Here is a 68,857-nt window from a genome sequence, read left to right as displayed (position 1 = left end):
TTGGGGGGGCATGCATTCATAGCTTAGAATTCCCTTCGTGCCAACACGAGGGAGGGGGTTGCTAGCTACTTCGCACTTTGCTAGGTGAACCTCGGTTGGGGGGCATGCATTCATAGCTTAGGATTCCCTTCGTGCCGCCATGAGGGAGGGGGCTGCTATCTACTTCGCACTTTGCTAGGTGAACCTCTGTTGGGAGGAGGGGCATGCATTCATAGCTTAGGATTCCCTTCATGCTGACATGAGGGGGTGGGGGCAAGCAATACCGTGCACTTTGCAAGATAAGTGCCACATCGAAGTTGCATTTGGTATTTGAAAATCAAACCACCCTTTTCATACATAAATTTAGTCCACGTGCAAGTGTGTTCATGTTCTGACCCTCTCCCGCATAATTTCTCGCCAAATTTATGAACATTAGACAAGTCGGTTGACGCAACAGGCACGGTTCACTCAAACTAACCATGTGCATTGGGCTCCACAAGGCTTCCCCTCTCAAAAATATCTACCCGCCTGTAGCTTTTTCTGTTTGATAACACATGGTTATTGTGTTTCGACCATGTGTGATGTTTCTTGTTCCCAATCCCGCCTGCATCCCTCGAAAATATCTGCCTACCTTGAGGGTTTTTTCGTTTCATAACACACGGTTGTTATCTCCGGACCGTGTGCGATGCACCATCATCAAAATTTTCAGTACCCGCGTCATTTCCTCAAATTTTTAGAGTGTAGATTCACTCATTTTGCTCCGTAGGTAGTCACTTGTTGAAATCTCTAGAAGACACATATTTAGGAATGGAGGGAGTATTATAAAAGAGTGTTTTACATCATTCTTCAATTGTTGTTTAGCTTCTAATATTAACTTGGTGCTTTTAGGTACATATGTCATTGGTAAAGATCAGCGCTTCGACCCTTTTTGCGTATGGGCAATGAGATATCGATGAACCGGCATCAAGTGAGGAAGCTGATAAAGATTGTTAGTAAAATGGGTCCAAAGATGGCAATTAAACTATTTGTTTACACTTTATCCAAAACAACAACGAACTGCAGGATGGTAATAAGAACTCTGCAGCCTTCTTTTTACTGCCCATAATGAGTTGTGTTAGATGACAATGTCTGAATCTTTTTCCTTTGCAGTGGTTGCCAAAGCAGTTTACTCAAGATTACCTCTCAAACTACATGATTGGTGGGCATGCAAAGGTTAAAGTATTTCTACCAGAACACGATGATTATCTAGATGTTTTCATGAAGACCGTGAAGGATGGGCGGTCGGCCATCACAAGGGGTTGGACTAGAGTCGTGCGTGCCTTCTGCATGGAGGAGGGCACAATATGGGCATTCCGCTTCACCTTGTTTAGCAACCAGAATGTATTTCGCCTCTTTCTTTACCGGCATTAATAATAGTACAAGTATACAATTGTGGTTCATCATTTTTTATTTGGTTCTTATGTAATTCTTGAACATATGTACCTATGAATCGAATAATGCTTTGGTTGTTTGAACCTGATGGATATGAATAAAGCCGTAGCATACATTCAAATTCAAATCCAGTATAATTTGAAATAGCAGCAATTAAATTATAGTGAAATTACACTCTCTAGGTCGTTACGACACACACGGTTGGTAAAATACAAACATTTGCGATATACACCATAATTCGAGACGGTTCACAGAGAGGAAACATGTGCAAGCATGCACACAATTGCCATTTGCAAAGCGTGTGCGATGTCAGACAATATCACAAACGGTGCGGGCAAACTAAATGTTTGTGTTAGTTGCCTTATCACACACGATTTGCAACCATGAACTGTTTCTGATGAAGTATGCATTGTAAATGTTGCACCACAGAATAGCGTGTGTGATAGTTGTCGTGTACGACGATGTTACGACGGTCCAACGTTTCGTAATCCTGTCCGACACTCATACGACGGTTAGCTAATCTTCTTAATTAGTTATCGCATACAGTTTGGGAAAAGCGAATGTGTGATTGTATGCTTATCATACACGTTCTATAATAGTGAACCGTTTGTGATGGGCCGCGCATCGTAAACGTAGCACCACAGAATACCGACTGCGATGGCAATGCGAGGAAAAATGAGTAGGAGTACTGTAGGGTCCCTATCCCCAATTGTTTCTGGGTCGTGTGGGAAGGACCCCCCTATCGCCGTCACTCACTAGGTGACAGTTACAAATGCCGTTGCGAAAAAGGGTTAAAAACCATTTGTATAGCACGGACGCGCACCAGTGATCCAAGATAGCAGAGCTGCTTTAGCTTCAAACAGGCACTCTTCTGATGGACGGCGCGACTCTGGCAACAACTCTTGCAGCTAACAGCCCGGATCATACTCCAGGCCATAGGACCATTAGGCCTCATCTTGCTTACATTACAACCTCCCCGGCTTTTGATGCTACCAGGATTTACCATGTCAATAGGAGCTATAATTTTCGGGCACATCATCAAGCTAAACTAGCACGCAAAATTCAAAATTCTCTTTATGTGCAGGCAACAGATCTTGCCTTAATGCATATGTAGCGTCACTCACGGAAGTGCTCAAGTGCATAGTTGTATATGTACGGTATATGTACGTTGTTGTTGATCAATAGTATTTCCCATGTTAATAAATAAATAAATAAATTCTAATGGAATCTTCTATATCTAAATAGCTACCCCCACTACCTGATTTTCCTGCCTTCTTGTGAGGCCATGTCATCGCTAATCCCCCGCTGTTGATCGCATGGCGACATCATCGCTAATCCTCACACGTCCCGCTCATTGGCTCCCAGTTTATTAGACAAAACCGCACTATAGGCTAGCGAGTCAGGGCACATTCATTAGTGATAGCCCATGGTGGCGGCCCATATAACTTAACGCAAGCCATGACCAATGAGATCTGCCGCCCAAAAGTGCGGCCACCAATGCAATGAAACGGCAACATTAATTATGTACTCACGTTACCTTGCTCTATTACCTCCTACGAGTTATCGATGTCCCTCTCTCTTCTGCCCGCCATCACTATAAGGAGGAGATAACCCAGCCACAAACGCAGCCACCAATGTAATGAAACGACACCATCTATCACTTCCCATTATCTCGCCCTACAATAAGTCACGAGAAGAAGCTCCACCCATGATCCCTCGCCACTGAGCTCGGACATGAGGAGCTCATGCGCTGTACGCGGGGAGACTGACCATGAAGCCCTGTGTTGGCTATGGCTATCCCATCCCCAACAAAAAGGTACCATCATTGGATTCCTTTAGATCAACTCATAGATTCTTTCTGCCTACCAGTTCCATTGTTTTATGTACCAGATTCAATTGTTTGCATCGACGGTATTTTTGTGTACTAGGAGGAAGTGGTCAGATTTTTTCGTCCATACCTAATTGACTATGATACCATAGATCACACAAGATTGATTTTTATTTTTGCAACAATTTGAAGATTGATGTTCATCTTCCTTCAGACAGCATGGTGAATGATAGAGATTTTGGAATGATATTTGGAATTATCCACGAGCCAGCCCTCTCTATTCATCTTGATCTGTAGTTTAGGTAACTAGACTTGCATGGAATTGTATGCTCTTCGGGTGTGCTTTGCAGGGAAGCAACTGTTACAGATCGAGCCAAACTAAATCACCATGTTTGTTCCACATATTTTTTCATCGTAATTGTTTATGGTTGTAGTGGCTTGGGCATGATACTGATATCCCAATTGTTTGATCATATGAATGTTTATGGCACATGTAGATGTTTGTACATAGGCGATAGTTCTAGATAAAGTTGATGAAAGTATGAGGTATGTTCACTACATTTTTAAAGAGCATATTATTTTCTATGGGACTAGATGGAGCAAGCTAATGGCTGCACAATTCAATTTCTTTTTATCTACAATAGTTATACCGCTATATCATGATTTCGTACTGTATGGCCAGCGAATATTTGATGCATTTACTTGCAATTAGTAACGATGTTGAGTCTTCCTAATAGTAATATCATGTATTCCTTTGCAGATTAGACAAGAATTGATATTTTCTGGTCGGTGAAATATCTTTGTCAGTTTGTGAAATATATTACCGGAGTTACGTTCGCAACCAATCCCTCATCTAGAGGTTTCCATTCTAGTAACTACTGCACCTTCCCCTGGAAAAAAGAAGAACCATTGTACTTGACGGAAAACAATGCATGTAGGCCGGCACCCAATAGATGTAATTTCCTTTTCTCTTTTGTCTAATGTCTTTAGAAAATTATGTCACTCACCCTATTAAAATTTTGATTTCCATAAAGGTTATGTGTGTGAGCATGTTTAATTCAAGACTGCTATTTTAGTCGTCATTTGTTACTACATATTTCATTCATCAATTCAGATAAAGTTCATTTGTGCTTGAATCTGTATTGTGAAAGGATATGATACCAGACAGGTGGTTCTTCTTAATCAACGTGAATTGAAAGTCTACTCTCATCATTCAAAGAGACAAAAACTCGAACAAGTATTTTCTTAGTATCGAGGCACCATGCCATGCTTTGAGGTTATGATACACTCTTTTAGTGCAATTAACATAAATCATATTGACACTCTTAGATAATCGATGCAATCTCTTGGTAAGCAAGCATCGGTAGCCATTACTTTGTTTATTTTGGATTTTTAGCACATATAGGGTTTATTCAAATCATTACATTACTTTAATACCAGCGAAGAGATCCCGCAGCAACGCGCGGGGTATCACCTAGTATATAAAAGTGATTAGAGCAACTCCAACGCGTCGACCCAAACGAACGACGCATTTGTTCATTTTTTGTACATTTGGGTCAGCCACCCGCTCGGTGTCCGCCCTCTTTTTGATCTGGGTTGGCAGTGCATCCAAGGCGTTGACCCATATTTGCCGGCGTAGCTGGCTGGCCTCCATTTTCAATGAACACTTTGCATATTTCACAAGGAAGCATAGTTTCACAACCAAATATAAAGCATAGTTTAACAAGCCCGAATATAAATTAAATTGTTCTCACATAGTTTTACAAGCTAAATAAAAATGATACATCTATTGATTGCCAACATGAGCCCACATATGCTCGACTAAATCATTTTGCAGCTGCATGTGAGTTTCCCAATCACGCATTTCATGATGAAATTGGATGTACTGTTCAAACGTTGTCGCTTCTCCATGCTCGGGCACAACATTCTCACCTTGAAGCTGAAACCCTTGATCGTAGATACGTTTCGGATGCTCATATTCCACAATCATATTGTGCATGATCACACAAGCAATCATCACCTCCCACAGCTTCTTTGTGCTCCAAGTCCTAGCAAGATATCGAACGATGCCCCATCGAGATTGCTAAATATCAAAGGCACGCTCGACGTCCTTTCCAGCACTCTCTTGCTCTTGGGAAAATCTTTTCCTATTCTCTCCGATAGGGTTGGGGACTGTCTTCACAATAATGATCCACTGAGGATAGATACCGTCACCTAGGTTGTATCCTTTGTCGTAGTTGTGGTCGTTGATGGTAACATTCACCGGCGGGTTGTTGCCTTCGGCAAGCCTTGCAAACACCAGCGAGCCCTGAACCACACTGATATCATTGTGTGATCCGGCCATGCCGAAGAAAGAGTGCCAGATCCAGAGATCTTGTGATGCCACGTCCTCAAGTATGATAGGGCAAGCCCTGACATGGCCCTATATTGCCCTTGAAAAGTAGAAGTGATGTAGGGTAGAACCCTAGTGGCCCCATATTTCACGAAAGGAGTGGATCCCGCGAAGAACACGAGGAACACGAGGAGGGAAACGAGGGAAAACACAAGGGGAAACACAAAAGGAACACTCAAACTAACAAGAACAAGTCACACATGTGCTAGATCCTCAGATACATAAGAGTTCACACGGTACACAATCAACTAGGGACGATTCAAGGGTAGCCGGTCTTCTCCGTGAGGAGGTCTTGAGTTCTTCCCTAAAAGGGGTCTTGAATCTGCTTGGGGGATCTTCTCTGGTGGAGGCTCGAATCTCCGAGGAGAAGGTGTCCAAGTGGATGAGCAAAGCTCTCACACAAAATATGAGCTAATCCTTTGCTGACCCTAGAAAGTTGGACGAGGTGGAGTATATATAGTCTAGGGGGGAGAAGGGGTACACGGGCCTCGGCCCTTCACTGTGCACAGACAGGGGAGGCCGGACGTTCGGGCGTCGGGCCGGATGTCCGGGCTTTCACGTGAGGCCGGATGTCCGGGCTGGGGAGGCCGGATGTCCGGGCTGGAGCGGCTGGTTTGTTGCTCTCGGGTTCGGATGGGTCCGGATTTCCCGGCTGGGGGCCGGATATCCAGGCGCTCGGGAAGGGCCGGACGTCCGGGCTGGCGGGGCCGGATGTTCGCGGCCTGAAGGGGCTCGGCGGCTAGAATGCTGCTGTAGTTGGAGTCTTCATCGGCCGGACGTCCGGGCTCGGGGCCGGATGTCCGGGCCCTGGAGACGCCTTCTTCTCCTTCCGGCGTTCCTCTTCATCCGTGGACTTGGCGGCTTGTCCGTCTTCACGTGCATCTTCGGGAGGGTCCTCTTGGTACCTAATCATGCACAACATCTCGAACTTAGGTAGTAGCCATGTCTTGAGAGGATCATATGTAATATGACTAAGGAGAGAAGTCACCTCGTTCTCGAGAGCTCTAGCTCTATCTCGTGTCATGGGTCCTCTTGGCTCTTGTTGATGCATAGGTGCATCCATGGGGATGATCGTGGGATGCTCCGCATCATCTCCCCTCCCTTGGGGAAGATCTGTCCTTGGATCAAATTCTTCATCACCATGGAAGGGCGAGAGGTCCTTGAGATTGAAGATATCGCTCACTTGTACTTGTCGCGGGGGAGGTCGATCTTATAAGCATTGTCGTTGTAGCGTGCAAGCACCTTGAAGGGTCCGTCCACTCGTGGTCGAAGTTTGGACTTGAATTCTTGGGGGAAGCGGTCCTTGCGAAGGTGTAGCCACACGAGATCACCAATGTTGAAGACCATGGGGTGCTTGTTGATGTTGAGCTTGGTCGCAAGTCATTTTACTTGGCGCTCGATAGTATGTCTTGTATCTTCATGCACCTTCTTGAGATGAGTCACATGTGCACTTGCGTCCAACTTGATGCTCTCTTGGAGTGGTAGAGGGAGAATGTCAAATGGGGACAACGGGTTGAACCCGTAGACGACCTCGAAGGGGGACTTGCCGGTTGTTGAGTGTCTTACGCGGTTGTAGGCGAACTCGGTGATAGGTAGACACTCCACCCACTCCTTGATGTTCTTCTTGATGAGTACTCGAAGTAGAGCGGAGAGTGTGCAGTTGGTAACTTCCGTTTGGCTGTCGGTTTGTGGATGATACGCCATGGAGAAGAGTAGCTTGATTCCGAGCTTGGCGCATAGGGTCTTCCAAAAGTAGCTAAGGAACTTGACGTCGCTGTCCGAGATGATAGTCTTTGGCACTCCATGTAGACGCAATATTTCCCTACAAAAGAGATTAGCAACATGTGAAGCATCGTCTATCTTGTGGAAAGGAATGAAATGTGCCATTTTTGAGAAACGGTCCACAATGACAAATACGGAATCCTTCCCATTTCGAGTCCTAGGCAAACCAAGTACAAAGTCCATGCTAATGTCTTCCCATGGTTGATATGGAATTGGTAGAGGCATATAAAGGCCATGTGATTGAGCTTTGGACTTAGCTTTGCGACATGTAGAGCATCGGTTGGTGAAGCGATTGACGTCATGAAACATCTTGGGCCAAAAGTAGTTCTTCGAGAGCATGGCGAATGTCTTGTCTCGTCCAAAGTGTCCCATTAAGCCTCCTCCATGAGATTCCTGCAAAAGCAACAAACGAAGAGAAGACTCGGGGATGCAAAGCTTGTTAGATCTCATAAGATATCCATCTTTGATGTAATAGCATTCCCAAGATGTATGCGTCAAACATTTGGCATAAGTAGTAGCAAAAGTGGGATCATGCTCATACAAGTCTTTTATGTGCTCAAAGCCAATGACATTCAACTAAAGTTGAGTAACAAGCATGCATATGCGGGAAAGGGCATCCGCCACAATATTTTCTTTACCTTTATTGTACTTGATGACATAAGGAAAAGACTCAATAAATTCACTCCATTTAACATGACGCTTGTTCAAATTGGTTTGGCCCTTGAGGTACTTGAGCGTTTCATGATTGGTATGCATGATAAACTCGTGAGGGCGAAGATAGTGTTCCCATTCATGCAAAACACGGACTAAAGCATATAGCTCTTTGTCATAGATGGGGTAATTGAGTTGCGCGCCGGAGAGTTTCTCACTAAAGTAAGCTATGGGGCGCTTCTCTTGCGTTAACACACCCCCTATGCCATTACCACTAGCATCACGATGAATCTCAAAAGGTTTGTCAAAGTTGGGTAAATCAAGCACGGGAGCATGAGTAAGAAAATTCTTAATCTCATTGAAAGAGGTATCTTGGGATGGTCCCCAAACAAAAGACACATTCTTCTTGCTCAAAGCATGCAAAGGCAAAGCAATGGTGCTAAAATCTTTCACAAAGCGACGATAGAAACCCGCAAGGCCAAGAAAGCTATGCACTTGTTGCAAAAATTGGTTGGTTGTGGACAAGTCTTAATAGCATTGATCTTGGACTCATCAACATGAACACCCTTAGAAGAAACAACAAAACCTAAGAAAATGAGCTTGTCAATGCCAAAAAGGCATTTCTCCATATTAGCATAGAGATGCTCTTTTCGAAGAGTTTACAAAATGGTTTGGACATGGGTGACATGCTCTTTGAGAGACTTGCTAAAAACAAGGATATCGTCGAAGTAGACGACAACAAACACACCAATGTAAGGGTGAAAAACATGATTCATAAGACGCATAAAAGTGCCCGGTGCTTCCGAGAGACCCATAGGCATGACTAACCACTCATACAAGCCAAACTTGGTTTTGAAAGCGGTTTTCCATTCATCACCCTCTTGTATGCGGATTTGATAGTGACCACTCTTAAGATCGACTTTGGAAAAGATAGTGGCACCACTAAGTTCATCAAGCATATCATCAAGGCGTGGAATGGGATACCTATAATGAACGGTGATAGCATTGATAGGTCTATAATCGGAGCACATGCGAAAGCTACCGTCTGGTTTTGGCACAAGAATGATCGGGACGGCACAAGGGCTCAAACTTTCACGCACATGTCCATGGTCTATGAGATGCTTTACTTGCCTTTGTATTTCTTTGGTTTCTTCGGGGTTTACGTGGTAAGGAGCTTTGTTCGGAAGCGGTACTCCGGGGATGAGGTCGATGCGGTGCTTAATGCCTCATAGTCGAGGTAGTCCCGGAGGTAGCTCGTCGGGGAAAACATCGTGAATTCTTGCAAAAGAGAAGACAAGACTAGAGGAAGAGTGTGAGAAGTATTAGTTTGTGGTGCATTGTCCTTGCACACAAGGACGTAGTGTAGGACACTAGATGGGTTCTCACTCACTCCTCTTATCTCACTTTTGGTGGCAAATAGGACTAAGTTCTTCTTTTCGCTCATCGTGGAGGTGTTCGATTTGGGCTTGTGGCGCTCACTCTCTTTTTGGTGGCTCACTCTCTCACTATGATCTCCATGATGGGTGGCTTGCTTGTCGGCGGTCACTTGGCTTGGCGACATTGGACATAGGACGTACTCCTTGCCCTTCATCTTGAAGATGTAGTGGTTTGATCAGCCGTTGTGGATGACTCCTCTATCAAATTGCCATGGGCGTCCAAGGAGAAGGTGGCAAACGGTCATTGGAACGACGTCGCACTCCAAGGTGTCTTCCTAGGCGCCAATTTTGAAGGAGACTTGTACTCGATGCTCGACTTGGATAGTGCCGGAGTCGCTAAGCCATTGCACTTTGTATGGATGTGGGTGCTTTGTCTTGGGCAATTGGAGCTTGGAGCAAAGTTCTTCACTTGCGAGGTTATGACAACTCCCTCCATCGATGATGACCTTGATGGATCATCCATTGATGCCGGCCTTGGTGTGGAAAATGTGGCATCTTTTGTCTTCTTCTTGGTGATGTTGGAGAGTCAAGACCTTGGAGACAACAAGAGCGGGACTTGAATCTTCATCGCAAAAGACTTGTTCCTCTTCATCGTTCACTTGCCGGTGCATGGCGACTTGCTCAAGAGCCTCCATTTATCCTTCACTCATGGAGTCGTATGTGCCGTCGTCATTGAGGATCATGGTCCGCTTGTTGGTGCACTCATAGGACTTGTGGCCTCGGCCTCCGCATGTGAAGCATTTCAAGGAACTTGTCTTGACGGTCTCATCGGTTGGAGTGGATGATGATGAAGCTCTCGGCTTGAAGTTGCTTGTAGTAGGAGGATGACTTGGAGTTGACGAAGCTTTCTTGGAACTCGACTTGGTCGACGTTGCTTGTAGAAAGTTTGGTAGACGGCGTTCGAGTCGTTGAAGCTTGGGTGTTGGAGAAGCCGTATGACTTGGATGAGAACTTGGCATACTTGAAATCATCTTGCACTTGGCGTTCCGCTTTGGTAGCTTGATGCACTAGCTCGATGAGGTTCGAGTATGGTTGGAAGTTGGTGATCTTCTTGATAGGATGGTTGAGTCCATTCAAGAAAAGTGCCATAGTTTTCTCATCGTCTTCCGTGACATTGGCTCGTATCATGGCAATCTCCATCTCCTTGTAGTACTCTTCAACGCTCTTGGTTCCTTGCTTGAGTAGTTGGAGTTTCTTGAAGAGGTCGCGGTTGTAGTAGGTAGGCACAAAGCATGCTCTCATGACATCCTTCATTTGCGCCCAAGTAGTGATGGGTGGTTCACCTCTTGCCTCTCGGCGCTCGATAACTTGTTCCCACCAAATGAGGACATAGTCTTGGGACTCAAGTGATGCCATCGCGATCTTCTTCTCTTCGTCATAGTTGTGCAAATGGAAGATCTTGTCAACTTTCAATGCCCATGAAAGGTACTCTTCGGGATCGTTGCTTCCGTTGAACTTGGGCATGGTGAACTTGAGCTTGCCATAGCGTTGCTCTTCATTGTGTTAGGGTCGGGGATGATGACGTCCATGCTGTTGATGATTGTCAAGCTCATGTCGCTCTTGGTGAGGAGGGTTTTCACCCTCATGTTGCTCTTGTCGTGGAGGATTTCTATTGTTGTCATGCTCTTGATGAACTTTATGTTCTTGGCGAGCTTGTGGAGGAGCTTGTCGAGCTCGAGGAGGAACTTGAGGAACTTGACGATGCACGCGAGCTTGAAATCTTCGTTCTTGAATTTCTTCGCGAAGTGCTTCTTGATGTTCACGAGCTTGTCGGCCTCGGTCGGCTGTGGCTCAATTTGAATCTTGGAGGGCTTGTTGCGCCGCAAGCGCTTGAGCTTCACAGAGTTGTTGTTCTTGGCGTTGTGCCTCGGCATCTGGTGCAACTTCATGTAGACGCGCGCGCTCTTCCTCTTCATGTTGGCATTGTCGTTGTCGTTCTCGTGCTAGTGCAAAAGCTTCTTGAGTTTGAAGTTGTCGGCGCTCTTGAGAGTCGGTGTCGCGTAGGGGGTTTAGGCTTGCTTGACGATCATTGCGCGCGGAACAGCGTAGAGTGTTCGATGTCGGAGAGGGTGAAGTCAGAGTGTTGACTTGAGCGGGTCCTTCATGATGAAGACGAAGTGGAAGAAGAGCGGTTGAGCAAGAAAGCGTGAATCTCGTCCATCCTTGCGTCATTATCTTGCTTGTGATCGTCGAGCTTGTTGTCGAAGTAGTCCCTTGTACATTGCTCAGAGAGTCGCAAGTCGGCGGTGAGGTTGTCGATGCGTTCACTCATTGCTTGCTGCTCTTGATGCAAAGCACGTTGTGCACCAAAGAGGTGGCTCTTGGTGACGTAGGAGTTCATGTCATCGTCGTGCTCAATGAAGAGTGGGTTGGTAGAAGTAATTGGCCTATCCATCATTCCAAGAAAAATGTGAGTGGTAGAAAGAGAAGAACGAATACCAAATGTACCTTGACCGAAGTTGAAAGTGGATCGATGATCACTCCAATGTAGGACGAGGAAATAGCACAATTGGTACTAGCTCTTGTCGGTTTCTCACACCTACACAAGTAAAATTTTATGGTGGAGCTTGGTTAGGATGGTGGCACAAAATTTGATGCAATTGTAAGTGAGCTTCAATAATGTTTGAAAAGATTCGCAAGATGCAATGTAACAAGTAGACCAAGCATATAAGGTACACGGAAACACACACGCAAAAAGATAGGTGGGGTCGTGCAACCAAGGGTGAGCCAAAATGTGGAATCCACAAAAATGCTCTTGTTGCACAAACTAGAGAGACACTGGCATGATTGCACAATAGGCGGATACAAGAACTTGTGCACAACCTACTTAGCAAAAATGCAATGACTTCTATCCCAAGTATGTTCTATGCAAGTTGTTTCTATGATATGATCCAAGATGACCGAGTATGACAATCTTAATGTTGTATGATGTGATGGTTCTTGCTTAAAAGCTCTTTTCTTATCTTTCCCTCTTTGCTTAAAAGCTTGTTTGGCTCTTTGATGTTTGAGCTCTTTTCTCATGCAATGCTTGACGAACCAAGATAGCAATTGTGTATGCGAAGACAACTTTGTGACATAAGAGATGATACCAAGATATGCAACAATGATGTATGTATGTTATTGGAAGTATGATCACTAAAGTGCACAAGTCTCGTTGCCGGCAATACTCGATGGCTAGTCCCGATGGATAAGCAACGCAAAGGAGTAAGGCTATGATGGCTATCAATGTAATGGCAATAATGTTGTATCATGATACCAAGACGAGGTTACCGTTTCTTACGGACGGTATGGTGTCAAAATGGTGGACCGAATACCAAGATGTAGTCGAGGTGGTCGTTGTTGATGACGCGTCTGTGGCGAAGATGAGCGGCGGTGATGTTGATGTCGAACCGTACCTAAATAGCCAAAACACAAGTAGGACACGGTACCGCAACTCAAATTCTCAAAGCAAAATTTGAAAAAAAAATGTCAGATCAGAAATGGTAAGTGAAGGTGTGCGGAAATATATTGATAGCGGCAAAGGTGTCCCGTATTTCGATGAGATGGTGGCTATCGTTTTGGAGGAAGTCGACTTTGACGATCCGACTACAAACGTGCGAAGATGTCGCGCCTTAGCAATCACTAAACCAACTCCGAGAGGTTATTGACCACGCCGGAGCACGATCAACCTGACCACGAAAGTCTATTTCCTGCAGGCAAACGAAGAACAAGCAAGAAACTAAGATTGCAATCTAGATATTGCGAATATAAGAGGAAAGCTTTATTGATCAAAGGTGGGGTTCTGTGACGCCTTTGTCTGGTCGTTGAACACAAACGAAGTACGTGAAGTTGCAGCTATGGCGAACTTTAATCTAAAAAAACCCAAAGTCTAAACGACGCCCTAAGGGTTGTATATATGGAGGAAGAGGGGGGAATTTCGTGGACCTTGGAGGAGGGGTCCGAAACCAACCCCAACTCTTATTTCCCCACACATACGGACTCTAAAAACAGCCTATACTTAAGTATTTCCAAAATACATGGGCCTGGCCCAATAATAAGGTGACGCAGCACCTAGAATAGCCTCTGGACGAAATTTATGAAGTGGCATCTTGTATATTTCGTCCAAGGCTTCATGCACTCCTTATGGTGGCTTCAAAGTCCTGAAATCATCACTTGTAACTCCATTCTTGATCCTCTTGTGCATGCCATCATCTCCATGCTTGAACTTGCTCCAAGGTTCATCTTTCTTGTCCAAGCTAGGCCCTTCATTAGTAAGCAAAACAAATGTATCCTATTTATGCAGCATCATAATATCATGAACATTAGAATCATTACCAAGAAAATTCAATTGGCGTGCACAAGCTCTAGTAATTGGTCCAGTATGTATAGCAGCAGGGGCTGTGGGTGTAATAATGGTATTGATGTCCTCATCATCCTCCCCTTCTTGAATGAAGTCGTCCTCGACGGAAGCTCATCTTCCTCACCCAAATAAGGCTTCAATTCTGCAATGTTAAAAGTGGGACTAACCCCAAAATCTGCAGGCAGCTCAAGTTTATACACATTATCATTTATTTTTTCTAACACCTTAAAAGGACCAGCAGCACGTGGCATTAGCTTTGATTTGCGCAAATTAGGAAATCTATCCTTACGCAAATGTAACCAAACAAGATCTCCAGGTGCAAACACAACATGTTTTCTACCCTTATCTCCAACAAGTTTATATTTAGCATTCATACGCTCAATGTTTTCCTTAGTTAACTCATGCATTTTTAAAATCAATTCAGCAAGTTCTTTAGCATCAAAATTAACCTTCTCCGAAGATGGAAGAGGCAACAAATCAATAGGTGCACGAGGTAGGAAACCATACACAATTTCAAAAGGGCACATCTTAGTAGTAGAATGCAATGAACGTATAAGCAAATTCAATGTGAGGCAAGCATTCTTCCCATATTTTCTTATTATTCTTCAAAACAGCCCTAAGCATAGTAGACAATGTTGTATTGACTACTTCAGTTTGTCCATCAGTTTGGGGGTGACAAGTAGTACTAAAAAGCAGTTTAGTCCCCAACTTAGCCCATAAACATCTCCAAAAGTGGCTAAGAAATTTAGTGTCACGATCTGAAACAATACTATTTGGCACACCATGCAAGCGAATAATTTCATGAAAGAACAAATCAGCAACATTAACAGCATCATCGCTTTTATGACATGGTATAAAGTGTGCCATTTTCGAGAACCTATCCACGACAACAAATACGCTATCCCTCCCCTTCTTTGTTCGAGGTAAACCTAAAACAAAGTCCATAGATATATCCTCCCAAGGAACACTAGGTACAGGCAAAGGCATATATAAACCATGAGGATTGTGTTGTGACTTAGCTTTTTGACATGTAGTGCAGCGAGCAACAAAACGCTCAACATCCTGTCTCATCTTTGGCCAAAAGAAATGTGTAGCAAGTATATCCTCCGTCTTCTTGACGCCAAAGTGTCCCATTAATCCTCCTCCATGCGCCTCCTGCAACAACAAAAGACGAACGGAGCTAGCTGGAATGCATAGCTTGTTAGCACGAAACATAACTCCATCGTTAAGAACGAACTTGTTCCAAGTTCTCCCTTCCTTACAATTCTGCAATACATCTTTAAATTCAGCATCATGCACATATTGATCTTTGATGGTCTCCAAACCAAATATTTTAAAGTCAAGTTGTGAAAGCATAGTATAACGACGAGACAATGCATCAGCAATAACATTTTCTTTACCCTTCTTGTGTTTAATGACATAAGGGAAAGTCTCAATGAATTCAACCCATTTAGCATGTCTGCGGTTCAGTTTTGCTTGACTTTTAATGTGTTTCAAAGATTCATGATCAGAATGTATAACAAATTCCTTGGGCCATAAATAATGTTCCCATGTTTCTAAGGTCTGAACAAGAGCATATAATTCTTTATCATAAGTAGAATAGTTCAGACTAGGCCCACTCAATTTTTCAGAAAAGTATGCAACATGTTTGCCATCTTGTAATAACACACCTCCTAATCCAATTCCACTAGCATCACATTCAAGCTCAAAAGTCTTATTAAAATCAGGAAGTTGGAGTAAAGGAGCATGTGTCAACTTATCTTTCAATACCATGAAGGCTTCTTCCTGTGCGGTACCCCAAACAAAAGGCACATCCTTCTTTGTAAGCTCATTGAGAGGTGCAGCAATGGTGCTGAAATCTCTCACAAAACGCCTATAGAAACCAGCAAGGCCAAGGAAACTCCTCACTTGTGTGACCGTTTTGGGCTGCAGCCAACTCTCAATAGCTTCAATCTTGGCTTTATCAACTTCAATTCCCTGTGGAGTAACAACATACCCAAGAAAAGATACTCGGTCGATGCAAAAGGTGCACTTTCCAAGGTTACCAAATAAACGTGCATCACGTAGAGCAATAAAAACAGCACGTAAATGTTCCAAATGTTTCTCCAAAGATTTACTACAAATCAGTATATCATCAAAATAGACTACCACAAATCATCCAATGAAAGCACGTAAAACTTTGTTCATTAACCTCATGAAAGTACTAGGTGCATTAGTTAACCCAAAAGGCATGACTAACCACTCATATAAACCAAACTTAGTTTTAAATGCAGTTTCTCATTCATCTCCCAATTTCATACGAATTTGATGGTATCCACTACGCAAATCGACTTTGGAGAATATTGTAGAGCCACTCAATTCATCAAGCATATCATCTAGCCTAGGAATAGGATGACGATAACGAATAGTAATATTATTAATGCCTCTACAATCAACACACATACGCGACATACCATCCTTTTTAGGCACTAGTATAATTGGAACAGCACAAGGACTAAGAGATTCACGTATATAACCTTTGTCGAGCAGCTCCTGTACTTGACGCATAATCTCCTTCGTCTCCGCTGGATTGGTACGGTATGGTGCACATTTGGGTAATGATGCACCGGGAATTAAGTCATTTTGATGCTCAATCCCTCGAATAGGTGGTAATCTCGGTGGCACGTCTTGTGGAAAGACGTCAGCGAACTCCTGCAAAATGCTAGTGACAGCAGGAGGCAAAGAGGAAGGCATGTCCTCGAATGAAAATAATGCCTCTTTGCACACAATAGCATAGCAAACAGATTTGCTAACATCTAGATCATCAATATCAGATTTGGTGGCAAGTAAACATGCACTTTTCAATTTAATTTCAGAAGCAACACTAGATGGTTTATTATCAGGCTTCATTTGTTGCTCAAATTCTTTTGCCACAAATCTGATTTTCACTCTTATTTTGCTCTTGTTTAGCTTTATTAGCTCTATTAATATCATCTTTCAAAATAGAATCAGGAGTCATAGGAAGCAAAGTAATATTTTTATCCTTATGAACAAGAGTATACTGATTGTTTCTACCATGGTGTACAGAATTTTTATCAAATTGCCATGGTCTACCAAGTAATAAGGAACATGCTTGCATGGGTACCACATCACAATCAACATAATCAGCATATGTAGAGATACTAAAATGCACATGAATAGTACGTGTTACCTTAACCTTGCCGCTGTTGTTGAACCATTGGATGTAGTAAGGATGTGGATGTGGTCTTGTGGTGAGAGATAGCTTCTCCACCATCTCCATGCTAGCCAAGTTATTGCAGGTCCCTCCATCTATGATGACGCAAACAGAACGTTCCTTCACAACTCCCTTTGTATGGAACAAATTATGCCTCTGTTTTTGCTCACCTTGTGTAACCTGCACACTCAAAACACATTGAGCAACTAAACATTCATACCTGTCAGCATCTTCAGGAGCCATGTATTGCGTCTCATGACCAGAATCATCTCCATCGTGTTCTTCATGTGTAATAAGAGCTAAAGTCTCCTCATCATAGTCACGAGCGGACTCATACCCACCATCCTTTGTAACAATCATCACACGCTGAGATTTGCATTCTCTCGCAAAATGTCCTCTTCCCTTACAACGACGACAAATAATATCAGTTGTGTGCCCTGTTGATGCCATGGAAGAAGAAGAGCTCTGCGCAGGCCCATCAGGTGTGCTCTTGGCAGATAGTGGTGGTTGTGCCTGCTTTCTTGTATCACGGCTGGAGGTGGCACCTGATGGAGGTGCTGGTCCAGTCGAAGTAGAGGATGCACGTGGTGTCCATGATGGAGATCGACCTGCAGAAAAGTTAGTTCGCGCCAATGCCTATCGATCATGCACCTCATATTCAGCTTTACAAGCAAGATGGAATAAATGAGTGATATTAGTATACTCCTTATACTCTAGAATGGTTTGAATCTCTCTATTTAATCCACCCATAAAACGTGCAAGCATAGCTTCATTCTCCTCAATAATACCACATCTAATCATGCCAGTTTGTAATTCCTGATAATATTCTTCTACAGAATTTTTTTCTTGTCTTAAATGCTGCAATTTTTGAAGTAATTCACATTGATAATAAGGTGGAAACCAACGAGTACGCATAGCAGCTTTCAAAGTAGCCCAAGTAGCTGGAATGGGATATAATCTACAATGTTCAGACCACCAAACACATGCAAAACTAGTGAAAGCACAAACAGCAACAGGAACACGTCTCTCCTCGGGATATTGTAAACATGTAAAACGTTGTCCAGTTTCTAACTCCCAAGTAAGATATCTCAGGAACATATCTACCCTCAAATGGTGGAATGTTCAATTTCAGTTTAGGAAGATGGTCATGATCTCTTACCTCAGGCGGTGGTGCATCCCTACTGTTGCGATGATATGCATGAGGACGACTTGGTGGTGGCGCTGGTGGTTGCACGTAGTTCTGATTTTGATCAACCTCATCCTCGTAATGGTCCTCCACCTCTGCAGTAGTAGCAGGAGCTATAGAAGCACCAACGGTAGGTACAACAGCACCAGAAGTTTGACCAGGCTCAATGGGAACGCGTTGTGCTCGTCCCACTTGATTTGGAAGATGATGATGTTGTTGTTGTAGAGGTGCGACAGGTGCAACGGGTGGTGGAAGACGCGCGAGCAATTCATTAAACTTGTTATTGAGCTTTTTTTCGAACGCCTTCTCAATGCCATCTATCTTCTCCATGGCCTCTTGAAATCTATTTAGCACATCTTCCACCTATCCACTCATCATTTGCTGAAACTTATCATGTAACTCTTTGTTTGTCATGTTCTCCCAGTCAGTCTCGTTGGTTTGTGATCCTGCCATGGTTAGCAGCAATAGAAACACACAATAATATGATCCTACAGACTACTAGGAAGTGGTGGACAATCACAAATCCATCAAGCGAATCTGAAATTCTTACCGGTTCTTACCAAGCAGCAGGTGGTGATCGGTAGTCGTCGTAGTCAAAACTCTCAAAGCTTGGATAGAACGATTACCAGGGAGAGTCAAACGCACGACATAGATGTATGTGGAGCTTGGAAGGTTTATAATATGGTAGCAAAAAGGGTCAGCAATAATCTATTCAGAGATGCAAAGTTGAATAAACGCCCAATGATGGTACTGTGCTGGTCCTAGGCTAGACCATGCTAGAGACGCGAGCCTAGAACACTAACAAAATCACGGCGCGACACGTAAACAAGGGAGGAGCACTCTCTGTTTTTTTTCTTTTTTTCACCTTTTTTACACTTTTTTTCCTCTTTTTTTTTGCTCTTCAACAATTTTTTTCAAAAAAGTCTACAAATAGTCTCAAAACCGCCTGGCCAGAATTTTCTAGACTTAGTTTTTTTTTGAGTTTGGAACTATTTTTCTACTGTGGGTAGCACGAAAGTTGGGGAGTCCGACTTGGTCACGACTCGAAGTATCGCGTGATCTGGAAACCAAAAACAAAGCAACAAATATTGGACTCGGACTGGTGGCGGAGATGAATCCGGTGGAACTCGGACTGGTGGCGGCGATGAATCTGGTGGAACTCGGACTAGTGGTTGTATATGGCGATGGTATATCTGGACTCGGATTGGTGGTGGTATATGGCGATTGTATATGCGGACTCGGATTGGTGGTTGTATATGGCGATGGTATATGTGGACTTGGATTGGTGGTTGTATATGGCAGCGGCGATGTATATGGTGGGGTGGTGGTATATGGCAGTGATGATGACGATGGTGCAGCGGCAGCGTGACAACCTGTGAACAGAACTCGAAACTCTAAGGGACTAGACGCTAGGACCAGCAACTCGACACGACGATGTAACCGCAAATTCAACAAAGCAAAACTCTAAAAAGACTATGCAAAGGCTCAGATTGGTTCGGATATGATGAACTAACCCTTTTTTGGCTTTTTCGTGGACTGTAGGTATGAAGAACAGACTCGATCTAACTACAAAAAACTGTAAAAATCTCAACGAGCAACCTGGAAATCTGATACCACTTGATAGCGGCAAAGGTGTCCCGTCTTTTGATGAGATGGTGGCTATCGTTTTGGAGGAAGTCGACTTTGATGATCTGACTATGAACGTGCGAAGATGTCGCGCCTTAGCAATCGCTAAACCAACCCCGAGAAGTTATTGACCACGCCGGAGCACGATCAACCTGACCACGAAAGTCTATTTCCTGCAGGCAAACGAAGAACAAGCAAGAAACTAAGATTGCAATATGGATATTGCGAATATAAGAGGAAAGCTTTATTGATCAAAGGTGGGGTTCTGTGACGCCTTTGTCTGGTCGTTGAACACAAACGAAGTATGCGAAGTTGCAGCTATGGCAAACTTTAATCTAAACAAAACCCAAAGTCTAAATGACGCCCTAAGGGCTGTATATATGGAGGAAGAGGGGGGAATTTCGTGGCCCTTGTAGGAGGGGTCTGTTTCCCCACACATGCGGACTCTAAAAACAGCCTATACTTAAGTATTTCCAAAATACATGCGACTGACCCAATAATAAGGTGACGCAGCACCTAGAATAGCCTCTGGACGAAATTTATGAAGTGGCATCTTGTATGTTTCGTCCAAGGCTTCACGCACTACTTATGGTGGCTTCAAAGTCCTGAAATCATCACTTGTAACTCCGTTCTTGATCCCCTTGCGCATGCCATCATCTCCATGCTTGAACTTGCTCCAAGGTTCATCTTTCTTGTCCAAGCTAGGCCCTTCATTTGTAAGCAAAAAAAATGTATCCAATTTAGGCAGCATCATATTCTCATGAACATTAGAATCGTTACCAAGAAACGAAAGTACCTGATAATTCAATTGGCGTGCGCGAGCTCTAGTAATTGGTCCAGTATGTATAGTAGCAGGGGTTGTGGGTGTAACAATGTTATTGATGTCCTCATCATATATGTGGGGGGCATGCGGAAGTATATGTGGGCACCGGAACAAATTTTGGCGAAAAATGGGCGGAAAACGGGCGGTGGGGAGGAAGTGGTGCTGCCAGGGGCCGGACTTCCGGGGTCGTGGCCGGATGTCCGGGGCGCCGGATGTCCGGGCTATCGGGCAGGATGTCCGGGCTCTGGATCCGTGGATGGATTCGAAGATCGTCGTGAGGAGAGGTCAAATCCGGGTAAAAATCAGAGAAATTTGTGGATGGAAATTGGGGAAAAGTGGATGGAAAGCTAGATCTACCTGCAACACATGAAATCCGCGGATCAAATCCAACAAAACTTCACCACACCAACAAATCACAAAAAAAATTGGGGCTATTTTTGTGGGGAATTTTTGAATTAGGGACAAAATCAACAAAACTAGGCTAGAAAACACAATGGGGAGGCTCCGAAATCGTAATCGAAGTGGCTCTAGATACCAAGATGATGTAGGGTAGAACCCTAGTGGCCCGATCTTTCACGAAAGGAGCGGATCCTGCGAAGAACACGAAGAACACGAGGAGGGAAACGAGGAAAAACACAAGGGGAAACACAAGAGGAACACTCAAACTAACAAGAACAAGTCACACATGTGCTAGATCCTCGGATACATAAGAGTTCACACGGTACATGATCAATTGGGGACGATACAAGGGTAGCCGGTCTTCTACGTGAGGAGGTCTTGAGTTCTTCCCTAAAAGGGGTCTTGAATCCTCTTGGGGGATCTTCTCTAGTGGAGGCTCGAATCTCCGAGGAGAAGGTGTCCAAGTGGATGAGCAAAGCTCTCACACAAAATATGAGCTAATCCTTTGCTGACCCTAGAAAGTTGGACGAGGTGGAGTATATATAGTCTAGGGGAGAAGGGGTACACGGGCCTCGGCCCTTCACTGTGTGCAGACAGGGGAGGCCGGACGTCCGGGCGTCGGGCCGGATGTCCGGGCCGGAGCGGCTGGTTTGTTGCTCTCGGGTTCGGAGGGGTCCGGATTTCCGGGCTGGGGGCCGGATATCCGGGCGCTCGGGAAGGGCCGAACGTCCGGGCTGGCGGGGCATGTAGGGGCTCGGCGGCTGGAATGCTACTGTAGTTGGAGTCTTCAGCGGCCGGACGTCCGGGCTCGGGGCCGGATGTCCGGGCCCTGGAGATGCCTTCTTCTCCTTCCGGCGTTCCTCTTCATCCGTGGACTTGGTGGCTTGTCTGTCTTCACGTGCATCTTCGGGAGGGTCCTCTTGGTACCTAATCATGCACAACATCTCAGACTTAGGTAGTAGCCATGTCTCGAGAGGATCATATGTAATATCACTAAGGAGAGAAGTCACCTCGTTCTCAAGAGCTCTAGCTCTAGCTCGTGTCATGGGTCCTCTTAGCTCTTGTTGAGGCGTAGGTGCGTCCATGGGGATGATCGTGGGATGCCCCGCATCAAGAAGGGCGGTTTTTCCACTCCCAGTGCATGCAGTCTATGCTTTCAAGCATCTCTGGGAAGTCCCTGCTGGCATTCATCGCCAACAAGCGGGCTGTATCTTGAGGAGTCGGCTCTCTCAAGTACTCAGGGCCAAACACAACAATCACAACCTTGCAGGACTTGTACATGGAGTCTAGGCATGTAGACTCGCACATACATACGTACTCGTCAATGATATCACCGGGCACTTTGTATGCAAGCATCCGGACAGCTGAGTGCATTTCTGATAAGAGAAGCCAATCTTTCCAAGGGCATCCTCTTTGCACTCAAAATAGTCATTGTATCCGACCACCCCCTCTCTAATACAGTTGAAAAGATGCCTACTCATATGGAAATGGCGCCGGAATTTCTAATGTTTGAACAACGGGTTCGTTGTGTCAAAGTAGTCCTTCCAAAGAAGGAAATGTCCACTCTCTCGGTTGCGATTCAACGTCGGAAGGTGCCCCAGAATAGAGCCACGGAACAACGGCTGTTGACTATTAAGGTGGTGATGGACCAACACGGCAGTCAAGATCTCTTCCTCATCATCGGACAAGGAATCGTCGGAGTCGCAAAGAAAATTATGGAAAAAGAACTCATCGGCGGAGTCCATTTTGTAACTTGGCAAACTGTCGAATAGCTTGTGGGCGTCGACAAAGGAGCCGGCCGACGAAGGGAGGCATGCCGCCCTTGGACTAGCTGGCTACCATGGCAGCGTCCGATGAGCGTGCCAGTGTCAGGACGAAGGAGCTGGCGGGGCGGCGAGGCGGCTTCCTGGTCATGGTTGTGTCGAGGAGGTGAGGTGGGAAGCTCTCAGAGCCCCGACGGTGAGACGACGGTGGTGGCGATGTGGGAGGTGGCGGCGTTGGAGGGGGATGGGGGGTGTTACGGCACTGTCCGCTGGCAAAGGCACCGGAAAATGGGCGGCGGCGGCGGCGATGAAGGAGGTAGGCGAGGGTTTGTTGTTGGAATGGGAGACGATGACCAATATGCCACCGACTAGCGGGCCAGGGGAGGAGTAGGCGGGAGTCACACACGTCTGTTTTGTGTCTGCGGCGACGCAAATAAGGCTCAAAATTGGGCCGAAAATAGGTCGGCAGACGGACGAAAAGCGAACGCGCGTTCGTTTGGGTCGGCGCGTTGGGCCGACTTTTCTGTCCGCGCGCGGACGATGGTTCGCCACCGCTTTGGAGTTGCTCTTACTAGATCGTCGAAGGCGCGCGTTGCCGCGCCCATCTATTTTTGCAATATAATATCCTTTCCATATTTTTTACATAGATAAAGTGTCAAAAAATGGATGCAAATTTTTGTGTGAAAATTATAGATGGTGAAAATAGTTGAAAAGTATTGCACTACTCGACCATACTACCCTAAATTCTAAACTCCAAATCCAACGGATGAATCAGTGAAGCCATATCTATTGTACATCAATAGGATAGTATACGGTGCATAGGCAGCATATCAACACTACGTAACTAAGGAATAATAAGTTGTAGGAATCACCTAATTATTTGGCATTGTCTACTGCTCTGAAAGAGCCACAAGAAAGACCTTGCTTTCTACACGTCCACTTGTTCAATAAAATGAGAGGAATTTGTATAGATTCTTTTAAGGATGAGACATCATAGATAAGATGTTATACCCAATACCAAGCTAATGATTCTATTTGCGAAACAACATTAAATAAGCTCAAAAGAGAAACCTTAGTACACTTTAGAAGGTGTAAAGTGTAGCACTGCTCAAAATATTAGACTGGAGACTTCTATCATAAAATCCCGATTTTACAACAAAGATCAAATGTGCGAATTTAAATAAAAACATGTTGTGGAAAATAAAAACTACTTTGTTTATTGGTACCTAATTACAGATGTGGACTAATATGATGGGCAAGACCTCCAAGGGAAGACAAACAAACACATCCAAGTAGTAATAACATATTTTGATAATACTGAGCCTTGTATTGACTGCTGGAGAACATGACTCATTCCATGGTTCAGTGCATATATCAATAATTGTCTTCTTCTCATTTCAAAAAGTAACATCCAGAAGCCCCCCCAACTACATTTGAAAAAGGTCCATCTTTCCTAATATGATGAAGTCAATATTTATCAAAGCTAAAGGTGTCACGAAATGAAGGCTTGAAATTTTGAACGGTATGGGCATCTAGACACTAAAGATTGAAGCATGTACACAGAAATGGTATCCAATCCAACCTTAACACATTAATAAGAAGGCACATGCGATATACACCGTAGCAGAAGGGCTGGTCATTTTAAGAAATTACACACGAGGAGGATATTGTTTTAGCATGTAACATTCCAAGTAACTTAAGAATAGACATATCCATGTGTTCAGATCAAATTGTATGGAGAACTGCTCCCAACAAATCAAGAAGATGGGCATATGTGCATATATATGAAAAAGGTCCGTGATAAGAGAGCATACATGAGCAAGTAAAAACAACATTGGCAGGCCGCTCCATGTTAGATGTTTTGATGAGGGCTCGATGACCTTGAGTCTTCAAAACCTATAGGAGAAGAACATCTATAACCATCAGTGACAAAATCACCCAACTGTCAATGTAAAAAATTGGTAAACTCGTGCAACAATGGAGAAATTTCTCACCATAAATACACCAGTCTATTTTCTACAGGACACAACGGGATTGATCCTCCACGTGGAGACCGATGCATGTTAATATCTCACATCTTCCCCCTTCCCATCCCATGCTTCAAAAATTACAACATCATCTCATCACATCACCTTATTCCAAGCAATTGAAACAACCACAAATAGTATCAAAAACATTGGGAGAAACCTCATCACCTAACTGGCTGTGTGCGGGATGGGGATTAGAGGCAATAGGAATTTCTGCTCATGGAGTATAAAGGTGTCCATATAGGTGATGTGCAAGGGAACGAGGGGAGGAAAAAAGGCTTGAGAGTGGAGAAACTCACATTGCCATTATCTCTTAAAACTCGAAACTCGGAGGCTTTTGGAAAGGGACTCCAGTTAAATGCCTGGCACTGGAATGAGCTAAAAACAGGGAATTAGCCAATCACAAACACACGGTAACACACATCAGAACACACGGGATTAAGATAATAGCTGCATAGCATGATGACTTAACTTTCTCCTTAAAAATTCAAAAATGTTACTACTTCTAAATTAATAGGAAGAATTTGCATATCTTATAGTGCAACTTGGTAAGCCAAAATGGATCATATACTGCAGAGCTATAATGTTGACAGATTCAGTTTTGAGACATAATATATTCCAGTGAAAATAATTGAAACAATTCAATGAAAATCAGTATCTAAAGTTCTAACAAAGACATGTCTACAACAAAAGAAGACATGATGAATGTTGTAATTCTAATGTAGCAATAAATCAAACTGAAATTCCAATGTTCAGAAGCTTTGCATAACAATCAAATCTACCGTTTACATTGAATTGTATTTTATGTTGAATTGTTTCCTATTGCGATGACACAAACAGAGATAAAAATCAACATCCAGCACACAATCCAGGAAATTTTGCTCAAAGTTTCTGAAATATCATATCAAATTGGATTTCAATCAAGAAAAAATGCTCATAGATGGAACATGGAACCATGCAATATTTGCTAGGCATGGAATAAACACAAACAACGCCCTTGCCGCTGACCTCGAGATAGTGGTGGAAGAAGTGCCCCTGTCCATCCCGGCGACTGAGACCTAGCCTCGAGTCAGAGGGCGGCATGCTGGAAGCAGTGGTTGCCGCTGTTGCAGCCGGCGGCGAGACATTGGTCACATGGGAGAGGTGGTCGTCGTAGCCCTCGACAGGTCAGGTCACCGTCTCCCATCGCAGATCAGGCCCGTGCCTCTCGGCCCCAAGCAGGTCATGTCGCTGCCTCCCATGGCAGATCAGGTCACCGCCGCCGCTGCCTGGCCCCTAGTAGATCGATGGAGAGGAGGAGCCGGCGAAGCAAATCGATGGAGAGAAGGAGCCGGCAGCGCGAATCAGTGGAAAGGAGCGTGCAGGCGATGGTGCAGTTGAGGCCAGCGACGCGGTGACCGTGGAGGGTGGAGGTCCGTGCCCCATCCGACCGCGCCGCTAGGGTCCGTGCCCCATCCGGCCGCGCCGCTCGCGTCGGCCCGCAGCCGCCAATGCAATCCGAGGCCATCTCAGGCGGCACAGTCGGAACAGAGCAGGTCGCGAACATGGTTTAGGGTTCGTATGTGGCGTTTCACCATGTGCGCTCGTAGAAAAGGCCCAGTAGGCCCAATTGAACACGAGACACCCAAAAAAGGCACTGGAGCAGCGGTCCGAAATGCCCAGCGCAGCCTGACGCACGAGTTAGCGCCTGCGTACGAGATTTAGATGGGACTAACAACGAATCCGACGGTCAAAATTTAAAAATAACAATCTAACGGCTAGAAATGCTAATGGCCTGAGAGGGTTGGAAGGGTGCTCGGTTTTAATATATCTAAATATTCCTATAAATAACAACCCCTCCCCCTCAAAAAAAAAAAAACAACCCCTCCAATATCGCAAAAGGTCCACCGAAGGATACCCGATAAATTTCTGCTCCTTTATCTTTCCCTTCTCTCTCCTTCACACAAACCGCGTCTCCGCTTCTCGAGCCCTTCCCACAAACCGCGTCTCCGCTTCTCGATCCGCGTCTTCGGAGAAGAGAGAGAGAGAGAGAGAGAGAGAGGCAGGGCAGCCAGAGGACGCACGCCTGCCCGGATCATAACCAAGTAAGTACTGTTTTATGCATCCCCCACCCCCTTCCCTCGGATCTGAGCTGCGCGCTTCCCCCGCATTTTTTCTTTCTCTCGTTCTTCATGCTCGATGTGCCTTGTGCTTTGGCTGTGGTAGACGAGATCTGTGTATTGCGGAATCATTTGATCATGTCTTGTACGATTGCAATCGGAGCAAACCTGGTTTGGATCGCCGTTTGGTGTGTACCGTCCACGTTCGAATTTACTCCTATTTACGTTTTGGATTCACCAGCTATCCTGGAAGATTATGGTTAAGAAAGATCTGCAAATCATGAGCCACAGAATAAAGGATATACACAGCACAGTTTTGCACAGGTGGATAGAAAGCCACCTTTCAGTTTAGCTGATTTTGCACTTGGGGAGTATGTTGCCAAAAACAGGAATTGGCTGAGTTTGGCCCTTTCCTTCCTTTAGTCGTGTTATTAGTTTCTTGTAATTTGGCTTGTTCATATTCTTAAAATTTTGATAAATGAAAATTACCATAGAACAATTGTTCTACGTTCAGTGCTTCAATTTTTTTTTTATCAAGGAAGACCAGAAATGTGCTATAGGTGTTTGAGTTTCCAAATTTCAGTGTTTTGCTTTTTGATTGGTAGCTATAGATGAAAGAAGGGTCTACAAGAATTAGATGACAAATAGCCTGGAAGCTGGCCTGCGTATTAGGTCTGAGAAGACGAAAGAATTCGTTTGGTAGTAACTGATTGTATCTACCCGTGTTCATTCCAGTTTTGTGCTTAATGCTTCGGTGCCTGTGGTTTTGGACTGCAAGTCCACAATACAAGTCAACTTGTAAATCATGGCAGACTGTAATAATTACTCAATGTTCTTATTTTTGGACTCGTAGGTTTTCTTCAAGTAACCACATATAATTCATTAGACAAACATATTACAGGGATTACACACGTGATCACCACACAAAACAAACATAGGTGTCTTGCAATTTTGCACCAAAGACTCCGCAGCAAGTAGAACTATAATTTCACCCGTGGAGAATCCTGTGCCATGCTGAATCATCGTCCAGCATCGTCCTCAGCCGCCACCGAGGCAACATCGGAGAAAGAGGGAAACTGCCACTATACCTAGATCTGAGGGAGCACCTTCGCATACAAGGATGCCTTTTGAGCCGATCAACCAGGCCACCACAAGCGACGAGACCGAGGCTTTGTGGCCCGTCGGCCAGGGTTCTTCCCCATGTCCACCAAATCCTGGCCCTGTCAACTTCTTCTGATGCTGTTAAAGAAAAGGAACGCCGTCGCCTGCCACCACCCATGTACCCTGCAAGACAATAAACAAAACTGTACCGGTCACAAAATCCCATCGGATCTGGAGGCTGGCAAGAAGACCAAGCCACCTGCTGCCTTGCGCAGCCGATTAGAGCACCACCGATACGAGGGAAGAGCAGAGGCAGATTATTCCAACGCGGTGTCGTACCCACCATTGATGCAGCGCCTCTCGAAGCAAACTAAGCTTATCCTATGTCACCATCGGACAGAAACCGACGAGGTCCCCGCCCACTCCTGCTGGACAAGGCCCTGCAGCAACACTGATGGCGAGAGGAGGCAACAAAATAACCTCCCAGTCGCTGCTCCAGAGAGGTTCCTCGAATGTACGGAGCGGTTTCAAGTGCTCATATCATGGATGGTGCATCACTTTCCCTCTTCACTTGCCTGCTTTTTTGAATAAGATGGACATGGAGATACTCTAGTTTTGTTGTGTATGCTTTTCAGTTTTACAACCAGGTGGACACCAATCTTAGGTTGTATTTGTTTGGTCTGCAACTTATGCGGCTGCAGCTGAAACGGCTCCGGCTGGAAGGTGCAGCTGTAGCTGCTAGCTCCAGCTGCAATTGTTTAGTAGTGGTACTGAGCTGCAGCTGGTGCTGAAACATGCTGAATTGACTAGAATGCCCTCTGTTGTTCTGTAGATTAGGTTCAAGTGCTGATTATCCTCAACAGTAAATGACCCGATTAAGAGCTGTTTTAGTCTCATATGTCCAATTTTCACATGTTTGAACTGAAATTACAGTATTACACTAGTTTCAATGAATTTGACATACTAGACATATGACAATAATTTTAAACCCATCATAACATATGTTACTAATTACTATATATTACATGAAACCGTCCTTTGGTTGAAAAATACACGGTTTTGGTGAACTGCAACCTACTCTCTCGCTGTCACCGCCATCATAGAATCAGCAATCATGTTACGAGTTGTGTCCATGGTTGTATTTCCACCTCGTGCATAGTTCCTCCAATTGTGTTGAGCACATTCCCTGGAGGATAGTAGTTATCATCATCATCACATGTAACAAAGTGGTAATCATACAAATCACTGTCTCTTATGAAAATTCTGCAATGTCATACAGACAATGATAATCCTCGCTTGCTTCCTAGGTGGGTAGCTAGGCAAGTGTTTTAGAATGCGTTGTTTCAACACAGCAAAGGATCGTTCTATGACATTTCTAAGTGATGAGTGGAGATAATTGAATATTTCTTCTCAGCCACTTGCAGCATGGCCAATATGAAACTCAGATACATGGTATTCTGTTCCTCTGAGTGGTGTTAGATAACCAACCTGATTGGGGTACCCAGAATCAGCGAGGTAGTATTTTCCTACACAATGAAGATTAATGTCAAACAGGACACACAATGCATTGTCAAGTTGAGTTGTGTGATTGTTTGAAGGAAATACCTGCTGGAGGATGAGGGAACCTTTCTTTGTGCTTGTCAAATGTCTACTTGAATACCCGTGTGTCATGTGCCGAACCAGGCCATCCAGCCACTGCAGAAATGTATCTCATGTTGAAGTCACATACTCCCTCCGATCGGCTGCGTCAATTAATTCGGATTGAGGGAGTACAACCATCACATTTTGTGATGAATAACCATGTCGACCAAAATGGTTGATCATGTTTTTAGCTGGCACAGTGACAGGGATGTGCGTTCCATTGATGACACCAATGCAACCATTGAAGTGAGGAAAGAACTTATGGTCTTGAAGTCTCTCCTGCACATTTCTGATTTGGGGATCAATGGGTCTAATGATGTCCGCAGCAAATAAAACCAAACACTTAAACACATGGTTGAATTTTCTGTGAACTGTTTCAGTGAACCTCTTGAATCGGTTCTGGACTTCACTCACTGACTGTGGGCTGTCAACAGTCCACAAGAATATCCCTAGAGCCTCCTCAGAACACATGTTGCATGCTGCTCGTAACCCATAGTCACGTACCAGAGTCTCATGTAATAAGTCAAAAGAAGGTCTGTGCATACGAAACATCTTGTAGCAATCTCTGGAGGACCCCAAGCAATCATAGACCACTCTTGTCTAGTGCATCTTACCTCTGTCCTTTCTTTCTTCATTAGATACTTCTCATTGTGTGTGGTAACAACAAAAGCAACATACATATATCGATGAAGTCTCTTCTTCCTAAGCTTCATCTTCTTTATGTCAGATTCAACCTCACTTTAACTTGCACTCTCACTTGAACAATGGTACCATCATTGATAGGTGTTGTACTCATCTATGCACATACAAATAAAAAAAATCAGTACCACATACCATAATTCAATCCATACGTAACATGACATTGTTGAACAAAGTGCTCAATTAAGCAAGCAAATACATAGTTCAACAATTGTTCAATTAAGCAAGCAAAAGGTACATAGTTCAACAAGTTCTCAATTGTTCGAAACTAAGCAGGGAAATGCATAGATACATGACAGTCAACAGGATGCACTACTTCCTTTCATCAAACTGTCTCTTGAGTCGGTCTCCCTTCATTTGTCTTCATTGCATAAAAGAAGCTATGGTTTGATGGTTTAGCAAACAACTTGTAGCCATGTTATACTCATCACTAGTCCTGGATGCCTCACACTTGGCAACCTCTTCCATAATGGCAAAGAATATCATCATCGTTGGCTGTCTTACTAGTTTGCCCCGCACAGTCTTCCTGTATGACATGGTCAACAAACCTCCTTAAGTCTTTTGGCACATTATTTTTCTTGAACTTAGATGGACTACAAGGAATTGCATTTGTTGGACGCTTCGATTTGGTTGTTCTGGGCTTGGGTGTACTGGGGACTAGGAGCAGTAGTATCATTCTCTTCTTTGTACAAGTCACGCACATCTTCCTGCGTTTGAGTTTGTGCCACCTTTGCATCATCCACTCCTGGCATGACAGATGACTGTCCATCAATATTCGCCTTGTCAAACATGATCGCAAGCTCCGTCAAGCTGTGTGGAGGTCCTTTGCGGAAAGCTTTAATTGGCTTGTAAATCTGCACATAAAAAAAATTAACACTTGTTAGTAGCATTATACAGCATGGCATTTCTAAAACTGATATTCATGTACGAAATAAACTAACCGCGACCAATGCTTCCCATTGAGCATCGTGTGCCGTAATAGTTTGCTTCACATCATCTTATCCAAGTCTAGTTGCTTTGTTTTTGCAAATATCCATGCTGAATATATAGCCTTCATATCATCCCAACAATTTCTGAACTGTTTTCTTATATAGGTTCTTTGGGTCCGTGCTTTGAACTCTGCCTTGCCCTGATAGCCAGCGGCAGTTAAGGACCTGGTTGGCCTATGCCCAAGCTGTATTTGCTTAGTGGCAAACTCACAAAAAATTATGTTGGCCTCTCGATCCCACTGAGCTTTCACTTTGGGCTCTTCCATCTATATAGCCATTATCATTTTGCCAATTTATATAAACAAATGACAATTGAGTAGCACTCACTTGTATCATAACAGCAGTAGCACTCATTAGTACCAGTGTCATTTTGCAAATGTTGCAGTCACTAGACCAGTACAATTTGCAATTCTAGAGCAATTCACTAGTACCAATGTCGATTAGCAAATCTAATGAAATGTTAGCACTAGTACTAGATGAAACATGAACGAAGTTATGTCCAATCAACCGGCTGAGCACATTGCCTCAGGAAGATCATGCACACAGGTAACACACGAAGAGCACGCGCACGCCTCTGCGAGGGGGGAGGGAGCAGAGAGAGCTCTGAGGGAGAGAGGCGCAGGAGGTTACCATGGCATCGGACGGTGATCCAAGTGGCCAGTGGCCGGGGTTGGGGCGGGTGGAGGCGGTACTGTGAGGAGTGGCCGGTGGCAGAGGCAGTGGACGGGGCGGTGGCGGCGTCTCTGATTTGCTGGCCGGTTGATGAGGTTGAGCCGGGTGGCGGCGCAGATTGGGAAAGACCAACCTAGCAGTGGGGTTGGAGCTAGCTGCGGCGGTGCAGATTGGGAAAGACCAACCTAGCGGTGGGGTTGGAGCTAGCTGCGGCTGAAAGAAGCCCGAAATATGGGCCGAGGCTTTTGGACGTTTTTTCAGGAGGGCTTCGACTTTCGGCTGCATGGAGCCAGCCTAAAAATGGCCCGTTGTTTGGGCTACAGCTTTTAGGGGTTGTTTGGATACGGGATTTATGCCAAACCTGTTTCCACTATTCGCGTTCAGGATTCTAACCGCCTAAAACTATGTTTGGTTGATCCAACAAATCTCAGGATAAGGAAAACTTGGTTTCCCATAAACCAGGAAAACGAGTATTTGGAAAAACGACTAATACTCGTTTTTCTACAAACCAGTTTAGCTTATCGTTCGTTTCAATCAGACTCTAGCTTCCATGAGACATGCGCCGGTGGGTAGCGTTCAAGTACGTCTACTAGGGCAAGGTTAGCCCCGTTCCAGGTGCCCTGACTGCTCCTCAGCGAGGACGACGGCCGCGCTTCTCCTGTGACCGTGGGCGTGCTCGGCGCCGCTGCGGTCATCGTGTGTGTGACGAGACGAGATGTACATGGCTTTGCTGGAAACGACGGCGTGCAACGTCCAGTACAACAAGGTCGCATTCCGATTCCAGGTGCTGGTGTGAGTGCCCCGGCTGCTGCTCGCTCGACCGTCATCCGTCAACGAGGTGCGCAAATCCAGCAAGTTGGTGCCGCCGGCGAGCCCACCATTCTTACCGTCAGTGAAGCAGCAGGTGGGGCAAGCGACGGCCTGGGACCTCCTCAAGGAGCGGCTACTCGAGCAGTCCAGCTCTGTCCCGTGCCCACGCCGTTCAGCCTCGAGAACACCACCTCGCGCGCTCTTTTGTGTCGCGTAGATCAGCTGAAGACGAGGCCGACAGAGAGCAGCACGGTGGGGTTGATGGCGGTGGTGACGCCGCCGAAGACCAGCTTGTCGCCACCGGCGTCCCGGCCTGGTCAGACGCAAGGAACAGTGCAGCCTCCGTCACGTCGACCGCGCGGCGCGCGCAGCACCTTCCCACGCAGCACGTTGTGCGTCTCTGTCATGGCCTCCGTCTCCTCGGCGCTCACGGCCACCACAACGCAGCTCAATGACGTAGCGCCTGAGTTCTCCGGCGGTCGCATGCACCAGGCCCAGCATCGGCCAGCAATTTGATGGACATGACGTGATCAAGCACGCCCAACTCCATGTTCGTGATAGGCATGTCGAGAGCTGCGGAATGTGCCGTGGTCGACGTGCTGGGCATGGTGCCTCCCATGTGAACAGCTTGGAATCTTTCTCAAGGTTGAGGATGACCCAAAAGAGACAGCCCAAACAAAGTATTCTATAAACTAGTTTTAATAAAACAACAACTTAAAACTGGTTTTCCTAAAAATACTCCTAAAACTGATTTAGCTAAAACTGGTTCCAAATACTAGTTATCCAAACAACCACTTAGGGAACAGAGCCACTGAAAAAGCCCGAAACAAGCACACCCTTAATGAACCAAAATACATCACACTTGATGCATGTTGCTGGAGATTGCCTAATGTATACTTATACATGCTTTTGGTGCTGCATTTTGTGATCAACTGATGTAAACTGTAAACACTCAGTCAGTAACTTGTATTTCAATGTATGTAACATAGATATTTCTACAGGTTTTAATTTTATCCAGGAATTTACAGAACAGTAATGGTATGTCCTTGTCCTTCAGTATGTATTTACCAAGGAACATGTTGTGGTACACTAGGTGACAATTATTCAAGAAAATTTCTGGCAGTTACGAGCGGAATTGTGAAAGAACAGGCATCTTGGACATCAAGTCTTATTTTGTTACAAACTAATGTTTTTTCTTTACACTTGTTTTGAGTAACCCTACTCATTGTTCTGCTTTCTTTCTTGTTATATATTTGTTTTTATTCTTCCTTTCACCGAGAACATCTGTTTTCTTGAAGTTGCTTGGAATACTAGGTTTTCATAAAGTTGTCTCACTCGCAAAACATATGAATGTATCATAATAAATCATGAAATGTGAAGTACGGAATATACAAGGTAGAATGCTTATGAAGAGTTAAGCATGTGAGTGAATATTTTAGTATGATAAACTGCTATTTGCTGCTGCTTTGGATTTTCTTTTCTAGACCTGTGTGTGATTATTGCCGGTCAAAGGTCTATTGCAGATAAAATAAGAATTTCTCTGTTTATATTCTGAAAATGTCAGTTTGATTCTTGTTGAGTTACATAATAGTTTCACATCATTAAGGTATGTATTGTGAGGGATTTAAACATTTAAACTTTTTGTTTCATCCCAGGGTCACCTGTTTTGAATTATGTACCCCCTCCGTCCCAAAACAATCATTGTTTTTGCTTATGAACATTTAAAGTAGCTTGAAATATGTATCTCTTGTTAAACTTATTCTTTGTTTTGCGCAGGATTCAAATTTGCCCGCTCGTCAATCATGGTTCTTGATTCATTATCATCGCCTCACAGGAGGTCGCAAAACACATTCTTTCTGTCATCTCCTAAGAAGCCTCAATCATCTCGTGATGATGTTGGTAGTTGGTCTGCCCTGGTTGAGCGGCATCGCTTTCTCTTGACAACGCTAGTGGTGCTTGCCTTCCTGTGCACCATATATCTTTACTTCGCGGTGACCTTGGGGGCACCACAAGCTTGCTCAGGGTTGACGGGCGATGAAATGACCGTATGTCAGGAAAAATCAGCCCTGCAACATGGAAAGTTGAAATATGGCTAACTCCGCTTGACAGTTTACAATGTGCTTGTAGTCCAAATTCGTATATTCTTTAGTGGTGGATGCTGAAAGGGCTTGTATTGATGCCGATGTACATTTTAATGGAGTGATAGAGGGGATTGTTTGTGCTCTGAAACCGTATAACTGAATAGGTCCCATTTTATTATTGTCATGGTGTACTAAAAATATCATGACGCTAATTCAACCTGGATATATATATAGAGCATGGATTTGCTATCCACATTAGCTAGGGTGGTTGTTATCGGAACCGTTCATGTGCTTTGAGATCTGCACCTTTAGGTGGATAAGGTTCTAAATTTCTGAATTGTTGAATTTTGGCATGACACAAGAGGTAAACTCGCATGCACCTTTATGTACGCATAGCCCCAAAACGGCAACCTAGTGTCTGACTTTTCAGGCCCTGTCAGAGCAAAATACGCAGGTACCTTTCTGGACCGGCAGGGATCCCCAGGGAGCTACTTCGGGCAATCTTCTGCCCTTGCGTGATGGGTGCTCATTTACTAAAAGTTCAGAACTGTGCTGGTCCGAGCGTATGAATCCTGCCATTTTTGTCTCGTGATGGTTCGGCACCGTTTTAATCAGTTGATGAACTCGGTTGTCCGGCCGAAAAGGCACAGAAGATGATTGCAGCCAAAAGTGTTTAAAGAGTAAATGCGGTTTCAGTCTGCTCGCCACTGCATACTCCGATCTTCGGAAAACGGCAGGTTCCACGTTTTTTGTTTGGTCTTAGCAGTAAGCATACCACGTATTCTTGTTGACCCGGCTACTCGTTTCTACACTACAGTGAGAAGTAATCAGATATCCGTATTAAGGACTTGGGCGTAGCCGCCCACTTGCAATCATCTTCTGTTCCAAAAGGGGCCAACAGGCTGTTCAGTGATGTGTTGCAACTATTCTTATTCTTTTAAATGGAGCGAAAGATTTGCCTCATATATTAAATAATGAGGGGAAACAGTTTGTTACAAAATACACCCAGATTACGACATGACAATTATTCTCGCAATAAGGATAAAATAAATCCTAACTACCTGAAGAGTCGACCACCGCAACCACTATCGCCAATCTAGCTACCCCCGCGCCGCACGCCCTCAGCACCCCTCCCCTCCCCGCGCCGCCGGCCGCTCCGGCCGCGGCGGCCACCTCCCTAGGGCCGCGAGCTGCCCAACCTAGCCCCTATGCGCCGCTGGTCAATCCGGCCGCGGCAGCCACCGCCCCCATCCCGTCCGCGGCTTCCAGCTGGAGGCATGGGTCGCCCCCGCTCCCGTAGATCTAGTGCTAGTGGTAGCCGGCGCGGATCCACACCTGCCTCACCTGCGTCCACCGGTCCATCCATGGTGCCGGACTCTCAGCTGCCCCACGACGTCAATGCGCGAGATCCCGAATCCCCGCCCTGGATCCTGCTCCGTGGAGAGTGCTCCATCGCCTCGGGCCTGCTCCGCCCGGCGGATCCTGCTGCGGATCACGTCTCTTTGCCTTTTTTCGGAGCGACCGCGTCTTCAATCCATAGTAGTTGCGCCTGCGGCCTCCGCCAGTTCACCATCCCCGGCGCCGGACCGTGGTTGGACTATTGTCTCGTCCCGGAAAGGCCGGCGCCCCAGCTCTGGCCCTGCGGGCAATAGGCCGCGCTCCTCTCCATCCCTCCCTGGCCGGCGTGGTGCTTTCAATGCGTCTGCTGGCCGGGCTGCCTTCTTAAGCCAGTTCAGGGGGAAGTGCTTCCGTTGCCTGAGCAAGAAACACCGTAGGAAGGATTGCCGGGACCCGATCTGCTGCATCATCTGCAACCTCTCCGGCCACTTTGGCCAGGAGTGTCCGCAGAACCCCAAGCGCAACCCCGCCGCGGCCTCTGCTCGGGTGCGGGTGCGGGACAGGCTTGGCTTCCCTGCTGCTGCGGTCGTACCTCCACCTCCAACCGTCGTCGCGCCCCTGTCACCTGCCATGGAGGGCACCCACGTCGCCGACCCTGCGCGCCGTCCGCGCCACAGCTGCAAGGTGGTCATGTCCATCCCCGCCCTAGAGCACGTCGTCTTCGTCCTCAAGCGCCAGGCCGTGCTCCTCACGGCGGCGGACGCCAGGCGCACCTCCTCTGCCATGGCGGTCGGCCAGGAGTTGGAGGCGCGAATGCGAATCCAGCCGCACCAGCTGCGGATCACCTGCCACGACCCGAAGGACTACCTCATCATCTTCGACCTGCCGGTCCACCCGGAGCAGGTGGCCAAGCTGGGCGCGCTGACGGTCGATGGCGCCAAATTCTTCATCAAGCGCTGGCATGAAGACGACCATGTCGTGATCCAGCCGTTCAACTATCACGTCCGAGTCGTCATCGAGAAAATGCCGCAGCACTTCTGGTCTGTGGAGGGGGCTGAGGAGGCGCTCGGCTGTCGCGTTGACCGCCTCGACAGCCGCACGTTCGAGCGCAGCCACACCAAGAGTTTCGCCTGCTGGGTCTGGGTATGGGACATCGGCCTCATCCCGACCAAGCACACCTTCTGGCTGATGCAGAGCGGGGCGGGCAGAGTGGAGGAGATGCTGGGCTTTTCGCCGCCCGGCCGCGTCGTCGCTGCGCCGCCGTCTGCAAGCCGCCACGACGTCCTCATCCACGTCGATCGCATCGAGGACTGGACCCCGTACGATCCGCGGTCGTCGCGCTCTGCTCAGAGCGGCCTGCCGTCCTCGGATTCGGATGACGATGACAGGCCGATGCCGCGCATCATCCCAGTGGCCTCCTGGAAGAAGGGCGTGGAGGATGGCCAGCGTGAGCCGCAGCATCGTCGTCAGCTCGCCACGCTGGTGGATGTGGGGTGCCGCGGCGGTGCTCGCGGAGGTGGCCGCAAGGACGACGAAGACGACGACCAGGGCGGGCGCAGGTCTTGGAAAGACACCCTCCTGGGTCGCAGCCGTGCGGGTAAGGAGAAGGTGGTGGATACGGAGGCCTCCTCGCGCCGCCGCAGCCGCTCCCCCCGCGCCTGCGCCGCTCAGAGAGCTCCAGGGGCCGCCGCAACGCTGGTCACCGCCATGCTGGGGGTGCAGGGCCAACCCTGCTCCAAGCCCCGCGGCCCCTGCCCCCAGGCACCTGTCGACGCGCCACCAGCCGCCGACCCGATTGCGGACTTCTTCGCCGGCGCCAAGACAACGCTGTCGTCGCCACCACCCTTCGACTGCGTGGCCGCTGAGCTGGAGGCTCACGTGGCAGCTGTCGTTTCTGAGCCATTGCTTTTCAACGGAGAAGTCAACAACGCTAATGCCGCGTCCACGGGCCTGCTGGACGCCTTCGGCCCAACTCTGGCGGGCCCCTCTGCTGCGGTAGGCCTCCTAAGCTGCAACGAGCCGGCCCGCCCCACGGTGGTGGAAATGCAGCTCGGCGCCATCACACGTCAGGTCTGCTGCCTGCAGCTTGACGCGGCTGCCGCATTTGCAGACGCAGCTGCTGCACCGCAGGGCCTCTTCCAAGGAACAAAGCCGCCGCTAGTGCCCACTGCGCCGGTGCGCCGTTCGTCAGCCCCCCCAAGACCAGGACTGTGCCGCCCCCCGTTCGTCACAGCGCCAGGCAGGCGGCCAACCTGCCCCCAGTGCCGGTGGCGCAGCGGGGAACCCTCAGGCTGGTGCAAGAGCTGGGCCTGCTGGGTTCCAAGGAGAAGATGACCGCCAAGGCTGCTGAGAAGCTTCTGCGCAAGTTCGACGAGCCGCTCTCCGACGAAGACATTGCCTGCATCGCCAAGCTCACCCGCCTCAACCACGAGGCGCTGCGTGTTGCTGCCGCCATGGCAGGACCTGATGGAGCTGCCGATGAGGCCGTAGTGTGATCATGTTAGTTTCTGCTTATGTTAGTAGCCTCCAATGGCACCCGGCCTTCCGCGGGGTTGAGTTAGGTCTTGTTTCTGTTCTTGTCAGGTTAGCAGGTAGGTTTAGCTGGTGCTGGCGCAATTTGGGGCCTATTGGAGGGCGCCAGCATCCCCTCGAACGTGGCTGTGTGTGGTTGTTTCCCTTCATGATCCTTTTCAATGGTAGTAGTAGTCGTTGGAGCATGTTTTGGTTTCCTTATGGATGACAATCACTGCCCAATTCTGAGCTGGAATGTGCGAGGATTGAACATGCCAGCTAAACGCGATGCTGTGTGCGAAACGGCGACAGCACATCGACCGGCAATCCTATGCCTCCAGGAAACCAAGATTGATGTTTGGTCGCCGGCCCTAGTCAAGGATGTAGGAGGAGCGAGGCCGGCTGACTGCATCGTCCTTCTGGCGATAGGCACCAGGGGAAGGATCGCAGTTCTTTGGGATAACCAGATCGTCTCGATCGTTTCCCATGCTGTAGGGGAATTTGCAATCACTGCAAAAGTCACCGTCCTGCGTTCGGCGACTACGTTCTGGCTAACCACAGTCTACGGGCCAGCGGATGAGGGTAGAAAAGACGATTTCCTACGTGAGCTAGCTAGATCAGCGCCACCCTCGTCTGAGCCGTGGCTACTTACAGGCGATTTCAACATAATCTATGAAGCTACGGACAAAAACAATTTCAACTTAAATAGGCGCATTATGGGTAGGTTTAGAGCTGCGATCGACTCGGCTTGCCTGCGGGAGATCAAGTGCAAAAATAGACGTTTCACGTGGAGTAATGAACGGCTAAACCCTACCTTGGTTAGCATAGATAAGTTTTTTTGCAATGTGAACTGGGAGCTGCTCTTCCCCGCTTATGGGCTGATGGCCTCTGCCACGGCATGCTCTGATCATTGCCCGCTGATCCTAGCACCGTGCGACGCCCCTAAGCGCCCTGCCCGCTTTCGCTTTGAGTCCTTCTGGCCAAAGTTCCCACATTTTCAGGCCACCGTCGAGCGGGCTTGGAACATGCCAGTTCAGCAGCGCTGTGCGTTCTCAAGGTTGCAAACCAAGCTGACCCGCACTGCTCGCGATCTCAAGATTTGGAGCAACTCTCTTTTCAGTGACGCAAAGCTGCAGTTCCACATTGCCAGTGAGGTCATCTTGCGGTTAGAAGTAGCTCAAGAAGCAAGAACTCTGTCGGCTGCAGAATTTACACTGCGCAGACTGCTCAAGATGAGATTGGTGGGGCTGGCGGCCATCGAGAGACCCAGGAAAAGGCAAGCCTCCCGGGTGCTCTGGCTGCGAGTGGGTGATGCCAGCACCAAGTTTTTTCATGCCAAGTTCAGTTCCAGGAGGCGCAAAAATTTCATTCACTCCATTCAGAACGACGACGGAATTGCAATAACACGTGCAGACAAGGCCCAAGCCATCCATGATCACTTTAGCAAAGTAATGGCAGCTAGCACGGGCCGGAGTGTCACGCTAAACTGGGAGGCGCTGCGGTTGTCAAGGGTTCAAGCTGCTGGGTTGGACAATCCATTCTCTAAAGACGAAGTCTGGGCAGCAATTTTGCAGTCACCGGTAGAAAAAGCGCCGGGGCCTGACGGCTTCATTGGCACTTTCTTCAGAGCCTGCTGGCCGATCATCAAGGATGACATCATGGCGGCATTCCACCGCTTCTACAGCCTCGCGGGGGGGGGGGGGAGTTTAGCTGCTGTAACGCCCCGAGACCGATGTGCCAGGTGTCCTCTAGTTATTCGTTGTTGTTGCTTTGTCATTGCTTGCGTGTCGTGCATTGCATATCATGTCATCATGTGCATTTCATTTGCATACATGTTCATCTCATGCATCTGAGCATTTTTCCCGTTGTCCGTTTTGCAATCCGGTGCTCCTATGTCATCCGGTGTCCCTTTCTACCTCTTTTCGTGTGCGGGTGTTAAACATTTCCGGATTGGACCGAGACTTGTCATGCGGACTTGGTTTACTACCGGTAGACCGCCTGCCAAGTTTCGTATCATTTGGACTTCGTTTGATACTCCAACGGTTATCCGAGGGACCGAAAAGGCCTCGTGTGTGTTGCAGCCCAACACCCCTCCAAAGTGGCCCAAAACCCACCTAAATCTCTTCCATCATCTCGGTCGTTCGATCACGATCGCGTGGCCGAAAACCGCACCTCATTTGGACTCTCCTAGCTCCCTCTACCTATAAATATGTGCTCCCCTCCCGAAATTCACGGACGAAACCCTAGCCTCCCTCTTCCTCGCGTCACCGGACAATTCTTCCCACGTCAGACATGTCCGCGCCGCCGCGCCGGACCAATCCGGTCTCGCCACGTCAGCGCCGCCGCCTTCTCTCTCCTCCGCGCCCGTCGCGGCCCGCCGGGGCCCGAGGCCGGCCCGCCCCGGGCCAGATCTGGGCCGCCGCCCCGCGCCCGTTCGCCACCGCGCGCCCGAGGCGCCCCGCCGCCGCCGCCAGGTGCTCCGCCGCGCCGCCCTCGTCGGCGTGGCCCGCCGCCACCGCATCCCGCTGGCGCCGGCCTCGCTCCCGACGTGCACCACGCCGCCGCTCCGGTTCCTCGCCGGCACCGCCATATGCGTCGCCGCGCCGGTCGCCTTCTGCCGCCGCCCACGGACCTCCTCGCCGGCGTCGCCCAACGGCGCTACCCCCGCGCCATGCTCGCCGGAGCTCCACCACCCTCCGCCGTCGTTCGTCATCGGAGATCCGCTGCGGCCAGATCCGGGGGAGTGGGATGAGATCCACCACTCATCCAAATGGGCGGCCGCGTCCCGGATCGCTTCGTCCCGGGACCTCCTCGTCCATTTTTCCCCGAGAGGTCTATATTTATACTAAGTCCCCGAGATTTCCTGATTCAAATGCCCATGTTTATCATGTCACAACTTTGCATTCGTAGCTCCGATTCATGCGTGTAGCATATAAAAATGTTCATCTCAGAGAGTACATCATTTCATCTCATTGCATCATTTTCATTTGAGCTCATCTTGATGCCCGAAATGCTGTTGGAAGAGAGCTATTTGAGTTAATTGTCAGATCTGCTGCACCAAATAGATTTTTGTCATTTTTGCCATGTTTAATGTGTGCATGATATGCCCCTGAGCTCTACATGAGTTTTGTTATATGCTTTGCCATCTTTACAGAGGTGTTATCCATGTATTTTTGTGATATGCGTGGTGACTAGCACAAGCTTGCAAAGTGGTGCATTCGTTAATGCCGATTTCAGGGACTTAGCAATTTCACTAAGTCCTTGATCTGTTTTTATCAATATGCCATATGTTCATGTTGTTTCCTAGTGATCCGTGCCTCTTGTGAGGATACTCAGTAAGGATGATTTGTTAATCTTGTGGTGCTCTATCCATCCATGTCTTTGTTTGCAATTATGGAGGACCCTAACTTGAGTCATCGAGCTCTACTTTTGCTATTTCGTAATTCCTGGCAGATTGTCTACTTGTTAGCGATTTTGCCGAGGATGTTGTTGTTGATCCGTGCATGCTATGTTGTTGTTCTTGTCATTTCTAGCTTATATAATATGTACTCCTGATGGGTGTGTGCTTAGATTGTCATGCCTTGCTCTATAGTGAGTGCATCGAGCTCGTAGACATGCCTGCTTGCTATCATATTTGCATGCTCCAGTTTTTTCACTAAGTCTGTGATCTGATTATGTTGTTGCCATGTTCACATGCTTGCAATTGTATTTTCTGATCCCTTTTGGCTCAAGGTCACTAAGGGACTTTTGTTAAGCTCTTTGAGTAGCTCCATGCCATGCCTTGCTTTGCCATGTTAAGTTCCTGTAGCATCTAGTTTTCATGCTCCAAAGTGTGCTACCTGATCAGAAATTTCAGGCTTGTATTAATTTCACTAAGTCTGAAACCTGTTTATCAATTGCTCTTTTGCCATGCTTGTTTGAACCTGTTAATGGATGATTTGACCGTAGCTCAGTGTTCATCTTTTGTCAAGCATCTTGAGTGGATCCCTGCCATGTATTTTGTTGCCATGTTTGAGTGCTGTAGCATAATTATCTTGTTGCATTTAGATGGCTACTTGCTGTTTATTGCAGACCGGTGCCATATTTGTTTTGCTTGCCATTTCCAAACCGTGTCTCCGATTCCGGTGATCTTTATATTGATTTCAACCAAAATCACCTCACCTTTCCAGTGGCACTCTTGGATTTCCAAGTTGAGGCCAGGTTCAATCATTCCTTGTCAAATCATGCATATGCATCGCATACCGCATCCCGCATCCTGCATATCATATCATGTTCCTGTGTTGGTTGTTTACTATGTTGTGTGCTTCTTTCCGGTGTTGCTTCTTCGGGTTGGTTCCATGAACGTCGTGATTGTGAGGACCCGTTCGACTACGTCCATTTGTCTTCTTCATGGTTCTTCTTCCTTGCGGGATCTCAGGCAAGATGATCATACCCTCGAAATCACTTCTATCTTTGCTTGCTAGTTGCTCACTCTTTTGCTATGCCTATGCTGCGATACCTATCACTTGCTTATCATGCCTCCCATGTTATTAAACCAAGCCTCTAACCCACCTTGTCCTAGCAAACCGTTGTTTGGCTATGTTACCGCTTTGCTCAGCCCCTCTTATAGCGTTGTTAGTTGCAGGTGAAGATTGGAGCTTGTTCCATGTTTGGAACATGGATATTTTGTTGGGATATCACAATATCTCTTATTTAATTAATGCATCTATATACTTGGTAAAGGGTGGAAGGCTCGGCCTCATGCCTGGTGTTCTGTTCCACTCTTGCCGCCCTAGTTTCCGTCATATCGGTGTTATGTTCCTGGATTTTGCGTTCCTTACGCGGTTGGGTTATAATGGGAACCCCTTGACAGTTCGCCTTGAATAAAACTCCTCCAGCAAGGCCCAACCTTGGTTTTACCATTTGCACTAACAACCTATAACCTTCCCTTGGGTTTTCGCGAGCCCGAGGGTCACCTTTATTTTAAACCCCCCCGGGCCAGTGCTCCTCTGAGTGTTGGTCCGAAATGGGCAGCCTGCGGGGCCACCTCGGGGCAACTCGAGGGTTGGTTTTACTCGTAGCTTGACCTATCCGGTGTGCCCTGAGAACGAGATATGTGCAGCTCCTATCGGGATTTGTCAGCGCATCGGGCGGCTTTGCTGGTCTTGTTTTACCATTGTCGAAATGTCTTGTAACCGGGATTTCGAGTCTGATCGGGTCTTCCCGCTAGAAGGAATATCCTTCGTTGACCGTGAGAGCTTGTGATGGGCTAAGTTGGGACACCCCTGCAGGGATTTGAACTTTCGAAAGTCGTGCCCGCGGTTATGGGCAGCTGGGAATTTGTTAACGTCCGGTTGTAGAAAACCTGAAGTTGACCTTAATTAAAATACATCAACCGCGTGTGTTACCGTGATGGTCTCTTCTCGGCGGAGTCCGGGAAGTGAACATGGTGTTGGAGTTATGCTTGACGTAGGTTGTTCTAGGATCACTTGATCATAGTTTCTCAATCGTGCTTTGCCTTCTCTTCTCGCTCTCATTTGTGCATGTTAGCCACCATATATGCTAGTCGCTTGCTGCAGCTCCACCTCATACCTTTTACCTCACCTATAAGCTTAAATAGTCTTGATCGCGAGGGTGCGAGATTGCTGAGTCCCCGTGACTCACAGATACTTCCGAAACCAGTTTGCAGGTGCCGTTGAACCGTGTAGATGACGCAACCAAGCTCAAGGAGGAGCTCGATGAAGATCTTGTCCTTTGTGTTGTTTCGTTCTAGTTGATCAGTAGTGGAGCCCAGTCAGGACGATCGGGGATCTGAGTAGCATTTAGGGTAGTCTTCTTTTATTTTGGCTTCATAGTCGGGCCTTGATTGTATTTGGATGATGTAATGCTTTATTCATGTAATTATGTGAAGTGGCGATTGTAAGCCAACTATGTATCTCTTTCCCTTATGTATTACATGGGTTGTTTGCGAAGATTACCTCACTTGCGACATTGCTTTCAATGCGGTTATGCCTCTAAGTCGTGCTTCGAAACGTGGGAGATATAGCCGCATCGAGGGCGTTACAGTTGCGCTGAACACGGCGTTTGTGGCGCTACTTCCAAAGAAAGAGGGTGCAGCGAGAATAACTGACTTTCGGCCGATCATTTTGATACATTCTTTTGCCAAGCTGGTGACCAAGGTTTTGTCAATTAGACTGACAAAAGTGATACACACAATTGTCTCACCAGCGCAATCGGCCTTCATGAAGAAGAGGTGCATCCAAGATAGCTTCCTGTACGTGAAAAATGGAGTACGAGCGTTGCACAGAAGCAGAACACCGTCGCTGCTGTTGAAGCTGGATATATCAAAGGCGTTTGACAGTGTTTCCTGGGATTACCTGCTGGAGCTGCTACAAGAGATGGGCTTCAACGCTAGGTGGAGGGATTGGGTGGCATGGTTGCTTTAGACGTCGAGCTCTCAGTTCCTCCTAAACGGAACGGCAGGGAGCAGGATCAGGCACAGGAAAGGGCTCCGTCAGGGAGATCCGTAGTCACCAGTGCTTTTTATCCTTGCAATTGACCCGTTACAGCGCCTGATCGATGAGGCGGTCATGCAGCAGATGATCAAGCCGTTACCTAGGAGAGAGCTCAAGCTAAGGGTCAGCCTCTACGCAGATGATGCCGTGATTTTCATGAACCCGGACAAGGCCGAGATGGATGCTTTAGTCGAGATTCTGCACATGTTTGGAGAAGCCACAGGTCTGAAGATAAATCGTCAGAAATCAACTGCAACTCCGATCCGTTGTGAAGAAGTTGACATCCAGCAGGTGCTGCAGAGTTTTGGGGGCACCGTGGCCATGTTCCCAATGAAATACCTAGGGCTGCCACTCACACTCACCAGAACCAGGATCGTGCACCTCCAGTTCGTCTTCGATCGAATCAGGGCAAGGCTGGCCAGATGGAAAGGAATGCTCATGTCCATCGCCGACAGGCGGGTTCTAGTCAGAGCAGCTCTAAGTGCAATTCCTACTTTTGCGCTCACCGTGCTTCGCATCCCGAAGAAGTTTTTCAAAGAGATCGACAAGGTGCGGTGACGTTTCCTTTGGGCACAGGATGAGGAGCTCTCCGGTGGCAAATGTAAGGTCAACTGGTCCAAGGTTTGCTCTCCACTGGACAAGGGCGGGCTGGGGATCATCGACCTCGAGCGCTTCGGCAGAGCTCTACGGCAAAGATGGCTCTGGTTAACATGGAAGCACCCAGAAAGGCCGTGGGTGGGCATGGAAGTGCCGTGCTCGGAAGCAGACAAGGCTTTCTTCCGCGCGGCTACCTCAGTCACAATTGGAAACGGCCGAACTGCTCGCTTCTGGACATGCTCCTGGCTGCCAATGGGCACACTCAGGGTGTTGTTTCCCGCCCTATACCAGCACTCGAAGCAGAAGAACAGGTGTGTGGCCGATGCCCTGCATGATGATTGCTGGATCTTGCGCATGGACAAACCGAGCTGGTAGTGCAAGGCTGCATGCGGTTGGCACGGCTGCTGCGAACTGCGTCCATCTCTCTCAACCTGGACTGCGCAGATGAAATCAGATGGAACTTAGAGGCCAGTGGCTGCTACTCGGTGTCGTTAGCATATCGAGCGCAATTCCAGACCAACCACGACTCGGTTTTCCCATAGCTCATTTGGAAGACATGGGCGCCCGGGAAGCTGAAGATGTTCCGCTGGCTGATGATGCTGAACAGGTTGTGGTCTAATGACCGATTGCAGCGACGAGGATGGCCAAACTCATATTTCTGCCAATTCTGTGTGCGCAACCTTGAGACTGCTGAGCACGTTTTCTGGACATGCCCGTTCACTGCCTCGCTCTGGAACAGTCTGTCGACATGGCACGGTTGTGAGGACCTGAGGATGCAGCCGGAAGACGGCAACACAACGGCATCTGATCGGGTGTTGTGGTTTGTGGGGCGATCAAGGCCAGAGTTCAAAAAAGGCATCAAATCGCTGGCGATGCTCACGCTCTGGGAGATCTGGTTGCACCGCAACAGCTGCACCTTCAGAGAAAAGGAGCCCTCCGCGACGGCGATCATGCAGGCGATAAGGAGAGGTATTGATCTGTGGCGTCAAGCCGGTGCATCCCGCCTAATGCACCCGTTCTCCATGCCTCCAGAAGGGATAGGCTGATCGAGAGGCCGCTGCTTTTGTCCCCCCAGCAGGCTTGTAGTTTTGTTTTCCCCTTTTTCTTGTTTTTCTCTTTCTGATCTATGGATCAACACCATGTTCCTGTTTTTCCCGCAACTCTCCCTGCTATGATCAACATGAAAACACCAGCTCTCCAAGCTAGGTCTTTCAAAAAATAAATTATTCTCGCAACAAAAAAAACCCTAACTTCTTTTCCCTGGCAGTGATCCAAAGATTTGCCTCGGTGAGTATTCTATATCCATGAATTATGTAGGTGTTGGTTTTTTAGCATCGAAATTCGAGTCTTTTTCCTACTTAGATGATCGTCCGACTCCTGGACAGTTAGTTAGAGAACAATGTTTCCTTCTCTCTGATCCAATCTCAAACTGGTGCAGATGTAGAGCAACTCAGGTAAAAAAGCATTTGCCTAATTTGTAGCAGGTAATACATCTATGTGCTTAACAACTTTTTGTCTCGGGTCTTTTATCGAACTTCATGTGGCTATGGGCAACTTCTTCACAGTCGTCGATGAGGACCATTACAAAAGCGCTCGTTCAATGGATAAATGCCGATCGAGATGTCGCTCAGTGGAATATAGCAGGTCAATGAAACACCGACGGTTACATACCTGGCAGAATATGTATCTATTATGTTTCTCCACTAGTTTTTCTGCCTATTTTACTACCTTTTCTTGTTTGCAAAACTTGGTCGTACCAATCATCCTTCTAGCAAGTTGAAAAATGTGTGTCGCACTACTCTGTTTATCGAAAACACGCATGCAGACATCATCATGGTTTGAAATCCTTCTAGAGAGAAGTGAACATTACAAACCCAGTACCCCGTGAATTCAAAAGTTATGAATAAAATTAAAACCATACTGTTAGCAACCCAGGCCCAGCTCCCGGTCCATCGGCATATGCTCGGACGTTTCCGGTGCGCATCGGACACTCCACTATAAGCAGAAAGCCCACAACATCCCAAAAGACCGGCCTGAAGGGAGTGTGGCACTCTCCCTTATAAGGAGCTCCTAACCTCCTCCCCCCTTAGGGTGGCATGGTGACCAGCTCTGATACCACTTGTTAGCAATCCAAGCCCAGCTCCCGGTCCATCGACATATGCTCGGACGTTTCCGGTGCGCATCGGACACTCCATTATAAGTAGAAAGCCCACAACATCTCAAAAGACCGGCCTGAAGGGAGCGTGGCACTCTCCCTTATAAGAAGCTCCTAGCCTCCTCCCATATCCGAGGTGGGACTAAAGTCACTGACGTTGCCCAAGGTCAAGTTCCTGACACATACCGCATGCAATACACACTCTAAGCATACGAAAAAAGTTCCATAAAATACATATTACATAACCTGCAGATAGTTCTCAGGAAAATTACGAGTCTCCCATAAGTTCTTTGATAATGGGAACGACCACGGTTTGATTTACAAGGCCGTTGCAAATGACCCCCTTCTGACTTCTTGATTGTGGCGGTGCTAATAGTGATAGTCTGACCAAGCTATATTTGCCCCCTTCTCAGCAATCAGTCTGGCACATCTTAAATTTTGCAGGGAGTTGCCCAATGTTCCCAGCTAATCCCAAAGCTTCATAAAGAAGGATCATCCTTGATTGGTAGATCTCATCTCCTAACTGTTGCATCAGAAAAACGCTCATACTGTTAGTTGATTTTATCCGTCGTTTTGATATGACGGTTTCTGCATATGTACTGGCGATAGACTCCTCTGTAGTTTTGTCCCCATCCACTGCCTCACATAATGTAGCGCCTGTATCCCTCTTGAAGCCCTTAGGGGTTGTTTGGATACCTAGATTATAGAGAACTAGTTTTCTTTAAACCTGATTTCTGGTGTAACAACCTAAAACATTGTTTGGATCGTCTAACTAACTCGTGGATATACTAAACTGAGTTTTCCAAAAGCTCAAAAACCCAGTTTATACAAAAACCACTAATTGACGTTTTTATACAAACACGTTTTCTACATGCATCACGAGATCAACCAAGTCCGACGTGCTGGTCATGGTAAACTCCGCCGGCTGTGACGGCAGCTTGACAAAGCCAAAAGACATCGCTGCCGATCTCGGCCAGGCAGCCGGAGCAGGTTGCGATGCTCCATCTAGCCCAGAGCCTCCATGGCGGACGCGGACTTCGGCCGGCGGCCGTCGTGTCCATCGGCCGCTTCACAACCACCGTCGTCGTCCATATGCTCCAGCTTGTACGTAGTCGTCGCGCCTCCCTAGCATGTGTGTTGTGCTCTCGTGTTACCGGCAAATCAATCCAGCAGCTAGCTAGGTGCTACTGCTACATGCGTGCCCGGCCTGAGAATCAATCATGGTGCTTTAGGCCGTGTAGCCGTATGTGAGCTGCATGTACGTGCCTCTTCGATGGGAACCTAAGGCAACATGGGTGACACCGGCGAACGAAGCAGAGCACGATAAGGCGAGCAGCGCGACCACCCGGCGGCCCCGGCGATGGCCACGCACCCTCTGGCCCGTGTGGTTGTCCACCGCTGTGCGTGTAGGTGCCAAGCGCAAGCCGAAGCACCGTGCCTCCATGAATTGTTTTGAGAGGAACTCAAAATCGAGTTTTTTCTATTTTTCTCATCCAAACAAGGTATTGTGTATACTTACCTTAACAGAATAACTAACCAAAACTAGTTTTCCTAAAAATCCTCCCAAAACTCGTTTTCTAAAATCTCACATCTAATTCCCTGTATCCAAACAACCCCTTAAAGTTGTTGAACACGAATTTCTCAGAGTGCTCACTGCACTGCACTAAACAAAATGATTTTATTGGGCTTCGGCAAGTACCTGCTGCAAACCCAAGGGCCGTTGGTGAGCTTTGGGGAGCCAATTCTGCCATCCCTTTGCCTTCGGCGTCCTTCCGTCAAAGTATTTAGCTATACATGCCATTAACCCGTGAGCAATCTTGATGTGTTCGTTGCGAAGTTCATCTGCTGGCCTATCGGTCGACAATTGTTGTCCTCGTCCTTGGGAAGTCAGAAATATATGTAGACCAGGTGTGTGCATGGTTCACTGCACTATCTACAAAGTCAAATCAACAAAAAATAAATCTTATCATGGTGCCGAGAATGCTTTAGCAGCCCTACTTTTGTTAAGACTTATAAGATGGGGGTCAGGGGTGTTTACCTGCAGGAGGGGTATTAAAAAATCTCTTCGTCATTTGATCCTCATGATAAATCGTCAATCCGTCGAGGCGCGCTCGGCCCCGAAGGCGGCGGGATCCCGTACCCATCCGTCCTGCGTCAATGGCCAGCAAGCACTAGTCAGTTTTTTCGATGGCTGCCATCGCCATTAAGGGATCATGATGCGTTTGCACAGAGTCCATGAAAAACGGAGGGACTATATATGGTGATGTATAAGACCACACTGCAGGATTGCTCCCGTAGTGCGGTGATGTATAAAATGCGTTAGATGGGAGACGATATTACCTTAGATCCGTGTGTCTCGCCGCCCTATGAACAAACGAAGTACGTCAAACTTCCGGTGGTCTTCAACCTCTCGCAAATTGGTAGCAGATGCCAAATGCCAAATAGTCTGCTCGGCTTTCGCGGGAGTAGACGCGCTCGGCTTTAGCCGTCGCGTGAGTCCGATCACGGGCCGCCCCTCGCTCCCTTGCAGGGGAGCAGACAAAAAAAACACCGGCGATCTCTGAACCCCGGATTCCAGGAGCCACGAGACGGCCATTTTGTTTCGGGGTGAGCATTGACTTTGTCCCAGTAAATTCGGTGTTTTTTTACCGGCGCCTTGCGGTAAATAATAAAAAAAGCCTTGCTGCACCATGCTACCCTGGAATGGCGTGACTGTTTTTTTAAATTAACGGCGTGACGGTTTTGACCGAACTGTTTCGTTATTGTTTTCAAACGTAGCGCATGAACGGACCAAGCTCAACGTCGACTCCTGGCGCGTGAGCGTTTTTTTTAAACAGCGGTGGGGTGATAAGGTAGTAAAATAAATCAACACATGCCGACACAAAACAAAAGGTTGTAAACTTAATTTGGTATAAGGGCATATTCAATGCCGACTCCCAAAACGGACACCCCAATTGTTTATGGACTCAAGACCAATCCGTGGACACTGATGCGGGACCCGACCATCCAAACATAGCCACAAACAATTCAAATCAAATTTGAAGAAACTTGATAAATTTAAGCAAATGCGTCAAATTTCACTCAAATTCAGACATAATTTACATATATGGTTGATATTTCAGTCGTTTAACTGTAAACTAAAAAAAAGCCTATTGCTCGTATCAGACGACCACAGTGTCGAGCCGTCCGTGTCGTTGTCGTTGTCCCTCCAGCGGCGGAAGGGCGCCAGTCTGCCGCGACAGCCTTGTCCGGCTGCTTCCTGCTGCTCGCGGAGGAGCCGCTCTACTTCCTCCTGCGGAGCGCGGAGGGCCGCCGCGGCCAGTGCCGACGACGCTTGTGGAGCCCTAGCGGTGGTCTTGCCCTGTTGAAATTGGCGGAGGAGTCGCTAACGACCACTCCTCGCCGATCTTGTTGATCTCACCGTCTAGGCGGTGGCAGCGCCTTCGGTCATCTCCTCGGTGGTTACGAAGCGGTTGAGGGCCCAAGTGGTGGCCATGTAGGGGTCGTTATGGGGTTGTGGAATGCCGAGCGACGAGCAGCATTGCGCCTGTTGCCTCGGTACCTGCTCATCCTCAAAAATGACGGCACGCGAGCCCGAAGGACCGCTTCCACCGGCATAGTGGAGGATATGGTCTCGCGCTTTGGTGATCGCCGGCGGTAGTTCGTCCTTGATGAACCGGCGACGTCGACACTAGCTCGCTCTTCACGCGACCCTTAATATGACGCTACAATTGTGTAGGGGTCAGGCTGACTCCTCCTTGATGTGGCGCCCAATCTAGACGCCACTGCGTTTGCATGGGAGGACTCCGGCTCGTCCTTCACGCGCCGGAGAGGAGGAGCAGTAGCACGGTGGGGACGGTGGCTTCTCCTTGACGCGGTTCTGTCAACGTAAAATGGTGGTTCCCGTGTAATCTAAATGATGTGGTGATACTATACCACACTAGCTATCACTCACTAACAATCGACTCTCTATCTACCTATCATCGTCTCTCTAATCCTCTATCATCTAGACGAAATTACACGAAACATAAAAGTGTTAGAGTGTGAATGGAACAGGCCATGCGGGGCGCGGTTGTAGTGTATGGATAATGTGCTTGGCGAAGCCATACAACAGTCGGCTCGTATGTTGTTAATGTGTGATGAAGGTGTAATGTCATCACAACACAATATCATCATCCCGAAACTCTGCACGGTGTACAAGGGTGTCGATGGGTGCAACATTCTCTCAATGATGTGGTTCGCATGTAAAGAGGGTGCCCCCGCGCGGGTATGCATGATTCTGGCAATGTAAAATGAAGGTTCTAGTGAAATCTAAATGATGAGGTGATATTATATCATTCTCTCAGTCACTACCAATTCTCTATCTCTTCCTCTATCTATTTATCTATCTACCACTTTCTCACTCTAATTTTTTATTATCTAGACTAATGCGCATGCAATATATAAGAGCTAGAGCGCAAGTGGAGAATGCTATGCGGGGCCATTGTAAGGTTGAAAATGTGCTTTGGCGAGTCCATACACTACTAGAGAAAACCTTATACACAGAGGTATAGCAATAGCGTTGGTCAAAACTCGGCGCTAGCGCTACTTAGTAGTAGCGTTTGTTGCAAAACCACGCTACAATCATTGTTTTAGCAGTAGCGCGTCTTCACGGAAAAGCGCTACTACTAAAATTCCCTCACTAATGCCGGTAGGCTAGGAATAGTAGTAGCGGTTCACCCAGAAGCCCGCTACTGCTAAAAACTTTGTAGCAGCGCGTTTATGCTGTAGAGCGCTACTGCTACGAAAAAGAAAATAAATAGAAAAATAAGTAGAAAAGTAAATGAAAATGAAAGAAATAGAAAAAGGAGAAATGAAAAGAAGAAAATATAAAGAAACAAAAGAAAAAGAAAAAGAAAACAGAAAGGAATAGCTGTAGCGCGTTTCTCTGGAACACGCTATGGCTATCTTAGCTATAGGCGTTTCGGCAAAACGCGCTACTGCTAGTTTGACTCAAATCCCGGCAGCCCGGGCTCAAAATTTCGCTAAGTCCGTTCCCCCCTCTCTACTCCCGGCCCCGTCCCCCAACTGCTCCATCGCCGCCGTCGCCCTGCCGCCTTCGACCACACCGCCACCGCCCGAGGCCGCCTTCGACCACACCGCCACCGCCCGCCGCCTTCGACCACACTACTGCTGCCCGAGGCCGCCCTCGACCTCACAGCCGCCGCCCGAGGCCATCGTCGACCTCACCGTCGGCTCCCTCGAGCTCACCACCGCCGCCCTCGACCTCACCGCCGCCGCCCGAGCCAGAGCCTGCCCTCGCCGCCGACCGTAAGGCTCTGCCTCTCCTGTCCCCTACCCTCCTCTCTCTCTCTCTCTGCTAGGGCAATTCATATATATGTTGATACTGTGTTGATGTTCATATGAACCCTAGGTGTTCATATGAACCCTAGATTTTTTAGGGCAGTAGGCATTTATAGCATTTAGGAAAAATGATTAGCAATTTTTTAGGAAATTAGCTAGGGCAATTTTTATGAAAATGCCTAAACAGTAATTCCATTTAGCTTTAAACTAATAGAGGGTATATAAATAATAATAGCATTTAGATTTAAATTAATAGAGGCTATAAACAAAAAACACTTAGCTATAAAAATATATTTGGACTACTAACCTGAATTGTTCCAAATTTCATTCAAATGAAATTTGAATTATTTGGACTATGGACCTGAATATTTTTGAAGAAATTGGGTGTAGGTACTAAGGTCTTGGTGTGGAAATTTTGGTGAGGTCAGAAGGGTTAGAGAAAATGGAGTTCCTAGACTTTTAGCTTTAGACAAAAAACAAAAGTATTTAGCTATAAATAAAAAATAGTAGCTATGGCATTTAGCCATAAACAAAAAACAAATTTTTTTTCTTTTCAAAAACTTGGTCAAACTAATTGTTGCTATGTAAACAAAAAACAAGACTGTTTTTATATGATATATGTCATTGATGTTCATTTGCATATTCCATTATTGTTGATTATATCTTTTCATTGAAGTGGCCATGTTATATGCAAATTCCTCAATAGTGTTTGCTCATGTTATATCTTTTCATTGAAGTTGTTCGATTGTGCCCAAGTGGCTTTGTTGTTTCCAGGGAATGATGCTGAGTGGCCTATGTTTTGCCGGAATGTTGATTCATTTCTGTTTCAGCAAATTTCAGGTTCTTGATTTGTCCACTTTTTAGCAAAGGTCATGCCGAAATTTTCCGTAAATTTCGGCATGACTTGTGCTACAAACTAGGACATATCGAGTGCCCGGGATTTGCCGCACCAGGAAGGAGTCAACATTCCTGCAAAACAATAGGCCTTTTTTATGTCATTACTCATTTTATTAGGTTTAGAATTAATTGACTAGATTTAATCATAGGAAACATGGCTAGCAACGATGAAGGACATGGTTCTGGTGATTGCGACGACGTCTACCGGGCGGCAGCCGAATTTTTTAGCCTTGCCGACGATCACCGATGTTGTTGCTGGGCCCACCGGTGGCATCGGGGACTGAGACCGACACGCAGACCGGTGCTAAGACTGAGACCGGCGCTGAGACTCAGACCGGCATCGAGACCGGTGCTGAGACTGAGACCGGCGCTGCCTCGGGGAGCGGAGCCGGTGTAGAACCGAAAGCAAAGAGGCAACGGCTTCCTAACAAACTCAGGACTACTAGACTGGTGGTCAGGGAGGTGGATATAACGCCCTCGATGCGGCTATATCTCCCACGTGTCGAAGCACGACTTAGAGGCATAACCGCATTGAAAGCAATGTCACAAGTGAGGTAATCTTCACACAACCCATGTAATACATAAGGGAAAAAAAACTTAGTTGGCTTACAATCGCCACTTCACACAATTACATGAATAAAGCATTACAACATCCAAATACAATCAAGGTCCGACTACGGAACCAAAATAAAAGAAGAACCCCAAATGCAACAAGGCCCCCGATCGACCCCAATTGGGCTCCACTACTGATCAACTAGAACGAAACAACACAACGGACAAGATCTTCATCGAGCTCCTCCTGAGCTTGGTTGCGTCATCTGCACGGTTCAACGGCACCTGCAAGCTGGTTTGGAAGTATTTGTGAGTCATGGGGACTCAGCAGTCTCGCACCCTCGCGATCAAGACTATTTAAGCTTATAGGTAGGGTAAAAGGTATGAGGTGGAGCTGCAGCAAGCGACTAGCATATATGGTGGCTAACATACGCAAATGAGAGCGAGAAGAGAAGGCAAGGCACGTTCGAGAATCTATGATCAAGAAGTGATCCTAGAACAACCTACGTTAAGCATAACTCCAACACCGTGTTCACTTCCCGGACTCCGCCGGAAAGAGACCATCACGGTTACACACGCGGTTGATGCATTTTAATTAAGGTCAACTTCAGGTTTTATACAACCGGACGTTAACAAATTCCCATCTGCCCATAACCGCGGGCACGGCTTTCGAAAGTTCAAATCCCTGCAGGGGTGTCCCAACTTAGCCCATCACAAGCTCTCATGGTCAACGAAGGATATTCCTTATAACGGGAAGACCCGATCAGACTCGGAATCCCGGTTACAAGACATCCTCGAAAATGGTAAAACAAGTCCAGCAACACCGCCCGAATGTGCCGACAAATCCCAATAGAAGCTACACATATCTCGTTCTTAGGGCACACTCAGATGAGCAGTCCGTACAACTAAAACCAGCCCTCTAGTTTCCCCGAGGTGGCGCTGCAAGGGGCTCTAGTTTGGACCAACACTCAGAGGAGCACTGACCCGGGGGGGTTAAAATAATGATGACCCTTGAGTCTGCAGAACCCAAGGGAAAGAAAAGGCTAGGTGGCAAATGGTAAAACCAATGTTGGGCATTGCTGGAGGAGTTTTATTCAAGGCGAACTGTCAAGGGGTTCCCATTATAACCCAACCGTGCAAGGAACGCAAAATCCGGGAACATAACACCGATATGACGGAAACTAGGGCGGCAAGAGTGGAACAAAACACCAGGCATAACGCCGAGCCTTCCACCCTTTACCAAGTATATAGATACATTAATTAAATAAGATATATTGTGATATCCCAACAAAAATATCCATGTTCCAACAAGGAACAAACTCCAATCTTCACCTGCAACTAACAACGCTATAAGAGGGGCTGAGCAAAGCGGTAACATAGCCAAACAACGGTTTGCTAAGACAAGGCGGGTTAGAGGCTTGGCTTAACAATATGGGAGGCATGATAAGCAAGTGGTAGGTATCGTAGCATAGGCATAGCAAAAGAGCGAGCAATTAGCAAGCAAAGATAGAAGTGATTTCGAGGGTATGGTCATTTTGCTTGAAATCCCGCAAGGAAGAAGAACGAGTCCATGAAGAAGACAAACGGACGTAGTCGAACGGGTCCTCACAAATGCGACATTACCGGAACCAACCCGAAGAATCAAACACCGAAAAGAAGCACACAACGTAGTAAACAAACCACACATGAACATGGTATGATATGCGGGATGCGGTATGCGATGCATATGCATGATTTGCAAAGGAATGATTGAACCTGGCCTCAACTTGGAAATCCAAGAGTGCCACTGGAAAGGTGAGGTGATTTCGGTTGAAATCGATATAAAGAACACCGGAATCGGAGACACGGTTTGGAAATGGCAAGCAATTCAAATATGGCACCGGTCTGCGATAAACAGCAAGTAGCCATCTAAATGCAACAAGTTAAACATGCTACATCACTCAAACATGGCAAAAAAATATATGGCAGGGATCCATTCATGAAGCTTAACAAAAGATGAACACTGAGCTACGACCAATTCATCCATTAACAGGTTCAAACAAGCATGGCAAAAGAGCAATTGGTAAACAGATTTCAGACTTAGTGAAATAAACACTTGTCTGGAATTTCAGATCAGGTAGCACACTTTGAAGCATGAAAACTATATGCTACAAGAACTTAACATGGCGAAGTAAGGCATGGAATGGAGCTACTCAAAGAGCTTAACAAAAATCCCTTAGTGACCTTGAGCCAAAAGGGATCAGAAAATAAAATTGTAAGCATGTGAACATGGCAAAAACATAATCAGATCACAGACTTGGTGAAAACTGGAGCATGCAAATCAGATATCAAGTAGGCATGTTTACGAGCTCGATGCACTCACTACAGAGCAAGACATGACAATCTAAGCATACACCCATCAAGAATACACATTATTCATGCTATACATGGCAAGAATAACAACATAGCATGCATGGATCAATAACAACATCCTCGGCAAAATTGCTAACAAGTAGACAATCTGCCAGGATTCACGAAATAGCAAAAGTAGAGCTCGATTGACTCAAGCTAGGGTGCTCCATAATTGCAAACAAAGACATGGATGGATAGAGCACTACAATATTAACAAATCATCCTTACTGATCATCCTCAAAAGGGGCACGGATCACTAGGAAACAACATGAACATATGGCATATTGATAAAAACAGATCAAGGACTTAGAGAAATTCTAAGTCCCTGAAATCAACATTAAGGAATGCACTACTTTGCAAGCTTGTGCTAGTCACCACACACATCACAAAAATACATGGATAGCACCTCTGGAAAGATGGCATGGCATATAGCAAAACACATGTAGAGCTCAGGGGCATATCATGCACACATAAATCATGGCAAAAATGACAAATAGCTATTTGGTGCAGCAGATCTGACAATTAACTCAAATAGCTCTCTTCCAACCACATTTCGGGCATCAAGATGAGCTTAAATGAAAATGATGCAATGAGATGAAATGGTGTACTCTTTGAGATGAACATTTTGATATGCTACACGCCCAAAACGGAGCTACGATGCAAAGTTACGATATGATTAACATGGCCATATGAATCTGAGAATTTCGAGGACTTAGCCGAAATTATACCTCCGAGAACAGATCTAGGGTTTCCAGATCGGATCGGGCCGGATTTGCACGTGGATCGATGCCGACCGGAGCTTCGTCGGAGCTTCGCCGGAACAGGGCGCCGGAGTCGAGGAAGAGGGAGGAGAGGTCGCCGGCCTTGCCTCCGGTGGCCGAAGACGGAGGAGGGCGGCGCGCACGACGAGGGGGCGATGAGGGACGTGGCGGCCGGTCGGGGCGGCACCGGAGTAGCAGCTCGCCGGTGAGAGGCGCGGCGAGGGCGGCGCTCGGCGTCGCAGGCGGCGGGGCGCGCGGGATCTGTCGGCGGCGGAGATGGGCCCCACGGGCCCGATCTCGGCCGCGCGGGCCGGCGGCGGGGCTGGAGGAGAGAGAAGGCGGCGGAGATGACGTGTCAAGCTGTGATTCACCGGCGGCGACGTTTGGACATGTCCGGGCGCGGGAATTTTGTCCGGCGGCGCGAGAGGAGCGCTTGATAGAGGCTAAGGTGTCCCGATCTTTCGATGAGATGGTGGCTATCGTTTTATGTGGGAGTCGACCTTGACGATCCGACTACGAACGTGCGAGACGTCGCGCCTTAGCAATCGCTAAACCAACTTCCGAGGGTTATTGACCACGCCGGAGCACGATCAACCTAACCACGAGGGTCTGTTTCCTGCGAGCAAAAGAAGAACAAGCAAGAAACTGAGATTGCAATCGGGATATTGCGAATATAAGATGAAATCTTTATTGATGAAGGTGGGGTTCTGTGACGTCTTGGTCTGGTCGTTGGACACAAACGAAGTACGCGAAGTTGCAGCTTGGCGAACTTTTAATCTAAACAAAACCCAAAGTCTAAACGACGCCCTAAGGGCTGTATATATGGAGGAAGAGGGGGAAATTTCATGGCCCTTGAGGGTGGGGTCCGAAACCAACCCTAACTCTTGTTTCCCCACACATACGGACTCTAAAAATAGCCTATACTTAAGTATTTTGAAATTACATGGGCCTGGCCCATTAATAAGGTGACGCAGCACCTAGAATAGCCTATGGACGAATATTATGAAGTGGCATCTTGTATATTTCGTCCAAGGCTTCATGCACTCCTTATGGCGGCTTCAAAGTCCTGAAATCATCACTTGTAACTCCGTTCTTGATCCCCTTGCGCATGCCATCAACTCCATGCGTGTTCTTGCTCCAATGTTCATCCTTCTCCAAGCTAGGCCCTTCATTTGTAAGCAAAACAAATGTATCCAATTTAGGCAGCATCATAATCTCATGAACATTAGAATCATTACCAAGAAACGAAAGTACCTGGTAATTTAATTGGCGTGCGCGAGCTCTAGTAATTGGTCCAGTATATGTAACAGCAGGGGCTGTGGGTGTAACAATGGTATTGATGTCCTCATCATCCTCCCCTTCTTGAAATGAAGTCGTCCTCGACGGAAGCGCATCTTCCTCACCCAAATAAGGCTTCAAATCTGCAATGTTAAAAGTGAGACTAACCCCAAAATCTACAGGTAGCTCAAGTTTATATGCATTATCATTTATTTTCTCTAACACCTTAAAAGGAGCATCAGCACATGGCATTAGCTTTGATTTGCGCAGATTAGGAAATCTATCTTTACGCAAATGTAACCAAACAAGATCTCTAGGTGCAAACACAACATGTTTTCTACCCTTATCTCCAGCAAGTTTATATTTAGCATTCATACGCTCAATGTTTTCCTTAGTTAACTCATGCATTTTTAAAATCAATTCAGAACGTTCTTTAGCATCAAAATTAACCTTCTCTGAAGATGGAAGAGGCAACAAATCAATAGGTGCACGAGGTAGGAAACCATACACAATTTCAAAAGGGCACATCTTAGTAGTAGAATGCAATGAACGATTATAAGCAAATTCAATATGAGGCAAGCATTCTTCTCACATTTTCTTGTTATTCTTCAAAACAGCCCTAAGCATAGTAGACAATGTTCTATTGACTACTTCAGTTTGTCCATCAGTTTGGGGGTGACAAGTAGTACTAAAAAGCAGCTTAGTCCCCAACTTAGCCCATAAACATCTCCAAAAGTGGCTAAGAAATTTAGTATCACGATCTGAAACAATAGTATTTGGCACACCATGTAAGCGAATAATTTCACGAAAGAACAAATCAGCAACATTAACAACATCATCGCTTTTATGACATGGTATAAAGTGTGCCATTTTCGAGAACCTATCCATGACAACAAATATGCTATCCCTCCCCTTCTTTGTTCGAGGTAAACCTAAAATAAAGTCCATAGATATATCCTCCCAAGGAACACTAGGTACAGGCAAAGGCATATATAAACCATTAGGATTGAGTCGTGACTTAGCTCTTTGACATGTAGTGCAGCGACCAACAAAACGCTCAACATCCTATCTCATCTTTGGCCAAAAGAAATGTGTAGCAAGTATATCCTCCGTCTTCTTGACGCCAAAGTGTCCCATTAATCCTCCTCCATGCGCCTCCTGCAACAACAAAAGACGAACGGAGCTAGCTGGAATGCATAGCTTGTTAGCATGAAACACAAATCCATCGTTAAGAACAAACTTGTTCCAAGTTCTCCCTTCCTTACAATTCTGCAATACATCTTTAAATTCAGCATCATGAACATATTGATCTTTGATGGTCTCCAAACCAAATATTTTAAAGTCAAGTTGTGAAAGCATAGTATAACGACGAGACAAGGCATCATCAATAACATTTTCTTTACCCTTCTTGTGTTTAATGACATAAGGGAAAGTCTCAATGAATTCAACCCATTTAGCATGTCTACGGTTCAGTTTTGCTTGACTTTTAATGTGTTTCAAAGATTCATGATCAGAATGTATAACAAATTCCTTGGGCCATAAATAATGTTGCCATGTTTCTAAGGTCCGAACAAGAGCATATAATTCTTTATCATAAGTAGAATAGTTCAGACTAGGCCCACTCAATTTTTCAGAAAAGTATGCAACAGGTTTTCCATCTTGTAATAACACACCTCCTAATCCAATTCCACTAGCATCACATTCAAGCTCAAAAGTCTTATTGAAATTAGGAAGTTGGAGTAAAGGAGCATGTGTCAACTTATCTTTCAATACCGTGAAGGCTCCTTCCTGTGCGGTACCCCAAACAAAAGGCACATCCTTCTTTGTAAGCTCTTTGAGAGGTGCAGCAATGGTGCTGAAATCTCTCACAAAACGCCTATAGAAACCAGCGAGGCCAAGGAAACTCCTCACTTGTGTGACCGTTTTGGGCTGCGGCCAACTCTCAATAGCTTCAATCTTGGCTTTATCAACTTTAATTCCCTGTGGAGTAACAACATAGCCAAGAAAAGATACTCGGTCCGTGCAAAAGGTGCACTTTCCAAGGTTTCCAAACAAACGTGCATCACGTAGAGCAATAAAACAGCACGTAAATGTTCCAAATGTTCCTCCAAAGATTTGCTATAAATCAATATGTCATCAAAGTAAACTACCACAAATCGTCCAATGAAAGCACGTAAAACTTCGTTCATTAACCTCATGAAAGTACTAGGTGCATTAGTTAACCCAAAAGGCATGACTAACCACTCATATAATCCAAACTTAGTTTTAAATGCTGTTTTCCATTCATCACCCAATTTCATATGAATTTGATGGTATCCACTACGCAAATCAACTTTGGAGAATATTGTAGAGCCACTCAATTCATCAAGCATATCATCTAGCCTAGGAATAGGATGACGATAATGAATAGTAATATTATTAATGCCTCTACAATCAACGCACATACGCGACGTACCATCCTTCTTCGGCACTAAAATGATAGGAACAACACAAGGACTAAGGGATTCGCGTATATAACCTTTGTCGAGCAGTTCTTGTACTTGACGCATAATCTCCTTCGTCTCCTCTGGATTGGTACGGTATGGTGCATGGTTGGGTAGCGAAGCACCGGGAATTAAGTCAATTTGATGCTCAATCTCTCGAATAGGTGGTAATCCCGGTGGCACGTCTTGTGGAAAGACGTTAGCGAACTCCCGCAAAATGTTAGTGACAACAGGGGGCAAAGAGGAAGGCTCGTCCTCGAATGAAAATAATGCCTCTTTGCACACAAAAGCATAGCAAACACATTTGCTAAAATCTAGCTCATTAATATCAGATTTGGTGGCAAGTAAACATGCACTTTTCAATTTAATTTCAGAAACAACAGTAGATGGTTTATTATTAGGCTTCATTTGGTGCTCAAATTCTTTTGCCACAATCTGATTTTCACTCTTATTTGTCTCCTGTTTTGCTTTATTAGCTATATTAATATCATCTTTCAAAATGGAATCAGGAGTCATAGGAAGCAAAGTAATATTTTTATCGTTATGAACAAGAGTATACTGATTGTTTTTTCCATGGTGTACAGAATTTTTATCAAATTGCCATGGTCTACCAAGTAATAAGGGACATGCTTGCATAGGTACCACATCACAATCAACATAATCAGCATATGTAGAGATACTAAAATGCACACGAACAGTACGTGTTACCTTAACCTTGCCGCTGTTGTTGAACCATTGGATGTAGTAAGGATGTGGATGTGGTCTTGTGGTGAGAGATAGCTTCTCCACCATCTCCATGCTAGCCAAGTTATTGCAGCTCCCTCCATCTATGATCACGCGAACAGAACGTTCCTTCACAACTCCCTTTGTATGGAACAAATTATGCCTCTGATTTTGCTCAGCTTGTGTAACCTGCACACTCAAAACACGTTGAGCAACTAAACATTCATACCTGTCAGCATCTTCAGGAGCCATGTATTGCGTCTCATGATCAGAATCGTCTCCACCGTGTTCTTCACGTGTAATAAGAGCCAAAGTCTCCTCATCATAGTCACTAGCGGACTCATACCCACCATCCTCAGTAACAATCATCACACGCTTAGATGGGCATTCTCTCGCATAATGACTTCCACCCTTGCAACGTCGACAAATAATATCATGTGTTTGCCCTATTGATGCCATGGATGAAGAAGAGCTCTTTGCAGGCCCAGAAGGTGTGCTCTTGGCAGATAGTGGTGATTGTGCCTGCTTTATTGTATGACGGTTGGAGGTGGCAGCCGACGGAGGCGCCGGTGTAGCAGAATGTGTGGAAGTAGATGATGCACGTGGTGTCCATGATGAAGGTCGACCTGCAGAAAAGTTAGTCCGCGCCAATGCCTGTCGATCCTGCACTTCACGTTCAGCTTTACAAGCAAGATGGAATAAACGAGTGATATTAGTATACTCCTTATACTCTAGAATCGTCTGAATCTCTCTATTTAATCCACCCATAAAACGTGCAAGCATAGCTTCATTCTCCTCAACAATACCACATCTAATCATGCCAGTTTGTAATTCCTGATAATATTCTTCTACAGAATTTTTTCCCTGTCTTAAGCACTGCAATTTTTGAAGTAATTCACGTTGATAATATGGTGGAACCCAACGAGTACGCATAACAGTTTTCAAAGCAGCCCAAGTAGCCGGAATAGGATATAATCTACAATGCTCAGACCACCAAACACATGCAAAACTAGTGAATGCACAAACAGCAGCAGGAACACGTCTCTCCTCGGGATATTGTAAACATGTAAATCGTTGTTCAGTTTCTAACTCCCAAGTAAGATATATATCAGGAACATATCTACCCTCGAAAGGTGGAATATTCAATTTCAGTTTAGGAAGATGGTCATGATCTCGTACCTGAGGGAAAGCCCTACCATTGCCATTATTTGCATGTGGACGACCTGGTGGTTGTTGTGCTGGTGGTGGCTCGTAGTTCTGATTTTGATCAACCTCATCCTCATAATCTCCCACATAATCATCCTCCTCCACATCAGCAGTAGGAGCCACAGAAGTATCAGCAGCAGCACCAGCAGTTTGGCCCGACTGAAGAGGGACACGGCTCGCTCGGCGGAGGGCTGTTTCCCGACGTGGAGGTAGTCGATGTTGTTGTTGTTGCAGAGGTGCGGCAGGAGCAGCCGGTGGTGGTGGTGGAAAACGCGAAAGCAATTCAGCAAACTTGTTATCGAGCTTTGTTTCAAACGTCTTCTCCATGCCATCTATCTTCTCCATGGCCTCTTCAAATCTGTTTATCACATCTTGCACCTGTCCACTCATCATTTGCTGAAACGTATCATGAAGCTCCTTGTTCGTCAAGTTCTCCGAGTCAGTCTCGTCGGCTTGTGAACCTGGCATGGTTAGCAGCAATAGAAACACACAAGAATATGATCCTACAGACTACTAACAAGTGGTGGTGGTGGCGGGTGTCACAAATCCGTCAAGCAAATCTCAAATTCTTACCAGTTCTTACCCAGCAGCAGGCGGTGATCGGCAACTGTTGTAGTCAAAACTCTCAAAAGCTTGGATAGAGTGATTGCCAGGGAGAGTCAAACGCACGACATAGATGTATGTGGAGCTGGGAAGGCTTATAGTATGGTAGCAAAAAGGGTCAGCAATAATCAATTCAGAGATGCAAAGTTGAATAAACGCTCAACGACGGTACTGTGCTGATCCTAGGCTAGACCGTGCTAGAGACGCGAGCCTAGAACACTAACAAAATCACGGCGTTGCACGTAAATAAGGGAAAAACACACTCTGGAACTCTTTTTTTTCGCTCTTTTTTTTGCGCTCCTCTTTTTTTTTGCGAAAAATCACTATAATGGCGAGTGTCTCAAAACTCTTCCCTCGTCAAACTGATAGGATGGGCACGAAATTTTTTTTTCACTTTTTTTTTTCCGAAATCAGGGCAGCGACGACGAAAAAGTGCGATAAAAAATCACTATGATGGCACGTGGCTCAAAAGACTCAGAAAAGCCTAAAAATAGGATAGGGAAAAAAATTTTGCCCGTGAAAATTTTGGCCTAAAAACTGCCCAGGGGTCTCCAGACTCTTTTTTTTCCTGAGACCTACGCAGGCAAGGAAACACGAATCAGAATTTGGATTGATCTCAAAAACAAACCTAATATGAGAAGAACTCGGATTGGTGGTGGATATATGGTTGTGGTATATGGCAGCGGTGGTGGTATATGGTAGCGGTGGTGGTATATGGATACAGATTGGTGGTGGTATATGGATACAGATTGGTGGTGGTATATGGATATGGATTTAGAGCGGTGGCGGATAAGCAAAAGTAGTAGATGGGCGATGATGATGGTGCGGCGGCGGCGTGACAACTTATGACCAAAACTCGAAACTCTAAAAGACTAGACTATAAGACCAGCAACTTGACACGACGATGCACCCGCAAATTCAACAAAGCAAAAACCCTAAAAAGATTATGCAAAGGCTCAGATTGGTTCGGATATGATGAACTAACCCTAATTTTTTTTCTGGCTTTTTCGTGGACTGTAGGTATGAAGAACAGACTCGATCTAATCTACGAAAAACTGTAAAATCTCACCGAGCAACCTGGAACTCTGATACCACTTGATAGATGCTAAGGTGTCCCGATGTTTCGATGAGATGGTGGCTATCGTTTTCTGTGGGAGTCGACCTTGACGATCCGACTACGAACGTGCGAGACGTCGCGCCTTAGCAATCGCTAAACCAACTTTCGAGGGTTATTGACCACGCCGGAGCACGATCAACCTGACCACGAGGGTCTGTTTCCTGCGAGCAAACGAAGAACAAGCAAGAAACTGAGATTGCAATCGGGATATTGCGAATATAAGATGAAAGCTTTATTGATCAAGGTGGGGTTCTGTGACGTCTTGGTCTGGTCGTTGGACACAAACAAAGTACGCGAAGTTGCAGCTATGGCGAACTTTTAATCTAAACAAAACCCAAAGTCTAAACGACGCCCTAAGGGCTGTATATATGGAGGAAGAGGGGGAAATTTCATGGCCCTTGAGGGTGGGGTTCGAAACCAACCCTAACTCTTGTTTCCCCACACATACGGACTCTAAAAATAGCCTATACTTAAGTATTTCGAAATTACATGGGCCTGGCCCATTAATAAGGTGACGCAGCACCTAGAATAGCCTATGGACGAATATTATGAAGTGGCATCTTGTATATTTCGTCCAAGGCTTCATGCACTCCTTATGGCGGCTTCAAAGTCCTGAAATCATCACTTATAACTCCGTTCTTGATCCCCTTGCGCATGCCATCAACTCCATGCGTGTTCTTGCTCCAATGTTCATCCTTCTCCAAGCTAGGCCCTTCATTTGTAAGCAAAACAAATGTATCCAATTTAGGCAGCATCATAAACTCATGAACATTAGAATCATTACCAAGAAATGAAAGTACCTGGTAATTTAATTGGCGTGCACGAGCTCTAGTAATTGGTCCAGTATATGTAACAATAGGGGCTGTGGGTGTAACAATGGTATTGATGTCCTCATCAGGAGCGGGGCTAGGGTTTGGACTGCGCGAAAAATTGGGGAGATCCACATATTTATAGGTGGAGGGAGTTAGGAGAGTCCAAATGAGGTGCGGTTTTCGGCCACGAGATCGTGATCGAACGACCGAGATGATGGAGGAGGTTTAGGTGGGTTTTGGGCCACTTAGAAGGGGTGTTGGGCTGCAACACACACACGAGGCCTTTTCGGTCTCTCGGTTAACCGTTGGAGCATCAAACGAAGTCCAAATGGTATGGAACTTGACAGGCGGTCTACCGATAGTAAACCAAGGCCGCTTGGCAAGTCTCGGTCCAATCCGGAAATGTTTAATCCCCACATACAAAAAGAAGGTAGAAAAGGCCACCGGATGACATAGGAGCGCCTGATTGCAAAATGGACAACGGGGAAAATGCTCGGATGCATGAGACGAACATGTATGCAAATGCAATGCACATGATGACATGATATGCAATGCATGACACGCAAGCAATGACAAGACAACAACAGCGAATAACTGGAGGATACCTGGCACATCGGTCTCGGGGTGTTACAACACTCCACCACTACGAGAGGATCTCGTCCCGAGATCTAGAATGGCACCGGAGGAACAACGGAAGAGAAAAAAAGAGGTAAAACTAAGTTGCTCCTTTGACAAACGAGTGAAACCAAAGAACCTTGTGAGGTTGAACAAATTCGAGAAAATAATACAAGGAAGGTGAACAAAGTCGAAAACACTCCGTTAGAAAAGGGAGACAAAGAACAATGCGAAAAAACCCTTGAAGTTGAAGGGCAAGATATATATTGAAACCACTCCGGTTAAAACAAGATAGAGAAGGATTAAGAATGATATAATTTGGACTGCACTCCGACTGCAAATGGAAGGAATTAACAAGAACTTGACAAGATGAGAGGATGCTTGATGAGATCAACGACATACTGCCTCCGGGACTATTGAAAAAAAGGCACAATGGGTAAGAAAGATTTCAGAGAGCACTCCGGTTGAGAAGGGAGGCAAAAAGTTGATAGAATGGGAAGAACTCGAAAAGCGGGCACGACACTCCGGTTAAAAGGATAGGACGAAAATAACACGGTCCTGACAAAGCAAGAAGATGGGTTGGAGAGAGCAACATCCCAATGCCTCCGGAACGAAGGGAAACAAGATCTTAAGAGAGCACGGTTACAACAAATGTTAGAACGGAGTTGTTGGAAAACCAACAACGAAAAGAAAATCTTGATATGGTCTTATGGAATACATCTCAAAATTATGAGGTGTCAAACTGCCACTCACGGGAAGCAGAATTGGATTGATATCAACAAGGAGACGAGAAACTATATCGCACCGGAAAGGATAAATGAAGAAATTGGATCATTGATGAGCACCATATAACAACAATCCTTAGGGAAGGCTTTAGGTGAAATATAGCCCAAGATAACTCCAAAGAAGAGATTGATGGATTTAAAATACATCATACTTAATAACATGTGAATCATGAAACATGAACTCAAATTATCAAGAATGACATAATACCACCTCCAAAGATACGGTAGAAAGAAATTGCACTCTGGATTGCAAGATGAAGAAAACTTGAGCTCCTCTGAAAAGAACCTTGATGAACACTTCGAGAAGGAATTAAATCATTGGTGAACCATCATGAAGAACTCCGGTAATAAAAGAATGATCAAACGAGAGAAAAGACAAGTTGAAAACACAAGGGTACTCTCAATGATTAGATGGATCTTCATGATGAAACAAATTTAGATAGCTTGGAACTCCGGAAAAGAAAAGATAAAGCATCTCGAACTGAGAATATGATATGATGAACCACTCCGGAAAAAGGAATTAATCACTTGGATGGAACAAGAATAAGAATTACATTATGCTTATCCTTCACCAATTTAATTGATGACAATCAACGGATTTGACATATTACTCATCCTCATAGAAAGATTTAGATAGATATAGCGTCAACTTGAGAATGCCTTCAACGAAACACCGGTAGAATTGAAACCACGAATGAATTGATACGGAAGGGAAATCTTGAATGAACCACCGTAAGGATTGAGAAAAAACGAATAAAAGATAACAAATCACCGGGAAGAATTATGAAATGAACGAAGATACTTGAGACAATCTAGATACATGAGAACGAAGAGATCGTGAATTTATTAGAGAAAACTTGAACGAAGCACCGGTAAGATTTAGAGAAAGAGAGCTGAAAGCTGAGAAAGAATAATCCTGAACTGATGTACTCCAGATAACAAACTGAGGAGACTCTTGCATTGCCCCAGATGGATGAAAAGAATTCCACAATCAAAAACAATTATGAAAGGATGGCCTCAAACTAGAATCACGAATCTCCGAGAGAACTGATAAGATATGGAGGAAAAACTCTTCTTCGGTCTTCAAATGTTGAGAAAACCGATGAGAAACGCCACCATGAATTTTTGAGATACTCCGGGATGAAAATATGAAAGGTTGAACTGACGAAGAAAAGAATTTGAAAGATCTTGGACAAAGGCATTTGACTGATGAAAATTCATACTTACG

The 68,857-nt window shown here is 46.2% G+C and overlaps 1 protein-coding gene across 2 annotated transcripts; it reads left to right on the top strand.

The window, feature by feature from the left end:
• Nucleotides 1-26,786: 26,786 nt before the first annotated feature.
• On the top strand, nt 26,787-35,229 carry LOC119329258. 2 transcript variants are annotated; one of them, XM_037602273.1, is made up of 3 exons: nt 26,787-26,960; nt 33,889-33,925; nt 34,664-35,229. In XM_037602273.1, exon 3 carries the CDS (start codon nt 34,690-34,692, stop codon nt 34,981-34,983), a length of 294 nt encoding a protein of 97 aa, XP_037458170.1. In that variant the 5' UTR covers nt 26,787-26,960; nt 33,889-33,925; nt 34,664-34,689; the 3' UTR covers nt 34,984-35,229. The 2 variants fall into 2 exon arrangements, with proteins under 2 accessions (XP_037458170.1, XP_037458169.1); XM_037602272.1 differs by lacking the exon at nt 33,889-33,925 and having other exon boundaries at nt 26,791-26,960.
• Nucleotides 35,230-68,857: the final 33,628 nt, after the last annotated feature.

Source organism: Triticum dicoccoides, chromosome 7A (genome assembly GCF_002162155.2).
Source record: "Triticum dicoccoides isolate Atlit2015 ecotype Zavitan chromosome 7A, WEW_v2.0, whole genome shotgun sequence".
In the NCBI taxonomy this organism is placed as follows: domain Eukaryota; kingdom Viridiplantae; phylum Streptophyta; class Magnoliopsida; order Poales; family Poaceae; genus Triticum; species Triticum dicoccoides.
This window is presented reverse-complemented; position numbering and strand designations above follow the sequence as displayed.

Excerpts from the sequence above, each read along its gene's own strand:
- LOC119329258 (XM_037602273.1), top strand. The coding sequence starts at position 34,690 with ATGGTTCTTGATTCATTATCATCGCCTCACAGGAGGTCGCAAAACACA.